Genomic DNA, 60,948 nt, shown 5'->3' on the forward strand with positions numbered 1-60,948 from the left:
TCATCGACAAACTTCCTCTTGAAATATGCAATCCTCGACACTGAAACATGATCAGGAACTCGCCTACACGGGGGTTCTGCAGAGAGACAGAACACCGTCATAAATCAACTGCACTATGGGACTCTTTAATGTTTCCACGACTTGGACATGAGGCCAAGTATGACTGCATCTTTTCACAATTTAAACATCATGAAATACCTCTTATTTCGAGTGCAGTGGGGCCATAGGCCACAAAGTTATAGGCAGAATCCATATCACAACTGCACATCTGACTTAGCTCAAGTCCTGTTCCTTCACCGTCTATTCAACCACCACAGCCTGCGCTTGTTTTGTGGAACAGCATCTGATTAAGTCAGGCTTAAATAAATGACTGAATGAACATCTGTGTTGGCGTGTGTACCTTGTGTAAATTGCTCTTCAGAGCTGCACGGTGGGGCAGAGCTTGACAGGCAAGTCTTAGTGCAGCGCTCTGATTCCCATATGGGCTGATATGCGGAGAGCGGTGGGTCTCCTTCTGGGTCCAGGAAAGGATTCATGGACAAAACAAGGGTCATCTCTCTTTCTGATTTTGGTCTGGAAAAGAAAAACAGAATGGAAATGAGTACAAGTGGACAACAAAGGACTGAAATCAGCTGTATTCCTAATATTCACTCGCAAAAGAAGTGAGGTTATTTTTGTGCATTTTCTCAACGTTCAGTCAACTAATATGCTTGTTATTGGTTAAGTCAGCACCAGTTTGTAAACTGTTTTTACACATCAACAGCAAACACGTCATCTCCATAAATTTCACAAGCGTTTTGCATATGCCTTCCTAATGATGTGGCAAATGATAACAAGTGTGTCCATGATCCTGGCAAATACGCTGGTGTTGCATGGAGGAGTTAACCAGCCTCTGTGCGAGCTGTGTGACGAATCTGAACTACGATAATGGCGAGCGTTGAAAATTGGCAGATGGCTGGCAACTCTGCGATACGTAACAAGTGGGGCACAGATGGAGAGATGACACCCACTCACACCATGAATTCCCTATTGATTAGGTGGTAGGAGAGTTAGCGAGATGTTTGACACCAATTTGTTCAGTGAAATGTATCCCACACGTGGAAATGTGCTGGGAAGCTGTGTCAACAGCATGGTAATCTGGGAAGCAGAGGAAATGTGCACTCACTGTGCCAGTGGGTCCAGTGCAAAAAGGCAAACAACTAGGCAAACAAAAGGTTTTTTTTTTTTTCAGTGAGTTTCTAAACGATACAAATATTTGAAGCCAGATTAGCTTATGTTTAAAATTACTGATGCAGATAAGAAACATGAGGCTGACACATCACTTGGCAGCGAGCAGGGCTAACCCTCCAACTGAGCGTCTTTCAATCTGACAGCAGAGCCCTGCTATCAAGACACAAAGGGGGCCTGAGAGCCAAAGCTGGTCTCCGAATCTGCAGTGAGGGACTGTATAGTCCTTTTGATCACAGTGAATGGCTGTCATCTGGTTAGCTGTTGTTTCCTCCCCTTCATGCAGAATGCAAAGGCCAGCTGTTTGAGGAATAAGCGGCTGGACCTCCTCGTCACCACCTTTCCTCCTCGGAGCGTCTCCTGCCCCTCCTCCACCTGCCTGCGCGAGGGGATGTCATCGCCCCGCAACCCATCCTGACAGACCAAACTGAGGCGACACCATCTCAGCCTTACCCCTGTTGGGGGAGCTGATTAAAATGTCCGCTTCAATAAGCTCCCCGCTTTGCTTGGATGCACAGTTTTATTTCAGTGTGCTGCTTTTCTAGTGTTTGCTTTCAACAGACTAATCAGAACCACCTAAAACCAGTGAAACATCACCTCAGACTGCGCTGCTCTCACCAAACCTATCTACCAGCCGCAGGGAGCAATGCATTACATGGAACAGCTTTACATTTTCTATCTCATAAGGATGTATCAGGCATGCTTTAAGATCAACAGTCAACTACAACAGCCCACTACTATTTCTGCATCACTGCAGCTGAACCACTAATCTGTCTTTTTTTGTCAATTTTACGCCCCATCTTATCCTAACTCGTGAACAAGCGCCCCCCTGAGAATCTACAGTATATGGTCGTGAAGGAGGTGCATGTCCCTGTGACAAACTGCCCTGGGGACAGACTAATGGCATGTCTACACAGAAATTGTTTCAACTGCGTTTTTCACTCGACTCCCAGTTCATATTCTGGTCAATCACGCCGTCTACACAGTCTTGCATTTTATTTGCGTGTAAAATCAACCCAAAGTGTATTTTTACATTCCAAGTGTTGTGTTGTTTTTTCTCCCACTTCATGTGTGTAACTGTCATTTTGAGTATCAGGCTCTGAACCAAAACCCATTGACCTACAACTCAATACTGTGCAGATGTATGAGGAGCAGATACACCTTCCGGGTAAACACGGTTGTCAAAATCTGACACGTTAGGATTCATTGACACGTCTGCATATGCACATATATTTATACACTGGGATATGCTGCATTACATTTTCAGGAAATTAAATTCGTAAACTTATTATAGACTAAATAATTCAACGAGAATGCTTATTTTTTTCCACTAAATTAAAGAGCTGTAAAAACCATATGAATACCAATTAGCGCCATAAAGCAGCACCACTCATTGGTCGACAACTTTGCCTATGATGGCCTTCACAGCCCACAGATGTCAAAACATGCCTTGGGATAACCTATGTTATGATCTGATATGAATAAATCAAACTGAACTGAATAAACTTTGCCTACTGACAAGTGTTTGCATGCGGCTGCAACGCTGACTGCCACTGGCTGAGGTGGATCCTGCGTGGGGGGCGATGCGATGTGTCAGTGTACGACAGGTGAAGAGGAACAGCTGGTGACTCCACGTGTATCAGAGAACACGCTTTTCTACACTCGCCTGAGGCCGAACCCAGTGAGTTGTTAACAGTGACGTGGACTGCAGCTCCCTGAGAGTTACAGATGTGATACTTGGAGGACAAAGGAAAACAACAGACTACAGTTCATCACCACCAACACGTTCTCCATACGGCTCAACTGCACAGCTGCAGGACGTCTGATTCACCTCTCGCTGTCCGTCGCAGCCTGAACCGCAGCCATTACAGTTTTGCTCATAATCCTCCACGTCACATTATGGATTATTCACATTTTATGATGTGTTGTCATTGTATTTGTGTGAGCTGGATTCCGCTGCTGAGGGCTCCCCCACCAAGGACCACCAACTAGGGCCAATTATGTCACTGTTATTGAGTGCTAGTGCCATGGTTAATTAGCAGCTTTGGCCCTTCTCATTTCCCCCCTGAGCTGCTTTTTTACCCTCAGCTATTTTCCTCTCCATCACCTCCCCTTGCCGCTGCTGTTGCTACGTTTGCTTGGGCACAAAGAAACAAGCATGCCATCACTCCCCCTGCCCTCCGTAGGGACCTCCATCTCGACATCTCCCCCTCCCTCTTTCACCGTCTCTTTCATCCCCCAGTCTCAATCTCTCTCTCTCTCTCTCTCTCTCTCCTTCCTTGTGTGTGTGTGTCTCTCTCTCCCCCTCTGTCTCTCTCGCTGACATCCTTTCAACAGCGGTCACAGATGACAGCTCTCTGAACCGGGGGGGTGAAAAAAAAAACACACACACAAAAAAAAACAATGAGAATACCGACAGAGCAGCTTCCCTGCATGTACAGCAATACTTCTTGTTCTTCAAAGAAAAGGAAGGAGGATGAGGAGGGGGGGGGAGAGACTGTGTACAAGTGTGTGTGTGTCTGTGAAAAAGAAAGGGAGAAACGGGTTGAGAAATAAAAACAAGGAACGAGGAGAGAAAAATCTCCTGGGGGGATATCATCCCTCTCTTTCTCTATTTCTGTCTGCAACTCGCAGGAATGTGAGAGTGACTGAGAGCGAGTGCGAGCTGTGTGTGTGTGATTGTGTTTAACAGAGTGTGTATTTTGAGGGGGGGGGGGAGAAAAAAAGAACCTGTGAGTGTGTACAGGCATAAGCGAGTGCATGCGAGTGTGTATGCGAGGCACTGCTTCACCTCTGTTCAGTCACAGCTCCTCTGGCATCTTCCCTCTCTCGCAGCTTCCCTGCCTCTGTCTAACTCTCCATCTCGCCTTCTTTTTCATTACACCCTTTGATGATGAGAAGTTAATTGCGGTGCCAGGGCACGAGACAAACCGTGGGAGGGGAGCAGAGTGATGGAGAATAGGAGGGGAGAATGGGGAGAGGTGGAGGAGCAGATAGAGGGAGGACCGAGGGAGGGATGGATAGATGGAATGAGTCAGGGAAGGAAAGATAAGTGCCTTAGGAGCCTTGTCATGAGTGGAGACAGATCGCCCGCAGGGATGATTTCTGCTGCTGTGATTGACTCACTCCCTCCAGCGCTGAGATAGACAGGCGCACACACACTCAGACATGCACAGCTTGTAGTGTCCTCAAACATTTGGAGAGAAAGTCAGCTAAGGCCATGACAGTCAACCGTGGCGCTCCGGGACCACACTACTGATGTCACACTCTGCCGTTCACACACATAACAGTGGGTGTTGTTGTATCTTCCTCACACTAAGCTATTTTTGACATCCACGTTCTAATAATATATCCAGAGTCTTTGGCAGCTTTGAAGATTTTAATTAGGGATTTGGATTAATTTGGGGTATTGTTAAGGTAATATTATTTGCATTGCATTCATTATCGCACACCTTTCACTTCACATTACCCAAAAAGAGCATCACCTGTGATCATACACCTGTATCACTCCACCAAGAGCTTCAGCCTCCGTTGTGTTTATAAGACAAGAGGTTAGTTGCTTGTGAGGTAGCTAGCTAGCTGGTTTACTTCAGAAAAAACAGTGAGAGACAAGATAATAATTAACATTGCTTTCAATGACAGCTGTATTGAGTAAGGTAAGGAACTTTTATGCTAAATTTGCACTTTATTTTGAACTGGTAGCATTGGCTATGTAGCAAGTGGCTCCCTTAAGGATGTCAATCCCAGTTTTCCACTAAAGTTACAACTACATTGAAATCTAAATAATAATTTAAAAAAGCATATCTTGGAAAACAGTATTTCCAGCTTTTTATCACTGAATAGTGAACAGTTCAAAAAGTGTTTTTATCTTATCAATAAAAAAAGAAAAACATTACATAGAAGAAATCTCAATCTCATCTTGTTAAATCATCTTGATACCCTTGATTATTTTGGGACTAACTAGCTTCACACTGTAGTGCAGGAACAACTCAAATTCATGCATCATCAACTTGTGGGGAATGTGGACTTTTTGGCGGTACTTTTAGTTTCAGCCTCAGTCTGTTGGCGTGATATTCAGATGTAGCCACAAAGCCAGCATTTATGTCAGATATCCATTTCAAAAGAAACAGATATATTCATCGCTTTTTTACTCTACGGATCTCCCCCTATAGTTTCGGAGTGCATATTTTCACTGCTGTAAAAACTCACAGCTAACCCCCCCCCGGCCATGTGCATTTGTTTTTAATGAAGCCGACGAGAAGGCAATCCATGTAGCGATGTCTACCGAGGTGGGTAATGTTAACAAGAGATTACGGATTACCGGCCGTGTTTGTGTCGTAGTGCTGTAAAGTCCATGTTTCTCACAAGATGAGATCTGGGACACCAGGTCAAAGGTGCTGATCTTGTAAGGTTGGTTTTTGGCCAAGAGACCGTAGATGGAAAGCAGAGCGCCTCCATTCTCCCCGTAACAAGTCATTTAACCATCACAATTACTCCAAAGCTGTTTAATTAAGGTGCAAATCTTGCATAGTTCCTCTTTAAATAAAGGAAACCTCCTCAGTTTGTCATTATTAAACTTAGCACTGTTTTCAGGTTGTTGGGCTTTGACTAAGCATATCCATTTTTGTTTTTCTGCTCAGACATTCCTCTGCTGCATGCCTCAGATATGAGGACTGTACTTTCGCCAGCAGCTCTTATTTTCACATTTCTTTTGCAACTCCCGCACAATATCAACAGGAGGTGGTTTTTATGATGAAAGTGGTGCTGACTTTGGTCGCAGGCATTTATGTTAGTACAGTCAGTAAACTATGACCCTCCAGGGTTTCAAGCTTATCTGCTTGTTATCTTCATCCTGTCAGCTGTAGCTTTCTAAGAGTGTTTCAAAGTTTTACTTACTTGTTCCAACCTGAATTTAATAATAATAAAAAAAACAGTCCAAGAAAAAAATACCTAAGCCAAACATGGGGGCAGATTTCATTTGTACAATGATTCTCGAGAATGAAACATGCGTCTAATAAACCTTGTGCTCTCAAAGTAATTTTCTCTGTGGCCTCAAAAATGCTAATCAATCCAGCATGTGTTTGACAGTGTATGCTGTATTACTGTGTGTGTGTGTGTGTGTGTGTGTGTGTGTGTTTACTCCCTGTTCTTTTGGCCAGGTTTTTACTAAGTGTTTCCGAGCCTTAGGGGAACAGATAGCAGTGAGAAGAGTTCATGTCTGTGGTTTTCACATCAAAATAGATCCCAGACGACCCGCGAGGGTCTTCACAGCACACACAGGCATGCACTGTACTGTATCACATCTCAACAACTGCACAGAATCGGAAAGATAAATTGTAGAACTGGGAATTCTGGGAGCAGGAATGTGTTGGTGAGATTCTGTTCTGTCATATTCTATTACCATAAATGAACACGCCCATTGCATCATGAAACAAATAAAGCCTAACAACAAGGACTATACATTTATTATTACAATTATAGAACTACAGAAAAATAGATAGTGTTATTATCTATTATTATTGCACAAATTGCTATGGCCAAAGACTGTGATCATAATGTTTTTCTACTGTAGGCAAAATTGACTATTTCTTGCAGTAAAAATTTAATTTGATCAAATTAGTCATCTGGATTAAACTGGAACATCATTATCAAATGACAGAACTGCAGTTTCCTAAATGATGTTGGGACAATTCATTGGTCTTGTCTTTTTTTTTTTTTTTTTTTTTAATTTCTCCAATGATGAGCACTGTGACAGTTCACAGCCTCCAGCTTAACATTTGTACTATTATTATGAGTAAAGGACGTGCTTACACACTTGTAAACTGCTAAATAAGAAAAAAGTCCATGTAATTGTAGAAAAACAGTTAATAATATTTCATGTCTATCCATGTGAATTATCTAGGATTATCTGTGATTAACTGTCAAGTCCTGATAATACGAACACCATATTTTCTAGCAAACCAAATAAAAATGAAAACCTAACTACGACTTGATGACAATCCGAAGACACTTAAATGGTTTTAATGCTTAACCATAGTGCCGGACCATGTGTCATGCCTTTCAGATCATTTTACTGGTGAGACAGTTCACAGGAAATGGACAATTTGAGGGAACAAACTGGCAGGAAAGTCGAATGAAATGTCTTCCACATGCATAAAGCACTGGGAACTGTGTTGACAGTAACCTTGTGCATATAGTGAGAAAAACCCTTTTATAAGTCACTCTTGACAATGTCAGTTCTTGTCAGTGTCAGCTCTTGTGTATGTCAGTATTATTCCTGTATAGACACAGACAGGTGTGTGCATGTGTGTGTTTGTGAGAGAGAGAGAGAGTGTGTGTTTACAGTGACAGTTTGTGTGGTGGACCAAATCTAAGTGATACATCTCCACAGTGAGAAGATAAGTGGGCGTAGCCCTGAAAGAGCTGCCTGTGGTTGCATTGACAGGAGCTTCAACAGCAAGCTTCCTCATAGCTCTGTGATCTCACGGCAGGAACTTTGAATCTCACAGGAAGGGGGAAAACTTGAGTACAGACACTGCCGTCCCTGCTCCCCTGCATTTCTTTTTTAGTTTGATGCCTGCTGCCTCCGCTCACACTCACAGAAACTGAATGCTGATGTGTTCTGACAGGGACAGAGCCACAGAAATCTGTCACATGTGGAGTACCTGTTGTATCTTTGTAGTGTTGCCTGGTCACCTGCAACTACTTTGATGTTCAGCCTTTTAAATCCTCTCACTTGAGACTGAATTCCTCCAGGAACATACGCAAGTGCTACGGCAAATGCTGCAGTGAAATGCAAAACCCCTTTGCAGCTGGTGAAGATAACTTAAGGCCTCATCAATTAAACTGGGGGTTTCTGCAATAAAAGAAATATGGACATGAATATGTGCAGACATAAACATAATAACTAAGAAATGCAGTCCAAGTCATTAAACTGGTGAAAACAAAATACAACATGTGCAATGGAAACAGGCTGAGTGAATAAATCATAAAGAACATGAAGCATGACTGTAACGTCGCTCAAGCTCTAACTGAAGACACGAAAAATGAGACTGAAACATTTGACGTGTGTGAGCCAATGAGGAAAATGTAACGGTCCACAGACTGAAATATGAAACAGACATGAATGTTGTCCATCCCATTTTCTACATTGTTATTCTTCTGCCTCGGTTTAATGACATGACAAATTAACACAACAGCTCTTAATATTTGCATGAGAGTATTGGTTAAAACAGTGTTTATAATTTCATCAGTTTTATGGAAGTCTTGTTAAAATTTTGGCTACGTTTGGATAGAAACTTTGCTACTGAATGTCAAGTGCAAATTGTAACTCTTTTAGTATAATACTTTATCAAGATATTGTGTTTGTTATGACTAATTGTGTATTGTTCTGTTATGTATGTATTACCATGCAGTGGTTTCACAGAAAATATCTGCGTATCAATGTTTTGGCCTTCGGAATGTCTTTTAATAATGCCCTGAAATCTACATAGTGTACATTTACTTCCCATCCTCTCACTGGAGCACTGCTATCTGTGAGAAATGGTTATATTAATGCAAATACTTGAATTCTGGACAGTACCAAAAAAAAATTCAGGTAAATACCGGGCAGAAAGTGGGCTAATGAGTAATAGACTGTAGGAGAGAAATTCCTCTGGTGTTGATCGTCATACTGCAACTGAGAACTCTACGCCAAGCTACAACCCACTTCTTCTCAGTATGGAGAAGACTCATTCCATCAATATGCCTGTTGGCGTGGGGGCGGAGAGTGTGCAAGCGCTGGCATCAGAGGGTGAAGCACACAGCAAGACAGAACAGATAGGGAATAGATAATAGGTTTCATGACATCAAGTTCTCCTTCAGAGCAGCAACAACAAGGCACTGTACGCCATGAATCAAAACTGAGACACTCAAACAGCAAGCAATTAGCCCCCTACTAGTAGAGTGGACCACAGTCGCACAGAAACACTGAGAATAACCACGCTGAGCAAATTAGACGTACAATCTGAAGAGGCTTTGCAGAAGCATGCTCAACTTATAAATCAATGCCATAATAACACTGAATCTATGCTTTTGGGTATTTTATAAAATCTTGGGTGCATTGAAATCTTAAAGGTCCTTGCCTTAATATACTTATGTGTGACATTAGATCCTCTCTGAGGAGTTTGTTTACGATTTAAGATGCTTAAAAACTGTCTTGGTTATGTGCCTTTTGTATGCCATGTATGATTACTGTTAAACCGCCTTGCTTAAAATGCTTCTACGGCGCTCCACTAAGTGCAACGCCTCCTTGTGCATACATAAACGTTACCTACAGTTATGTTGGCAAACATCAGTGCAAACTTTTGCACAGGATGTCCATATACATTTGCAAAACGGAGAGTCACGCAGGGTGATGTCTTGTCCCTCCTTCCTTAAAATAGCATTCATTTGTTCTTATACAGATATTGGATGCCATGTACAGTAACAATGCATCTGTGGCATAATTCATGGCATTGATAATGAAGCCAGATGGCACTGAGATCAGCACATATCTCTGCGCCTAATTAATATCATATTGAAATGGAAGACAACAGGCCCATTGTCATGATATATAGAGTTTTCTATGGACTTTTCAAGGCCAGTTTAGTGGATTTACATTCACACTGGACAATTACACATATGATTGAAAAACAAATCAGACATGCACTCATATAGTTTAAATACTGTTTAAAACTGATGTCTGTTCCCGGGCATGTATGGTATATTGTTCTTTAACTGTGGGTCAAATTTGTCTGTTCTTATTTTGTTTGTCTGCGTCTGTTTTGCCTTGATATTGTCTGTCTGTGCTCTGTCTTGTAATTGTCCACTGTATGACTTGTCATCACAAGGTTTTAAAATTCTGTGTTATGTTTTTTAGAAACCTGCCTTGGGACTGCGGCTGAAATTTAGCAGTTGTGCTAAGTCCGGCACATTTACACTGATGCTTAATGTGTCAGTGTTGATGAATGTGCACTGTCCCAATTCAATAAATAAAGAAATGAAATGAAATGAAATTTACATACACAGGTGATTATATATTGTATTTCAACAACTTATGAATCTGACGAACCAGATGGTTTGTTACATAGAACCATCTGGAGTGGTGTTGTTGTAAACTGAGAGGGGAGGAACTTGCAAAAAATACTTAGCAGGTGACTGGATAAATCATCAGTCTATCATTGTCTATGACAGGCTAACTCCAACCAATCAGATTCTGACCCATCCCATTTTTCCCCCACTGGAACACATTAATAAATCAAACTATTGCTGAAGCCAGTGAGCAGATTAAATTTTACGACAACAGAAGTGTGGAAATACTCTCCAGTTCTGGTATAACTGACGGTATAGCGCCATCTCTGTAGCAGATGCCACTGCCAGTAGTTGCTACTTCATAGGAAGGTGGGAGTTTGACCACAAGTTTGGCAAGATGGGTTCTCACTTATGGGAAATCCAGCTTCTTCACAAACTAAATTACTTCCCATTGTAAAATGGGTGTAAACAGACATTATTATGAATCTAATTAATGGTTTTATAGAATCTGTTTATTTTAAGGAGAGCCTGGACAATAGTAGTAGCACAAAGTAGCAGCACAATCATTCCTCTCTAGATCTGTCTTATACTGATGATATTTTCTTTTTTCTTCTTCTTTTTTTTGGTTGCATCCTAGATTGTGTTTGTGCCAGCTTGCAGCCTGTCAAGAGGCATCAGTGCAGTGTGCAAATGGTGGAGGGCCGTCTTGGCCGTGGTGGCGTGACTAAGCTGGGTTCAGAGCCCTTAGGGTTTCACCCGGCGCTCCTCTTGCTGAGTGGTGACACATGTGTTGTGACAAGGCGGCTGTACGGAGCTGCATTATGGTTTATCTGGGGATGGCTTGTTGTGGCTGTGAGGGTTAACAGGCCAGGGCTCTTTGGGTATGTCAGTGCCATTCTCCTGGAGGTGGATGCACCGCATTAAAGACAGACAAGGGCATCGGCATGTGCTTATTTTAAAAACAAACAAAAAAACATTCTTTGTCACGTTACAATATCCCCAAGTAATCCCTTTCACACTGCTGAACAGGCAATGTTAAATGGATTTCCGAGCTATGTATGAGAGAGTGTGAAACTGAAGGACGTTTTCAAAGCTAATGAAAAAGGTATGAAATCCATCAAAGCCAGAAATATTTTACCACAATTAGTTATACACTACTTTTACTTTCTATAATGCAAGGCATTTTGTACCATTTTTGTACATGTTGCATTAAAGTACCTAAAATAAATTAATCTTGCAGATTAAGTACAGAAGAATTACTGAGGAAACATTTTTATGAAGTAAGTAAAGGATTTTTAGTTGTAGGGTCCCAGACTGTAAATGTAAGTCATAAGGTCTCAGCTATAAATAAAGGTCACGTCACACCTTCCTCTATTTTTACAGTTGGGTAGAAACAAATGTGTGTTTTCCTCTCCTCTCAAGTTGTCCACCTTAGTTGTGTGTCTTTCTGGAGCACAAAGGCGTATTCATGACAGGGAAGCAGTGCCTGAGGGGAAGAAAGAAGTCTGGGGCTACACCCTGCAGTCCTCTCTCTCCCCCTCTCTCACACAAACACACACAAGGAGGAACACACACACTAAAGCAGCTCAACTTGTCTTGGCTGAAACCTTTTACACAAAACAGAGCAGCAAAAGAGAGAGAGAGACAAAGGGAATGAGATGTGAATCCGGCCAACTATCATCACCACTGAGTGCACTAGATGGAATATACACTATCCACTGCACCTGCTTTATTCTGCCTTTTCTGGCAAATTACAAACCATTACAGGTTGGTGTATGAGCAACCCCACTTCAAGCGATGTTAATTTTATGCTTGGCACTGCATTCGCTGAAAGGCAGCCTTTAAAAATGTATTGAATCTCCTTCAGTGTACACTACATGTCTGCTAAGAGCCATGTTTTGAAATGCTGTTCCAGATGTGAGACCGAGCACCCCGCTGAGAGAGATGAATGTCTAGGGGGCTGTGGGCTACCTACAGGTTCACATCCTTAATGAGCAGAAGAGTCTGCTGAGAGCAAGATATGATTGATAGCGCCGCGACAGAACTGAAAGAGGGGAATCGCAGCAAGGGCTTTTGATAAAGACGATGGGGTGGAGAGCTTTGGCAGGCAGCAAAGAGAGGGAGTCTGGCATCGGACTTGCTGGTGCTAGATGCCAGGAACCTGTCCACCGTGCTGCAAAGCCGGAGTGCTTCCTCTTGTTACAACCCCTCTTCCCTGGTCTGTGAGTTTAATCTGGGCTGGATGCTCTCCCCTGTTGCGTGCCTCCCTATATTCCACATAACACACTTTTCCCTCCAAGGGAAACAAATAGCAAAGGTGGAATTCCTGGCAAGTGACTCCGGATGTTGTTGGCAGTGAGTGGAGGTGAAGCGCATCCAACCCTATTACCAGCCCACTGCGCTAGAAGCCTTTCTTTCACCAAAACGGCAGATAAAGAAGGTTAGAGACAGAAGGAGAGACGGGAGTTTATTTATGACACTTATTCATGAGACACGCTGTGCTAGAATTTCTCCCTAATCCTTTCTTGGGCTAACAAAGTGTTAATAGTCCACTCTGAGTGGAGTCGAGGCTTGTGACACTAAGTCTAGGAAAGCACAGAAATGACATCAAGGAGAGAATTACAACAGAAGCTCAGAATTCAGCTAAACTGCCTAAGCCCCGTCCTTTCAGGAGGCAGCAGTAATACAGGCAACCGCCACTTCAGGATTTGCAGCCAAGTGCTGTCCCCACAAAATAATGAAGTGAGGCTGGATGGACGCCAGGAGGGTGGCTGGTTATGTCAGCCTGCATAATGTGTTAGACCAGGGTCTCTGTCATGTCATACTTATGAGCTATTGACTGCCCCGATTCTCATTAATCCTGCAGTATCACATCCAGTCGACCTAATAAAGGTTAATCCCATAAATTACTGAGTTCAGTTGACATTCCCTACATTAACCACGAATGTCTTGACTAATACAAATTTACTAAATCAGCAGAATAACTTCATACATTTTTGGTTTTAATTCACTATATTTATATGATACAGTCATCAAGTTTCAGTTGATATTGTTCATTTGACTTAATTGAAACGAAGCAGAGCTGCTCTGGAAAAGTGGTGTCTATACCATTTATTATTAAAAAAAAAAAAAAGACTCAAGAATAACTCATTGTTTTCCTTCTTAGTGTGACTAACTGCACAACATCAAGTATGGGCGGCGACAGGAGATGTGCACTTGCCAAAATTTAGTTTGAATCCAGATGGGATGCTGTGTGGTTTAGTTAACTGTAACATTACTGAAACAAAGACACACACACACATTGGACTTTGTGTGTTAAAGAAACACTACAGGTAACTTCAAAGCAGAAAATTAAATGTAGCCTATATTTCTCAATGCAGTGAAGATATTCTGACATTTTTTGTGTGACATATTTAGCTGAAGGAATGTGGGCTTACCTGTCTTGGTTTGTTTTGCCGTCGTCCTCGGCTCCACACTTGCTTTGTGATATCGACTGAAATCCAAGGTGCGTTGATGAAAAATGAAAAACTCCTACTGAATAAATACTAGCGTGTCCTCCGCTGGCTCCGTGTTGTTCTAATTTTAGCCTACTCGCAGACACGCGAACCACACAGGCGGTTTAAACGCTACTTACGTAATTACTGGTTAATTGGCTACTTGTCTAAATACTAATCATTAAGCGCGCGCGTTTCTCCCACAAGACCCGCGCGAAGCATCCCCACGCGCTTTCCTCACTGGCAAAGATACACAGCTGCTTTTTTGTTGTTTTTTGTTTCCTTTCCTCGGTGCAGAGATTGAAGGTGAGCTCTGGCTGTCTCGGTGGTGTGCTTGTCTAGTCCATTCACGGTGGTTTCCGTGCTGAAGGTCCGGACGGAGCAGCTCACGTCGTAACGGCTGGGTTGACAGTTAATATGAATGTGTGGCGGAGAAAACAACACCAGCGTCGCAGCTTCATTCCCTCCAGTCAACTACTGCTGAGGAGTTCACGTGCTGCTCGGAATTTACCCCTCTCTCTTGGTCAACAAGTTGAAAGTGAATCAATATAGCTACAGTAACAGCGTCAGAGTTACTGCTGCTTTTGATTCTGTTTTGTGACACTGTCACTAACTATTGTTTTCATTCATATTTGATGGTGTTAACTAGTTTTTGGACCAACAACCACAACATATTTAGATTGCTTTCTTTGTCCAACTGGTATATTAACTTTACAATTACATTGAACCCAAGTAAGCAGCAAATTTACATCTACAAAAGTTGCAACCAAAACGCTTCTAGGATTTGTACATGCCTAAATTAACAGCCTAAATTAATTAATAATAATTGAAGATAAATGTAATCACCCCAATAACCCTGTGTAGCCTACCTGATGAATTTGTAAAAAGATTAGTAATTTGCCTTAAAAACAATTCTAACCAGCAGTCTGAAATACCACACAATACAACACAAGAACCATGAAAAAATGATTATAAAAATAAACACAGATTCCTGTAAAAATCAATGACTACTCACTTATCATTATCATTGCTGATTGAGTCAACTTAATGTTTAATCTGCTACTTATTATTACTAAGCCATCAGCAAAGCCACACATCACCAATTTCAGCAAATGTCTTACTCGTCTGTGTTTTCATTTACTCTGGTGTTCATTTTCCTTTAACAGTCCCCTGAATGTCAAATTAAAACCACATTGTTCAGGCTTGTGTACTGAATTCGTAAACATCATATTTCCGACAGCACTTGAAGGCATTCCAACACTTTTTTTTAGATGGGTTGTGTGTTGGATATCTGCTCTGCAGGGACGTGACCGACAAAGAGAGGGGAGGGAGCAAGCCCCTCTCATCTGTTATGCATTTCCCCTTTGATTCAGCAGCAGCCACTGAATCTTATTTTCCAGCATTTCTCCCCCTAAGCGCTTTGTTCTGTGTTCAGCTGTGGAATGTGCTGGGGAACACACTTAATTGTAAAAACCTTATATCTCTGATCTTGTTTTCTCTCTCTTTACCTTTTTTCCAGCAGCTAAAGCTAGAAATGAAAGATTAAGGTTGGCACTACAATCACACAAAGCAGGGGTGGCAGCTCACTCAGACCTACATCACGACAAAGTCCTTGCAGAGTGCAGCAAAAAAACAGATCGCTTGAATTTTACCTGTCTGAGTGATAACTGTACCTACATGTATCCAAACTGCAAATCCTCCTTAATGTTTCTCACTTTCAAGATTCACATCAACAAAATAATGTATTTTCCATTTCTGTATGTTCTTGCAGGTACACCACTATTGTCATACCTCTTTTGTACTACTTAGTTACAGTAAGTAGCTACTTTACACTGAAGGGCAGTTTTGTTTTCAGTGTAATGAGCCAACACTACAAGTCAACCAGTCTCCATAAAAAGCTGTAGGCGATCTAATTTCAGAGAAGAGCATTGCAACACTTATGTGAATTTATGAACAATCAAAAATTAAAATTTTATAATAATTACTGAGGTAAAAATTTTGCTTATTGGCCACGCTGCCACATAAGTAAAGAAAATGCAATACTTGCTCCACCTGTTGGCTGTTTTGTGGCAACACTGGATGAGTGAAATGTGACACTGTAGACTTAGTAACTAAGCTTTAATAACTATATTAAAGCTTCGCTGTGCATCTAAGTTTATTTATATTGTGGGTTTTCTAAGCCCCAAACCATAATGTATGAAAAGACTCAACACTGTGTTATAAGCAACCCCCCTGCACTTCCATACACAGTACAAATTAAATGTCTGTTCATAAGCACCAGTGTGATTGCTGTAGGGCAAATGTCAGTCATGTTAACACACACACACAAAGATATGATGAGATGCAGTTGTTAAAAAAAATGCGCCAACAGATGCATCTTTTCTTTGTTGCTCTTTTTTAAACAACAATATCATCACATATAAACTGTCTCTATCATAAATCAATTTATAAGACATTTTACAACTCAAACTCAGCCTGAAGTACAGAAGAAAAGTACATTTACAAATACATTGACACAAGGGAGCTGAGTGAAAACAGTAAGGCACCGATGCCATCTGTGGCATAGGTAGTTTCCAAAAACAACCCAAAAAAATGTAAATAAAAACAATCAAAACCAGCATTAAAAACCAGAATAGTCTTCAAAATGTGTCAAGAACATGAATGCAATAAACTACTGCAAAGCATAAATATGTTGTTTTAAAAACCTTTTAAGTGAAGCACATCTTGTGAAAGATTACCAAAACACTAAAAGAGGAGGTGTTACTAAATTTAACACATTTTGGTGTCTGGATTTCTTCAGTCCAATTCAATCAATTCCTTTTTTACATTAAGTTTTAGACACAATTTTGAGCCACTTGTTCACTGTTTTTGATATTGCACTTGAAATCATCGAATGACAAAACCTTAATCCAAAGTGAAAATACATAAAGTTCAAGATTATATATTCAGTGTTATCTAAATAAATGCAAATATAAGAATAGATGCTTAAATGCTTTAATCTTTCTTTCTTTTTTTACCTTTTCTCTGCCTCCACATTTGGTAGCAAGACTTGGTCTAAACATTCAAAAATTAATTAACGCGCAACCACACTCATAATAAGGTCTCTATTTATTTTTTTGTAGGTTTATCAAATTACTACAGTCAAATAAAATTGGAGAGGTTGGGAAGTAAGACCAAACATGACGAGATGATGTAACAGTGGCTTTACAGACTTAGCTGGTTACTCTGCATGCAAATACTATAGTGTATCTCTGTGTACGACTGATCTCACTGCCAGTCTTTCACATGGTGTGTTTCACTGTTGTGCTGTAAAGGCTGTGCTTTTCTTTTTTTTGTTTTGTTTTTTGTTTCACGCTGTTAGAAAGCATCAAAGCTGAAAAGTCTTGACAGATTGGCTGCTGGTCTCCATCGCATCTGCTTTCTGGATTCAGAAATGGAGATGTAAAGAGGACCAGAGCTGTAAGATGTGATTATTTTACTTCATCCTCTAAAGTGTAAACTAAAATAAAGTGTGTCCACAATAGTATTGCTCACAGAGTGGCTTAATATTTGATTCACTAATAACTGTCTTGACACAATTTCTTCCCCAGTATTGTTACAAAAATAGATAAGAAAACATTTACCGTATAGAAAGTATATGGCAGACAATCAAGAAGTGAGTTTTGTTCTAAATATAATTAAAGTCAAAAAGTGTCACACCCAACAAGAAAATGCAACGACTACCTATATCACAGCCCCCCCACGCCCCCCTTTACTGTACCTCTCCATTCAACACACACGCACACGCACGCACACTTCCACTTGGTAAACAATGCACAAAGCTAGCTTTCACCACAACCACAGGCACAGTAAAGAGTATATGTATGTATTTTCTGTTGTCTGTAAGTTAAGCGAAGTGTGAAAGTGGCCGAGGCTAAAAATACATCCCATATTCCTGTAGACGTACCGCAAGTTTGTTGATACACACCGAGGCTCCTTTGAAAACAGTTCTCTAAGACTGAATTCCCTTCAGTGAGGTTGAATGGTGCTGTACTGTTTGTGTGTGTGTGTGTGTGTGTGTGTGTGTGTGTGTGTGTGTGTGCTTTCTGTAGTTACCGACACAGGTCTATGTCCTCTAAGGGTTTCTGTGTCTGTTTTTGAACTGGGTCCACTTAAAGAAATTTAAGGATAAGGCAAGGGATTCTGAGTGTGTGTGTGTGTCTGTGTCTGTGTGTGTGTGTTGGTGTGTGACCACAGCAGGGACATAGCACCAGAGCAGGTAAAAGAGAGTAACAGGTACCTGGTTGCTCCGCTGCTGTGATGTATTACCAAGTTATTTATATTCAAGATATACCCATAAGAAGGTGTCTGAAGTTTCTTTGAAAAATTCTTTGACATTCAATATAACTTTAGAATGGTGGATGGAAACTCAAGATCATAAAACCACCACAGTAACTACTACATTTTTCTATATGTAACGTGTCTGGATCTGTCAGTGCTTCCAAAAATATCTGACAATGTGAAATTCTCATTTCTACTCAGGAATCACTGCCGCACTTCATCTCAACATCAGCCGTGACAGTGTCGCTGTCAGTGATGTCAGGTTATTTGTCATAAATGTTACTCGCTTGACGAAAAAATGTCTAAAATTATTTAGTTGTGGTTTTGTTGACTTAAGGTGAAGCTCAGGCTGTGCTGAGATGTTTTACCTTGGCAGTGTCGACTGACGGATTCATGAAAGTGGAGTAATTTCAACTCAACTCCTCAAATCTATTCCCCAACACTTCTCTCACAGACCATCATCAACTTGTCCTTAAAAAAAAAACTACAATCCACCTCTGTCCCCCAGAGTCCTGCACATGTTTGAATGCAACAGATGGCAAATCAATCTTTGGCAAAAATAATAATCAGCAACATTTACATCACGGTGATTTAACCTTAATTGTATCCATATTCAATACATAAAACCTGGTTCTCTTATGTCTTTCTGAGATGGAGGAAATGGTGTGTTCCATGATTTTTGTCCCAAAATAATGATTGGATTTTGATTAATACATGATGACCAAAGTTACCACCATGACGCCACACCTTTGGCTTAAACAACTAACATCTGTTGAAATTTAAACTCAAACACTGAGTAGAAACATTCAAGTGATGCCATGGGTAATTGCCATGGGTACTGTAACAAGATAGCTGCTACAGTTAGCCAGCTAGCTGGAAACTCTCTGACTGTTCCAATTAAAGTGCTTAAACATGCTTTCTAAGTAGCTCTGTAATATATCAAATATTTAACAGTAAGTAAGAGTGAAAGAGGGTTCATTTAAATCTGATCCTTTAAACGTGACTGGATTTCTCCAAAGAGAGTGTGGATTGGACGGAGCTGACGAGAAATACGAAGCTACGCAGACGATTCACTGTTATCCACCGCAAACACCCTCTGTTCCTGCGTTGTTAGACCAGGAAGAGGAGGGTGATGGTTGAGAGAATAAAGAGACCTCAACCACATTCTTTTGCAGTTTCAAAATCAAACATACAACGCCCACGATCATATTTCTCTGTTAGCCACGAGCCAGCAAATATACAAGTGCAGGAGTAGCTACTAGCTAGTTCCCTCTGATCACATTTGATTGGATAAATGTATATGACCTGCTCTGAGTGCAGAGTAAGTCATTGAAAACATTTCCTGCTTTTCAAGTAGAGCAAAGAGAGGATTTTAGACAGATTATTGTGTCTTTTTTTCTTTTCTTAAAATGAAAAAAAAGAAATTCATGAGAAAGAAAGAAAAAGAAAGAAAGAAAGAAAGAAAGAAAGAAAGAAAGAAAGAAAGAGGGGGGTGGCAGTGGGTTATAATAATAAGAAAAAAAGAAAAGAAAACAATTATTCTAATGGGAGTTCTTCTTTGGTCAACCTTTAAATTCATCACATAACCTGTTCTACAATCGCAGAAAAAAACAAAAACGTTCGCTTTCAGGGCTCAATCCAGAGAAGATAAATGCTAATCCAGACAATAGTTGTTTGAGCTACAGGTGTGGGTAGGCATACAAAATAATGAAACAATGATTTACTCATTAACGTAATGCAGAGCCTGCTTCTTGGAACAGGCTCTAGCTAAACAGACAAAAAAAGAGTGCCATGTGCAGAAGCCTAAGGGACATTACAAGGTAATCCTTGAAATAAATGACATCACATTGCCAGCCACACTACCCATCAATGGCTGTCAATGTGACTTTATACACAGCGCCATAGAAATGCTTACGCTGAACAACTCCGAGTGCTGACACATGGTTGTGTCACATTCCTCTATCCCAGCTGAACTTATCCATTTCTCGCTCATCTGGGACAACGGCTGCTCTGTGCAGTTACCCCTACGCACTTTCTCGACTTCCACTTGTGTTGCTGTTAAGACTCCAGCAAACTGTGCCAGCGGCAAACCTGCTGTCCTTTGGACTCTTTCATCTGAGTCCAGTGGGTGAGCTCGTCCTCTCCAGAGCTGTTGAGGCCGAGTGAAATCCAGCCAATCATCTCCTTACGCTTCATGCTGCGCTTGTTGTAGACGGAGAGGATGAGCGTGACATCCGATAGCTGGAAAAGGGCTACCTGGAAGACAAACGTCTCTTTGTAGGTGGGGTTGGGCTGACCTCGACAGATGGATGTCTTACACTTGGACATCTCGTGGCCCATGGAGTTCAGTAAGGTCAGCTTAACATATGTATCTAGACAGGAGACCGGTGGAGCAGACAGTTAGAAAAGACAATGATGACTACCTCTTATATTTTTAAAAAATGCACAGTTTACAATGCTAAAACATTTATGCCTCATTTGTGCAAAATCCTTATGTATCTCCAGTTCATTCTCTTTGAATAAAAGCATGACATCCTGTTGCAGCTGTGTTTCCTCTGCAGCAGAGTGTGACACATATTCCCCCAAAAAGCATTTGTTCTTGTTATTGCCACTGCATCTCGTGTAGAAGATCCTGACCATATCGTATGTGGTTTTCTCCTGATCAAACACAAAGCGCAGCTGTGACTGCTCCTGATGATAAGAGAGCAAGAACTCAAAGGGTTCAAGGAGCGTTACTTCAGTCTTGTTGCTATGCAACTACTGTACGTCTAACCTGAAATTGGGGATAATGTTCAAGATAAAAATTGACTTGGGAAAAGTTAGTAATACATCTGCTTGTGCTTAAAGGATGAGGAGTCGTTTCTGGAACAAATGATGGAACTAAAATTAATTTTCCTCATCAGGAAAGCCCCCAGGAGCTGCTATTATTTTCTCTGACTTTAACATAATGTCAGTGTCATGGCATGACATGTGCACTGACTTTGAAAAGCCTTGGGCAGCGTCCCAGAACATGCACTGTCCAAAACATGAGTCACATATTTTTGAGGAGATGCATGCCTGCTGCAAACAAATGTTCAGAAAGCTATACAGAGGTATACCTGACTGGTGTGCTATTCAAAATGCCCTGATTAGATTGGGCACTAAAGGAAGATTAGCTTTATATCCTTATGATGTAGCAGAGAGCATCATCTCTGGATATGTTTAGTAGGAGTAGGAGTTAAAAATGTAACATAGAGCAGTTCTGTTACTGATAATTTTGGATCTCTGTGGCATTTCCCAGTTTTTGTTAAACTGCTGGTTCTCTTCTTTGCTATTGTAAATCAGTGCACATTTCCAAAAAAAGATAATTTCCAGTAACTATCATTCATTTAACCCCAAAAAGGAAAAAAAATAAAATAAAAAGAGAAACATTATCACTGTTGCTATTATCAAGTGATTCAGCATTCATGGTTTCCTTATTCACTCCTCATTTCCATGCAGAAATCATGACATAAACTGAAGCCACAAATCCAGCTGAAAGTAAATGAGGCAAGACTGGCAATCACAATGGGTCTTTGAGAGTGTTTCGCCCCTCGTCTACAACCATACTCAGTAATAATGCTGTGTATTATGTTCCTGTCTAAGAGGGAGTATAAGGAATGAATTGCACAGGCTTTCATGCTGTCGAGTGCCAGCTGCCTTCCAACGCCTAGCTCACCGCCCTGAATCACACATTCAGTTGCTCTCTTTGACATAAAAGCACAGTGAAAAAAATAGCCTTGATTTCTTTTTTGACTGCTGCTGAATGGGCTGTGTGGAGCTGTGGATGTCTTAAGTGGTCAGTAGCGGTGATGCATGGCTCTTTGGTATTGTTGCTGAATGAGAGGGGCTGCGACTGATGATTAACTTGACTCGTCGGCTCGGTACTGTTTTGAAATGACAGAAAAGGAGCTTTGAAATTGCTCCGCGTCTTTCACCACGCTCCTTCCACTTTGTGAGACGCACAAAGTCAATCAAGGCCTCCATGAGGATTTTGCACAAAGATTTTTACCAGATGTGACTATTTCCTACACGTAATTTGAAGACTATACAGTACGTGGATATGCTATTCAGGAAAGCACAAACAATGTCAAAATCTGGCTGCGACAAGTCATTAGTTACAGACATTCATAAATACAAGAAACATAGCAATTGATGGGAGAACAGCACTAGTGTGTCTTTCAGATGAACATTTATGCCACTCCATCCCAAAAGTCCTGTTTTTGTTTCATGTGCTCTATGCAGAGCTTAAAAATGTAAAAAAAGAAAAAAAAGAAAATACACCCAAGGCATGCCAAAGTGTACTGTATTAATTAAGCCAGCACAACATTTCCTTCTGCTGGCCATCAGCCACCAAGCAAACTGGATTGAGTTAGCATGAAAAGTGTTATTTCTGAATGCAAGACTTCCAGGCATCACAGGCACAAACACAAGTGAGACATGAGACAGCGGAGGAGGGCTGCATGCATAACAAGAGACACATTCAAAACAGTAGGGAACAAAGGTGACAACAAGCAATAATCTTCATGGGTGAGTGTTGCCGGTTTAAAGAGTCAGCATGAAATAGTAACAGTTAAATTATGTAAAAATGTTATAATTGCTGTTTTGTCCTTAATGTGCAATTTAGATTTTGCTGTAGACTTGACAGGTTCTTGTCAAATATGAAGCATGAGGCGTTAGCACCTCTAGAACAACAATTAACATGTTTTTTTAGTGTTTGTGTTATTTATAGAGAAAATTGGAGTCACATCACCAGTTTTATGGAGGTTATGCAGCGCCAGCGTACTACTTTTTAGCCAGCTGCAGTAATATCCTGGCACTTTGTCACCCTTAGCATAGAGCTAGGTTTTATGCTAAGCTAAGGTAGCTGACCACTAGCTCTCGCTTCTCATTTAGCATAAAGACAGCTAATTCTCTGCAAGTGAAACAGACAACGAGGGAGGGAAACCAAGAAATCCCATTAGCCTCCGTAGCGCAGCTCTGAGCAGCTCGCGGCTCGGCTGCGCCATTCTAAAAATAGCTCGCAACGAACCTACTGCTATGACTATAGGGAATATGGCAATGGGCCAATTTGCCAAAATGTTGAACTATCCCTTTAAGTTAAATAATCAAGGTTTAGAAAAGAAAGGGTGGTATTAAAATCACACTTTCATCACAAAACTAAGTATTACATTTGTAAAAAGTAAACTGTTTTCCATTAAATTTACATTGCAGAGAATGCTGAGCAGCAATTATCTGCACCCATGAAGACAGTACGAAAATGTCCAGGATTCAAACATGGAGAGTATACCTCACTTTTTGGTAGGGACAGAGACTCACCTCTGATAATATAAACCTGTCCACCTATCAAGTGTTTTAGACAACAGAACAGCCCATCTGACAACAAGGGTTGGACAGCAGTAAGAAAAAACAAGTGACCAAGATGTCAAAAAGGCAGTAGGTGGAGAGAATTTCAGGTGCAGACATAACAGAAGATGCAAGGAAAGAGAAACAGGGTCAGAAGGCCAACAACATCGCACAAAGTTCAACAAGAGGCACTTTTTGTTTGAACTTGCTGCTCGGATCCCTGGGAACTAACTGAGGAGGCTGATCAGGAGAGGAGGGAGACCAGGGAGCAAGTCAGAGGAAAACCAAACAGGTAGAACAGCTGGGATAGATTGAACTCTCTCTTATTTGGAGAAGCTATAAGCTGTGCATAGTCAAAGCCCAAGTGTATTTGAACACAAAGGAACACATTGTATATCAGTATAACAGCATTTTACATAATATGATTCAAGATCTGCGTTGTACTGTGGCTGCCTAAACTCAAGTCTCTCTGCACAGACTCAACTTGTCCTTTTCCACTCCAGTGTCTGAGACTATCTTTCCACAACTGCTCAAATAAGATGTTTCAGGGTACTTACTGGGTGGCTTGTTGGCAGCTAGGTTTTTGAAATGGATGCCTTTGATGATCTCAACGGAGAGACGTCCTGTTGTGGCATTGTACACCAGGCCCACAAGGATCTCTGGGGTGGACGTCTGACTCACTGACTGGAAAGATGAGGCGGTTTCACTGCACGTCATATCTGAGAGGCTGACCTGGGATTCACCGCCCTGCAGGTGTTCACAGACATTCAGGAAATCATTCACTGGTATGGGTAACACAAATCATAGAGAGTATAACTCTGGTGCAGTATCATGAATTCATCTTGTGAAATTAATGTTTTTTCTCATAACACTCCTTAGTAATGTCTGGCAATTGATCACTCACTAAGCCTCACCCTCCCTTAGTTAATCTTGCCACAGCTGTCAGTCTACAGCAGTGTTGGAAGATTTCCATTCATCATTTTTTAGTCATTTTTTGAAACAATGGCTGCTTCTATCAAACACTCATTTCAAGCCAAAAACTCATGTGTCAGTTTTATCTCTGTATAGTTTCAGTTGCACAATAACGAGCAAATTATAAATGCTGAGTCCAACCAATTTGTGTACTATGTCACTCACTTTTTCCTCCTGTAATAACTACAGCTACTATGCAACTATGAGTCATAATAACCTGCAATCTGTAATAATTCAGTGAGCTATACATATATTCTGCTATGTGACAACTAGAGGTAATAAGATAGTTACATCCACATACTAATGTTTATAGCTGACATTGAAGCACATAAAAACACTCTATCAGTGTCTTATAATTTTGTTTGTGTTTTTGAAAGACTAGATAAGCTTTCTGCTTCAACATGGAGTCATCCATACCTTAGCAGACCTGTCACACCTTGTTATATTCCCTAAACTGGGATTGAATAATCAAGGGATGAATATAGTGAATTGTCAACTGAAACAGAGAAGGATGGGGGAAAAAATGGTGTAATTGGAAGTCTGGCTTTCTGCATGATTAAAGACCAACGCACTGAAAAAATACAGTTGTGAGAAACAATAAAAGGGAAGTAAGCTAATAGAAGACAAATTCTTTGTAAAATAATGGACCCTTGTGGTTTTAACAAGCTGCTTTTCCTTTCTGTAATGTATATTGCTGTAAAATGAAATACTACTGTAGCAATAGGGAAACAATAAATAGATTGTTGTTTCACTCCCTGGTGTGAAATGGAGGCAACCACAACATTATCTTTTCCTCAGACACATTAAACCAACAAGCAAAACAAAAAGTATCTGGTTCACCAAACATGATCTGAATGTTTTAATAAGCTGCGGAATATAACCTCAAAATGTTATAGAGAGATCAATCAACATCATGGAGCAATTAGTGAGATAATGGGCAAGTGCTTAAAAGCCAACACCTGCTTTTATCCTATACTCACCGGGAGAACACAGCATGGGTCTAATATGACCGGCACAGACATTTTGCCCTGAAGGTTGAGCTTGGTGAGGTAGAACACCTTTTCCCCGAGCACCTTCTCCTTCTTCATCCGCCGCATGCTGTAAAGGCGGAATCGGAGGGCGTAGTTGCTGATCATCTCCGACTCCACGTGGCTGAAGCGAAAGGTCTCGGTGAAGATGGGGCACGGGCCTCTCTGGATTCCCGTCTTGGCCCTTTGCTTCTTGGTGGGCAGCAGCACCAGGTGGACCTGCCAGGAGATGTTGCCGGTGCGTTTGTGGGAGGGAAGGTCCGTCACCGCCATGATGGTCAGCGCCAGCTGCTGCTCCTCCGAGTCGTAGTCAAACACCACATCCAGGGTGCCGAATTTTGCGATGGGATCAGGCTCATAACCTTTAGGGAGCTGTGCTGCTGATCCCCGGGCTGACATATCCTAAAGAAATCGGTGATACGTTAAAGGGATAGTTCAACATTTTGGCAAATTGGCCCATTGCCATAATCCCTATAGTCATAGCAGTAGGTTCATTACCTTTAATTGTCGGTGCAAGCTATTTTTAGAACAGTAGAGCAGAGCCGCGAACTGCTCAGAGCTACGCTATGGAGGCTAATGGGATTTCTTGGTTTCCCTCATCATACTCATCAAATACACAATCCAACAACTCCAAAACGCTCTGGTGGACAAGTTGTGACCTGCACAATCACCACGCTATGAGATAATAATGGAACGTTACCAGACAGAGTTGTAAATACAGAGACTGCTTGATGAAAAACTGCCCCTGAAGGCAATGCGCATCAGCAGGTTTTGCATGAATTTACCTCTAAAACAACTCTGTCTGGTAACGTTCTGTTATTATCTCATAGTGTGGTGAATGTACAGGTCACAACTTGTCCACCAGAGCGTTTTTGAGTTTTTGGATTGTGTATTTGATGAGTTTGATGAGGGAAACCAAGAAATCCCATTAGCCTCCGTAGCGTAGCTCTGAGCAGCTCACGGCTCTGCTCCGCCGTTCTAAAAATAGCTTGCACCAACAATTAAAGGTAATGAACCTACTGCTATAACTATAGTGATTATGGCAATGGGCCAATTTGCCAAAATGTTGAACTATCCCTTTGAATGTTTATGTCACACCAAGGAATATTTTAGTTATGTATGGATATAAAGTCACTAGTATTTACCTCTGGGCTGAGGACGGCGGTGCTGTCACTGGGGACATCCTCCTCATAGCCCTTGTTGAGGTAACTCTCAGTCTCGGGGCCGTCACTGCCCTCACTAGGACATTTACTGAAGGACAGGTGAGGACTGCCGCTGGTGTGGGATAAATCACACTTGGCATCTCCCAGGTCGGACAGCGTGCAGGACATTCGTGGAGAGCCATTCTCGTCCTGATAGGGCGGTGGCTGCAGCTCATCCAGTGGTGGCGTTCGTCTCATCCGCTGGATGCAGTTGACTGGTTCGGAGGAAATCAAATGAGACTTAAAGGACTACAACAATATACCGTACATACAAATATATACTGTATCATGGTATGTGAGTTCTTATTTCAACCACCTGAAGAAAGCCAACTGTGGTTCTTGCTCTTTGTACAGTAGCCAAAGCAGGTCTGACAATGACAGCATTGATTGAAGTTACACAATGCTTTTCTTCCAACTTGTCAAGATTTAGGTTTCAGCAAATGACCTTCTTGAGGAGTAGGATGTTTACAAAACCCTAAAAAGTAAATAAGACACTGATCTGTGCACATTAAAACATATGATCTATGAGTGAAAAAATTTTAATTGAAAATTTTAGAAAAATGAAGAAAACCAATGGAAATGATATATTTTAAGCTTTGATTTTAAAGTATCAACTGTGGAAAATAAAAATAAAAAATATCTGTGTAGAATTTGATTGAAAAGCCACTTTCCCCACCTTTCAAACTACACTGTATACTGTTGTGCATTGATTTTATTTTGAGAGAAGATTGGGTTTCACTCTCAAGCATTCTAATTTATGTTCAGTAACAGTGCAAGATGAAAGTACGGGGATGTTGTAATTATTATACAGAATTAACAGTAGATTACAACAGTGCAAAGGCTGAACACTCATCGCTGAAGGCTTACAGTCAATAATGCATGTGTAATTCTGCCGGGACTCATGTGATGTTTTACTGTATGTCTATTTACAGTACAGATGCTCTAAGTCAGAATGAATGTGTCAGTATATTGGGTTATTTTCAGGTATAACATGCATTGTAATGTTCATGTAATTCTTAGGCGCTGAGTTGCACAGAATCATTTCCACCACAGATTTTATTTTCACTGACAAACAGAACATCCTCTGCCCCTCCTCATGAGCATAATTGGCTCTGTGAGACAACCTACATACATCACATAAAGATCTGAACTGAATACTTCTTAATCTGCCACAGATCTCATGCCTCTAACCTTTCTAAACGATTCAGTTGCCCGCGAGGCAAAGAAAAAGGCTATACTGAGCGTCGCCGTGGCACCTAAACAGAACGTTGAATAGTGTTGCCAGCTGCATTCGCAAATCTGCCTCCCTTGTCCAATTTGGATTCACAAAAATTGAGCAGCCGATGCTAATACTCCCGTAGGGACACTGGGAGAGAGTGCTTTATACTTAGTCTTATGCAAAAAAAAGGAAAGAAAACAAAAGATAAAGAAGAAAATAACTTGGGGGAAAAAAACCCTCTTCTTATGCTGTCTCCTAACTTTTAGAAAAAGCCAACGCTATGGTGACGTAATCCACCGCGACTCATTGTTCAAGCTTTCTCCCAAGTTCTTGAAACTTTCGCTCTTAATAATGTCAGCGAGACACCACCTCAAAGTGGCACATATCAGTGGCAGGATGGAGGCAAAGGAGTCTTAACTAAGTGTCATGGAGGGCTTGATAAAAGGAGCAAATCCATTTTGAGCAGCTTTTTTCCTGCTGAGCCGGGGGCGGTTGATTTGATGGAAGTTGCTGTGTAAAAGCACTACTCTTTTCTCCAGCCCGCTAATTGGGATGGTTACTATTCCCCCCCTCTCGTCTAACCCGCCCTTCCTTCACAGAGTTTCATCCCCTCTGCACTGGCAGTTGCCTTGTTTTGCCCTCTTGTACCTCTGCAAATGGGGAAACAGTTGAGCTTTGTGAATCTTGACAGTGAAACTCAGGTATAAATATCGGGAGAGACAAATGAGAGAGGGAATACTTTATTGTTGTGCCCACGGTTGTAAGGAGGGAAAACACAGGTGACCTCTTGTAATGTAAGTAAGATGTAAAAGGTGAAATCAACTGAGTACACACATTTTACTGAGAACCTCCACTTTTTTGTACTTGTGTGTACTTGCTTATACAGTAAATACATACTTTGAGAAGGGTTTTAAATGTCCATTTCATTAAAACTCAGTCTCAGCTCTATGGCCTCCTTTTTAATCAGCCTTAAACTCTTCAAAGAATGAGTTTAACTTCCTGGGAAATGCTTTTCCTTTAAGATGAGAAAGTTTATGTTATTGTCATACTTGTTAATATAGATAGGTAATTAGCCTAGCTTAGCATAAAGACTGCTAGCATAGCATCCATGCTCCAACCAAACACAAATATACCCATTTCAGATGTATCATGATGTATTGTTTTGTTGTCGTTATCCTGCCTCTTGTGCTTTTATCTCCATTGTTTTTATGTTTAAAATCAATCTGGAAATTAGCCACTTGGCTACAATCCCACATATTTACACGACAGTTTTCATACTGTTACCATTTAAAAAATTAAATAAAAATCTGAATCTGAATAGCATGGGTTGCCAAAATAAATCCCTACACTAACACTATTTCAGAGTAGGTCTTTGGCTATTTAATGCACAGAAAAACAGTTAGCCCATGCCATTCTATGAAAGCTTTATTTATTAAGCTTATTTCTACACTTTTATATGTCTTTACTGTAATATACTGTTTTGCCACCACAATGGTAAATGATTGGCATTGTATTACTGTACTGCAGCAGATGAAGACATTGGTTGCACTATTAGCTTGAGCTCACCAACACCATCATTTGCATGTGAAAAAGGAACATGGGGAACATGTGTTGAGTGAGTGACTTGTTGAACCTAAACTAGTGACACTAAATCTGTCTCTGACCATTGAGTGTAGTGAGGATCTTGTCACATTGTTAATGTTATAAGAAACGGCCCACTACTGTTTCCTCTGAGCGCTTGTGTGACAGAAACACTTTGGCTAATCAAACAGTGCCAATCTCATGGCTCTAAGAAAATACTTTTTAATTGTAGCTTTTCAGTATTTTGAAATTTAATTCAATATCAGTAACCACTCTAGGAAACATATTTCAGTCTAAAAATTTAAAACAGCCTGAACAGCCAAAACATCTGCCCACTAGCACTTCAACTCAGTAACATGTTGTATCCAGATTAAATCACTGATTCAGAAAATATAGTCTCATGTGACAAAGGTATGATTTAATGGACAAGTGGTCTTGATTTAGGCCTGATTTAGCAACGTTAGGTATTTGTTGAACAAAAAATAAAATATGAAAATGTGGTAGAGCGGGTCGTCCAATGATCAGCGGTTCGAATCCCGCTCTGTCCCGGTTGCTGCCGTAGTGTCCTTGGGCAAGACACCATACCCGCCTTGCTCCTGATGGGTCGTGGTTCACGCTTTGCATGGCAGCTTCCGCCATCAGTGTGTGAATGTGTGTGTGAATGGGTGAATGTGATGTATGTACTGTAAAGCGCTTTGGGTATCGTTCAGATGGAAAAGCGCTATATAAAATACAGACCATTTACCATTTACCATTCTTTCAGCCATCTTCAGGTACAAGGGGACTGGAAGTTATACAATTCTAACCAATTTTCAGGTTTTGGGGCAGCATGGTAACTATCTTCAACCAATCTGGCCCAAATTCCACCCGCTTAGTTTAGAGTAATCAATTTGAGGCAAAAATCTGACCGAATTCATAAAGTTTATGTAACACATTCAGGTTACTTTCAAGTGCCACTGACAGTTCACAGCGTAATAGCTCTGGGTGACATTTTGTGTCTCTGTACTTTTCTCATCCGCCGGTCATGACAGTGTGCTAACCTCAGAGAGAAGGAGCTGGTCCAGACAAACCTCTGATCATTTCTTTGCTGCATCCTATTTTAGGAGGCTTCCTATTTTGAGAGCGGAGCCACGGGGGCACCCATCCTCTCTGATTCTGCAGCCTCGGCACAATCCTCCACATGTATAATACATATGTCCTGAGGATGAAGCTCTTCATACTCAGACAAACAAAGCAGCAGGGGGAGCTGAGAAAAAAAATATTACAGGCGCCTCTGAACTTTTACGACAGCTTGTTTGAGATTAATGAAATGAATTCTACCCAGAGTCAATAAAAAACTGCCTTCAACTATATAATGGAAACATCCCCTGTCCACATTTTCCATATTTTCTGTTTGCAGAAAGAGTGACCTTATGTCAGCGCGGGCATGAGGCTGCTGCTTCATCTTTGCTAATCCACGATGGCTTGCTGAGATCCATGATGACTTGGTGGGAGAGAAAACCACAGCCATTAAAGCCTTACCACAGGGAGGAAAATAATGAACCTCTGTACTTTCAACCAGAGTGCCACCATGGATGGACAGAGTTTTCACTTCACTTGGCGAAGATTAGATTAGTGTGTTGTGGATTAAAAAACAACCTGACTGTATTAATCTGATGAAAGAAAATAAATAAATAAAAGCAGGAAGTTTACAGAAACTGCAAATATAACAGAGTTTCCTTGTTTGGATGTGTTTCCTTTGTGCCCTAGATAACCTGCTTCAAACCTTGAATTTTCACTATAATCCTTCAAACCTTTGAGGGTATCTGAATCACACTAACATAGTTAAAATGTTGTCATATAAATAAACCAAGTAAATTTCAAATTATTGCTGCCAGGCACAATGACTCAAATCTGCCTCTCTCTCTCTCTCCCTCTCAAGGACTCTCACTGCTGAAAACGAGTCAGCTATGACTTTGTCCAAAAACAAAAGAAAGTCTTGAATACAGTGTGAACTCCTTTGAAATGCTTTCAGTGAAAAACCTTTGCTGTCTAGCTAAAGGTCAGTTAAGATTTGTATGAAGGCTGCGCAACTGAACAGAACAGAACAGTAAATTACCTCTTTGATTATTTAACAGTGCTAGCATTTAGTTTTTAATGGAATATCAACCCTGACAAACACATTGTTCCTTTTGAAGTGCCACAAGGTGGAGAAAGGTCAACAGCAGGAAAAGATTCATAGTGACCTAGCTACCATAAAGCAGAGGCAAGACTTTTATTTAAAGTTTAATGTGATGATGAATCAATCACGACAATAACGCTAAAACTTGTCTTTAAAGGGCCATGAGACAAAAACCATGTCACTGCCGTTTAAAATTAATTTGAAAAGTCATTCATTTTGGCTTAACAGCCACATGAGGCACCTTTTAGGATTGTTTTTGAAAGAGACAGCTTTCTACAGTATATCACCACTGAGCCACAAGACATAGATGGACTGATAAACTGAGCAAAATACAATGAATAATTGGCAGTCAACAGGCACGGAGATAAATGAGCAATAATCTGATTTTGTTCTGACAAATTGTCCCTGTTGGTGGACAGCAACGAATCAGTAATCTAGATTGCTTGTTCTCATCACTGTCAGAGAGCCACTTGACTGTCAGACAAGAATCATTGATTAGCTCTTATCCTTAAAGCCTCAAAATGAAGAATCAGTGCGGCTCAGGGACAGTGATTAAACGAGGCTCTTGTGTTTTTGTTTTGTCTCATGTCCTTTAAGAGAAAATCTGGTAGTATTCAAATGGAATCATTCAGGAATTTCCGTGCATGTGCATGTATACGAATTTGACCTAGTGATATTTAAATATCTAATAATCTATGTAAATAAAACTGAACCGCTTGATATCCCCAGTTCAGATTTAAGGCAGTCCCATGCATCTGAACTTCGACTGAGGATGACAGAGACCATCTAGTGGTTATGAGGAGATGCACAACTTTTGCACCACTTGCATAACAACAACCTTGTGCAGTGTGTTGGCTTCTTTACTAATGGAGTCAGAAGCATGTCATGCACTATTTATCCCTCAGCTATGAGTTCAAACATTGCTTTAAATAGATGGAGCCAGACACTCAGCCTTGGAACCCACTGTCTTATATAACACAAAGCTGGTTCAGACGTGATTCACCAGTCGAGGACCCTGACAAAGATTAGATTGTTTTTGTCTTTGAAACAGTGAGAGATATAAACATGGCTGATTCCTTGTCTTACGATGTCAAAGACGGCGCGCCATGTTTGTGGCTTTGTGTGCGTTCAAACAAATCTACACTGTTAGCATCTGCCACCTCCACCTCAGCCACCACTGATTGGATGTTACATTATACAAATAATCTATCACTCGCTCTTGCAAGGAGTTGTTACAAACCACCTCATCTATATTCCCCTTTTTCATTGCTTTTATATTTCCTGGAACAATTTTTATTGACTTATTTATTCTGTTCTATGTTGCATTGATCTTAACATTTACTCTTTTATATCATATACCATGTATTATATATACCATAAAATAATATTACCATCCTTTGAAAGAATAATCTTGATCATACATTTTCTTTATCCTGGTAACTACTGAGTTTTTGTCTTGTTGTTTTTATACTTGAGTGTGTTTACATGGATTTTTAAAAAAAAACAGTGATCTGATGGATGTGCCAGGTGGATTTCATTACATCTGGACATCAGTGAAGCTGGTTGTTAAACTAAGCCAAATTACTGTAACTGGCTGCTGGCAGCAGGCACTGGTACTGAACTGAACTCTCTATCCAACTCTCAGTAAGAAAGTTAATCTGTGTCTTCCCTGAAATGTTGAACTATTTCTATATACTACAGCAAACTGACTCAAACAACTTATCTTTTGAGTCTCTCAGTGATCTGAATGTAAATAACAAATAACCAAGGTATCATGCATCATTAAAGCAGAAGTAAGCGGAATATTTGTGTTATGTAATATAAGTCTTGAATAGTTATATCTTCCGACAGCAATCACTTATATAGATGTTTGGTCTGAAACACGGGTCTGTCAGTCACTCTGCTCTGCTGTAAGCCGAGGAGAAAACTTTCCTTGTATCCTACAACCTTTATCCAATGAGGAGAGAGAACGGCATAAAGGGGCGGTCCTCTCTGTGTGTGCAGCCAAGGGATGCGCGTGAATGTGGTGACGTAGGGACGAGGGCGGGGACTGCTAACTCCATCTGCTGACAAGAAGTTAGCCAAAACCACCGGATCGCTTACTTCTGCTTTAAGCTGGCCATCTCTCCCTGCCTCCCTTGCCTACCAGAAGCTTCCTTCTTCAGCTGTTGTTAACATTTCCATGTTTCTCACATTCTCTGTTATAAACTGTTTTCTTGTCTGTAACAACATCTATTGCACGTCTGCCTGTCCTGGGTGAGGGATCCCTCCTCTGTTGCTCACCCTGAGGTTTCTTTAAACTTTTCCCTGTTGAAAGGGTTTTCTTGGGAGTTTTTCCTCAGTCCATGTGAGGGTCTCAGGGCAGAGGATGTTGTTATGATGCCATGTAAAGGCCTTTGAGACCTGTTTGTAAAAACGGGCTATACAAATAAAATTGCCTTGCCATGTGAAATCAAATATGTTACTGATATGACTGATTTAAATTTAGGCTTTAGTTGAAGTGTGTGTGGTACTTTTATAGGTTACATAAATCACAAACACACACTTTCAGTATGAAATATTCCAACAGATGAATAAGAGAACAAAATGACTAATCCAAATAGGTCACTGCCCGTGTTCTCCTGCGGTCTACGGAAATAAGAAAAGAGAGAGGGAAGAGCTTCATCCACCTCAGTAAATACCTTGTGATGACGAATCTGGCAGATGGGAAACAGAGATGCGTTAAATAAGGGAGAGAAAAAAATAAATAAATAAAAGAAAGAAAGAAAAAAGAAAAAAGTGTGAGGCTGCGGCTGTGCAGATTATGCAGACAGTTGACTGTTTCACAACCCTCCCACGGAGAGTGTGCTGAACGGGAGCTTCGCTTTGATCACCTCTCTGGATTAACTGACAGTGCGCGTCAGTGTGTGCAGTTTCGTGCGGGGCGCGGGTTGTGTTTGTTGGCTCGGCGGAAGCGCAGGAGAAGTCTGTGCGAGCGACTGGAGCTCACTGTAGTGATAAGAGAGGGAAATATCTGTTCTAATCTCACTGAAACTTTTGATTGTACAGTTGAGGGGGTCCTCTGCGGATGTTCTTGGAAAAAATAAACCCAAATTTCAAAGTGACTGTATGGAGCAATGACCTAAAAAATACAGATGAATACTAACAAGGGAAGTTTTTTTCTACTTCACTTTAGATCTTACCATCATCAGCAGAAGCTTCGCTGCTGTAGCCGTCATAATCTGCGGTCAGGGGGCTGTACTTCTGTCGGCTCTCCCAGCTGAACCCTCCTGCGTGTTTGACGTTCGCGGCTGCCTTGACTCCTCCTCGGAGGCCCTGGGAGCGGCTGACAGCTTCCTGATACTGACCCATCACTTCATCCTCACTGTCCGATGATGAGCCCTGCAGGTCGGCGTCAGAGTAGGCCTTGTCTGTTTGGGGGTGCAGAATGACAGCCTGGTTACTGTGGGACATGCTGAGATACAAAATGACTTCTTTAAAAAAAAGAAAAAGAAAAAAGAAGAGTGGTTTGTTGATTATAAAATCTAACTGACTGGCAGCGTCTAGTGGCCAAGATTGTGCATTGTTAGAATGACACTTATTTCTAATCAGTTATGATGAAATAATGAAGGTGGTATTGGACAAAACAAGGAAATGTAATTGAAGAAAGACATTTATTTACTAGATAGATAGATAGATAGACAGACAGACAGACAGATAGATATCTATAGATAGATAGATAGATAGATACTGTAGATAGATAGATAGATAGATAGATAGATAGATAGATAGATAGATAGATAGATAGATAGATAGATAGATAGATAGATAGATAGATAGATAGATAGATAGATAGATAGATACTTTATTAATCCCAGTAAGGAAATTCAGGTGTCTCTGGCTCATCCAGACAATTACAAAACACACAAACAAACACAGACCAGCACACACAATAACGGGACAATAAAAATAACACAAATGAATACTGTTCTGCTGTACAAAATAAAAAATAAAAAAGATCAATCCTGTGCATACGAGCGTAGATTTTTGGCATCTGTTGATTGAACCTCCTGAGCAGAGAGCTACCAAACATTCAGTCAAAGCTTTGGGTGCTACACTCAAAAAGCGTTAAAATAAAAAAAGGAAGATCTACACACTGAAACAGCCTTTTTCTATTTTCACTATCTAGATCTTAACCGGTGTTTTGTATGTGTTGAATTCACTGAGAAAATTACAGGATGTCATGAGTCGTTTCCATTTATGGCTCTGGGTGTCGTCACACTGTGATGTAATTCATTCTCAAAGGTGTCTGCTGTTTTATTTTTAATCCTTTTCTTATCAAGGGTTGTACGGTGCAAATAAATATGAGTCCTGACATGCATTAAAAGAGGAGATGGATAATGATCTGATCTGAATGACAGAGTTTTCTCTGGGAGCGTCACCTTGTATAGTATGGATATTTGAACTGTTGAATTTGTAATGGATTTCACTGCATCTACTCTGCCCAAAGCTCATCTTTGATATTTTACCGAGAAAATCCTGCTGTTGTTTACTGACAAGATTTTTAAAAAACACATTTTACAGGGCAGTTTTTATCATCAAGCATATAAATAATGCTGCATTGGATATAATATAACAACAAACTATGTTTGTATGATCACAACCCAACAAAAAAGACATTCAAAGAGAATATTTAAAAGTTAAGTTAAGGGGCATTATCTGAATTTCACAAACGTTAAAGTTCTGAGCTACAGATACTTGAGGGTTTCTGGCAACGATCATGTTGCCATGGCGCTCTATCCATCATCAGACATATTATGCAACATAGTGCCTTGTTACGAAACACAAAAATATTTATGGAAACAGGCTATATGAAAAAAACAACATCCATACAGAAAAATCTGACAGACATATATCTTAAATATGTGAGCCATATAATTGAAAATGACGATTGATAAATGAGACTATAGCTACTGTATATGCAGTTGTGGTCTTAATTTGCCCTGCACTACTGAACAGTGTTTCTGTTTTTCTCATATATATTTAAAAGGGAAAAAGACAAAACAGAAAGGAAAACAAAATGAAAAAAAAAAAGAAATCAAAACAAACAAAAACAACACGCTACTCAGTCTGTATATTCTTGAATAATTTTGTCACTGTGTGAAATTGATCCCTCTTTTTAAATGTGTTTTTGAATATCTTGAATATGTTTTTGAATTGATTAAATATTTAATATGATTTGAATGTGAATGTTTGTCAATGTACTGTGTGTCAGTGAAACATTACTTCAATAGGTGTTGCCTTTACACTGACCAGCCACTGACACCAGCTGTAGTGTTATGTTTCATCCAGTAGAGGGCAGCAAAGCTTTAAAATGTTTCCCTTACAGCCTGAATAATCTATTACTAACAGTGTTTGTAATGAGGAGTTTTAGTGTCAGATCATAAAGCATAGAAGAATTACAGGTTAAGTATCATCAATAAAACTGACTAGAAAAATGACACGTCTAAACACGTACAGGACGGGTTCATTAGACTCTGTTATGATTAAATACATAAACACAACTAGACACAATGAGATTCATTTGTGAAATATAAAATACATTTTCACATGTTGCCATTGAAACAGTCATGAACAGAGAAGAGCTTGATACAAAAACTGATTATGGAGCTATGTTACACTTTGTTTTTAACCAAGTGTTTACCAGGTGGCTTCAGGGTAGAGCTGGCTCCCTGTGGGGGCTCCCCTGGGCCACCAACCTTTTAAACTTCTGAAGCCCCATGGACACATGACGAGTAAACAGCCGTACATCTGTCAGCAACAGTAATCCCCTCGTGGGTTGAGAAAGGCCACTGCCAGTGGAAAATGTCTCCATGCAGAGGTCAGACCTCATGCTGTAGCCGGAGGCTCGGGTTCATCACTTTACAGGAACTTTACAAGTGACTCCAATCTGAATCTGATTCGGTGGCCAGATGAAACCTCTAGAAGCCCCCATGATACAACCCTGAATAGCTACAAGCATAAGTGTAGTTTGATTTATCACATTATATATGATCAGTGGTAATTTTTAATTTACCCTCTGGAATTCACTCCCAAAACCCATCCACCTCCCAACATTCAAGACTATGTTAAAAACACACCTTTTTAAATCAGCTTTTAATATATAATTTCTGTGTGTGTTTTATTGTTTTCTGTCTTATACTGTCTTTGCTGCTCTTAACTGAATCTATATGTCTTGTGTTCTTAACTGAATTCATTGTATGTAAAGTGTCTTTGAGCTTCTGGAAAAGCGCTTATAAATAAAATGTATTATTATTATTATTATTATATCTCAGTGTTACTGAGTTTGCAAGATCGCAAATATGACCTCTTTACCCTGACCCAGTAATAACACTAGACCTGAGTGCAAACGGTTAACAATTTCTCACAACAGTGCAGGGTTGCTGAGTACTTGTAGCACCCACGGAGAGCAATCTAAAAATATATAATGCCATTTGCATGGTTCCTAAAATGTCTTTGGAGGAGAGAGAAAACAGGATTTGTGCAACATCAACAGTACTGCTGTTGGTTTATAAGAAGAACTGGTATGTGTATAAATGCAGTCTTACCCTGCGCCTCTGTGTTTTTCCTGAAGTCATCAAGGCACTGAAGGTTCCCTGGGTTCTCTAGTGCCAACTTGTTGTTGAGGTACCAGAAGAGGAAGGTCATGAGGATGATGAAGAGGCCGATGGCTGTCAGAAACCCCAGCACCTCTGGAGAGACTGAAACACAGACATTAAAGTTAAAGTTGCTGTTGTTTGGTCGTTTTTAAATGAGACAAATAACTCGACACACTTTGCTGCTCAGATTTAAAGCAGAAGTAAGCGATATTTTTGTGTTAATATAAGTCTTAAATAGTTATATCTTCCGACAGCAATCACTTACATAGAGTGTTTGGACCGAAACACGGGTCTGTCAGTCACTCTGCTCTGCTCTGAGCCCAGGAGAAAACTTTCCTTGTATCCTACAAGTTTTATCCAATGAGGAGAGAGAACAGCATGAAGGGCTGTGTGTGCAGCCAAGGGATGCGCCTGAATGTGGTGACGTAGGGACGAGGACTGTTATGGTGCGTTCAAGGCAACTCGTAACTCGTGTTTTTCCGACCTGTGAAGTCATACCAGTTCAATCTGGTGCGAGTTCACGGGTCAGAAATTACGAGTGGCCGTTATAGTGACTTTCACAGGTAAAACAGGTCGGAAAAACACGAGTGGGTTGCCTGGAACGCTACAAAGTCGTAAGTTGTGACTTGAAGCTGTAATTTACGGTTTCAAAAGCCTGCCTGGAACGCAGCATTACCCAAAACGACCGGATCGCTTACTTCTGCTTTAAAACACATTGCTAATAAAGACCATAGTTTCCTGTTTTTACCGTTTCTCCCTGTCCCGTTTACTAAGGCTCATTTTTTTGCTTTTTAAACATAATTTATAATATTTGCCAGTGGAGCGGCTCTACTTTTTATTTTAAGTGAATTGGTGTTTTACTAACATTAAACATAATGGATTATGTTCAGGGCTGTATGAGGTACTACTACTTTCATTGTAAAATTAATGTTTGTAATGCAATACAAAGAGTCATTATCCAGGATGAGAGAGAGGACAGAAAGAGGTTGTATCGCTGTAGCGACAAAACCTGTTGGTTGCCATAGCAACAGGTTCAGGTGCAGCATCGCTCCAGACTCCAGACACACAGGCCAGTCAGAGCTCATTAAATGCAACACTGACTGTCACACATCAGCAGATTCGGTTTATTTTGGAAATAAATATTTGACGCAAACAGACTTTGTTAAACCAGAAAGGAAACGGCTGATGAAAACTATCGGAGGGAGATTCTGACAGATCAGATCCAGCTCAGCTCCGTGACCTTCCACCTCCTATACGACCTTCAAACAGCTCCATGCAGACGCTGTGTGATCATCAGGTGTGGTCTCAGGGGAGACACCGAACCATCAGAGTGTTATGTTTGTCTTTTGTTCTTCTCTCTGATAGCAGATCAACCGTGTTACATCAAAGTGATAGAATGAGCTTAAAGCTGCTGTCACCTCATCATTTTTCATAAATAAAAAATAACATTTTAATAGAACATTTTCACTTTACAGATCTGCTCAAAAAAAAATCTGACATTTTACACAGGAAAAGTAATATGTTTTAATTAGGGGCATAAAATTGCATTAATCACTTGCCAGCAGTGTGTCTCCAGAGTATGAGTGGGTCGCTGACAATTCACAAACAGCTGCACATTAATGAATGGAAACATTTCATCAAAACCTAAATGTCACTATGAGGGCCATTTCTGCTTTACTCCCTGGATAATGACAACAGGCTGAAGTTAGTTGTGTAGATACACTGCTCTGTATTCTCTACACATGAGACTTACTATATGTGTGAGTGGAGCATCGTTGCAAATGTAAAAGATGTGATACACTCTCATGCTATCAGTGGTAATTTCTGATTTACACATAATACAGTGTTGTATTATATTGTCAGTAATTAATTTTCATTTAAGGAAACTCTTCTATTCATCTTGTTTGGCTGAACCACAACAGTGGGAATAACATTAAACTCACAAATGTATATGTGTAAGCATAGAGACACACCATTTTAACGGCTGAGGGTTTAAAGAGGGAAGTGCACCCATGCCTGCCAGATACTACAAGGCCCATATGTGAAACGGCAGTAATGAGGCCTGTGGGTGCAACACACATGATGATTGCAGGATTACACAAAACACAATGCGGCTCGTTAAACAAGCAAATCTGGTTGCACATAGTGTAAAATAAAATGGTAGATACATTTTCTTGTTCCCCTGGTAGACACAAACTGACATGCAAAGCAAACACACAAAGAGGCTGAGACAGAAAACGTGAATTTCAGTGTATGTGCATCAACACAGCAAAGTGACGTTTATATGTAAAATCAGAGTACAACTTCGTATGGATGAACTAGTATAGTCCAATCTCCTATAGAATCAAGTGATAAAATGGGAATGTCCACCATGTTCCTATTAAAACCCTTAAGGTACTGTAATATAGATAAAAAGCTAGGTTTTCTACATGAGCAGTGAAGACGTCTGAGACACTTTGATATCAGAGAGATAGCTGAAGGCTGACATCAGCAAGAAGACAGAGGTGATGAAAGAGACAAAACGAAAACGGGAGAGTCGTACAACTAAACCAATTTTCAGCACGTTTTGAATGAACTCATTGCTCACTCTTAAAATTACTGCTGAGCTCATCCAGCGTGATGAATGAAACTCTATACCACATGAAAATCAGTAAATGTAAAGTTCATTTTGTGCAATTAAACTAAATGGCTGCCTTTGTACTGATGGAATATAATGAGTTCATTTGGCAAGAAAGCGTACTTCAGATGACGTCTTATTTTCTGATCAATGACAATGATGATGATGATGATGATGATGATGATCATTAGTAATGTTATTGTTAATGTTCTGTTATTTGTAATGTCGATACGAAGCCTGAAACTATTAACTGCACTGGGCAATTAGTGTCACTGTGAACAACTTCACTGCCAGCACTTTTGCATTTCAGTCAAATGTTGTTTGTGCACACGGGGAACAGAGAGCTTCAAATCTAAGTCTGATGAAAGGTAAGAGTAGACAGGTGTTCCTCCTGTGCTTGTGTGTGTGTTGTGTTTTTGCTGTGTTGGGCTTTGTGTTCAGCCATGGTCCTGTTGGGTGGAGCTGCAGGCCATCAGGGAAGTAGAGGCAGCTGGCCACTAGATTACATAAGACCTCCTCATCTCTGCACCACATCTGCTCCTGTTGGAGTTTGCCTTTTTTTGTGTTGAACTCATTTCACACTTCTTTGGTTAGTCTAGTTCTGGGTGCATCAGACATTTTCATCTGTACTGTTTGCCATTTTTGTTATCATTTTTAAATTAACATGAATTACTAGTAAATAAAATTCCACTGTTCCTTCCCATAATATGCTATGTGCAAACATCTACTTACTTAAAGTGATACGGCAACTTTTTTTTTTTTCGTGTCTTGCCTCACTCCCGAGTCCATGACAAGCAGATAGACACCATCCTTTCCACTGTGCGTGCAGTAACAAGGGAGATAGAGCCGTATCGCCCGTAATTAGCTTAGCTCAAATGCTGGAAGTGCATAGGTAGTGTTAGCCTGTGTTAGCTGATTTCATTTTAGCTCTAAACTCTGTAAATATATCACTTTATCAACATTTCAAACATTTTTAGGTGAGAAAGTAGCCGTTTAGATCAGCAGTGTGTCGTTAATTTGTCTAAATACCAGCTGTTTACAATGTTGTTTGGACGAATTCAGCACTACTCAAGCTAGCTGTTGTGACCAACGCACTTCTGGTTACTTTCACAAAATAAAACACCCGTTGCCCTTTACATACAGAAAACCATGACGATAGAATTTGTGCTTTTACTTTGAAATAGGAAGCTAACCTACCCTCGATGTAGCTAGCTTGAACCAAAATAAACCGTCTTTGCTTGAACCCTCCGTTTTGACCGATCTCGTCCCGTTAGTGGCATTTGACCGCTCAAGATGCCTTAGCAGAGAGTTTTGTCAGCTCTGAGACGAAGATCGGCCCGCCGGTTTCCGTTTAGAGATGCTGAAGAGTTTCTCTGATGACTTTAGGTGGAGGCAGGCTAACACTAGCTATGCACTTCCAGCGTTTGAGCTAAGCTAATTACGGGCGATACGGCTCTATCTCCCTTGTTACTGCACGCACAGTCGAAAGGATGGTGTCTATCTGCTTGTCATGGACCTGGGAGTGAGGCAAGACACGAAAAAAAAATGTTGGCGTATCCCTTTAAAACGTATTCAACGCATATATCTATTGTGTTATAAGAACGAGGAACAGTGCAGCTTGTTTTAACAATGAGACTGTTACATATTCACAGCCAGACTCACTCTTTCACACTTTAAGTACTAGAGAAGAGTGTTGCATAACCTATTGTTAATATTATATCCACTTCATCTTTGCCTTGACTTCTTATCTAACAGAGATAAAAATAAATAACTAAATTGAAAAAAAAAAAGTGTTATTGTTCTGTCAGTAATTGCATGCTCTTCTGTGTTCAATTTGCCTGTAATGAGCCTGGATTGTTGTTCAGTAGCTCACCATGTTTGGTCACATGGTGAGGTGGGAGCAGGAGGCGTTATCTCATGGGAATGCCTGTCTGCTCACACTGTATCAGCTTCACACTGTTGACTGAATTATTCACAGCACAGATGGAGCGGGATCCTGCTCTGTATAATTCCCAAACTGGCTCAAATAGGGAAAAGAAGATTGAATCACATAGACCCCATAGACATTTACCCTCTTTACTTTGAACTCCCTAACCGAAGAAGAGATTATATTGTTTTATTCTCAAGGCAAACTATGTATTCAGGCTTCGCTTCTCTCTTTTAATCCCTTCACCACATTCAAACACTGTTTCCCTCCAGATATCAGGGCTGCTGTGTGGGTTTAGGATGGTGTGGGATGTCTATCAGCATTTCTCATTTTCCTGTTTGACTAACTGCACCAAATTCAAACATGTTCCACTACTGGGCATCAGGGCACCTCAGTGGCGCACCTGTTGGCAGGCGTACCATTAGGGTTCAGTCTTTACCACAGTGTTTGAATGCAGCCCGTGGCTCTTTGCTGATGTCAACCCCTGTCTCTCTCTCTCACCTCAACTGTCCTGTCTCTCACTGCTTCTATAATAAAAGGCATAAAAAGCCCTAATATAATAACTTAAACACATTAGTTCCCTCACACATTATCTAATGTGTGGGGGAACGAAGGATGACTCACAGGACGATTAAACAATAAAAGACTTTGTTACACAAGGACCACAAAGAACAGGAAGCAACTTCATAATAATCAAAAAAGTGACGCTCAGTTAGTGTTTTGACTGGATCTGAGGATTCAATGGGACCTATGCAACATGTAAAGGCAGCATGAACTCCCACACCCTCAGGCTTTACATTCTTCATCCGTGATTATGGTAATTAAGAGATAGATATGGATGTAAATGTATAAAATAAATCTAAGACAATATCTGTGGTCTTTATCTGGTTTAGGTGTTCTGGTGGACCAGGAGCTCAGAATCAGCTTTATGCAAGGGCAGACATTTAATTGTATTGGAATGAAGTAATCCACTAAAAGAAAACTTGCCGTTATTAAATACATTTAGCATTCAAAATAGAGATAAAGTCCATTCAAGTGGCAGTGGAATTCAGGAGATATTAATTGGAAGGTTTTATTATAAGGATGTTTACTTATTTAAGTCTCATTTAACAGCCTGACTTGCTGGACAGGGAGAGCCACTGCCTTGATTCAGCTGTTTGGATTTCTGATGCTGCTAAGATGTAGGACACACTGGAAGAACTACATGTCCCAGAATGCCTTGGGTCACTTAGAGATCACCTATGAGGAACATGAGGATGTTGCTGGGGAAAATGACATCTGGGCTGCTCAGCTGACCCTGTTGCCATGGCAACCAAACTCAGGTATGTGTTAAGTAGATAGGTGGACGGCTGCTGATAACACTAGATTTATAAAGTTGTAATATTAAGTCTGTGACAGGTGAAACAATAATCATGTAAATGCTGTTTGATGTAAATATCCTCTGCATTTTATTTTGTTCCTGACATTCATTGTCTCACGTCTCTGTTGTCTGTCTGTTGCTTTTCGTCCACATGGAGACAGTTGCCGTGTTGAATGTCAAAAAGCACAAAATCATCTGAAAACCACAAAGACACCCACACACTCCACACACAGCGCATAAGCACTCTCAGCAGCCCTTCCATACACACTCCCACACATGTTCAGACAATGCTCCAAAGCACAATACTTAGTCTATTACACACACGCACACACACCTCTGAAATCAGTCTTCAGCAATCGCAAAAAAATAAAAAGGACAACCCAAATTATTAAAAACACACACACTTATACAACCAGAGCATTCAGCTGGCTCATGCACTATGATAAGGACCCTCTCAATCCACTTGAGCGTTTTGTTTTTGGTTTAAAAGTCTCATTTTCATCCAGAATGCCAAGGCAGAGAGGTACTGGATACAGAGTATGCATCATCATAATTATTCAAAGCCATCCTAATTTGTTAAAAGCTTGTTTTTTGTTACTCTTAACAGTTGCAGGGCCATCACAACCTGCGATCTGCACTCGCATCAAAAACATGTTAATGTTGCAGATTACTTCTTTAAAAGGACACAAACGATGGTTCATCCTTCAAATCTTCTCACGTCACTTACTCATTGGCTTTACAGTAAATCCACAAAATAATGCAACAAGAGTTTACACTATTTTTGTTGTTATTCCTTCTAATTTATCCATTAGAACATGCAAAGTCATTACTTTGCATGCAAGGTCATTAGAAAATGGTGTCTCTAAAGAAACTTGGGAATAAATCGGGGCATAAAGTATATATGGAATGAAAAATATGATGTAGGCTGCTTTGTACAGTGTTTTCAACACATTGCGTTATTGTTGCTGGGAAACAAAACATCAGGCAAAGTCTAGTTTTGGGGATCTAACAAAAGTTCAATAACAACTGAAATAGGCCTATAGACCAGACCAGCTTTATGTGTGAACACTTGGCTTTTGTTTAAGTAGGATTTTGGATGTTTTGTTTATACCTAGCTGTATCAAGTAAATGACCCACTGTCCATAGTTACCAAGTAAGTTATTAGTAAGTGTACCTTGCCAAATGTTACGTTGTAGAGATGTAAAATGTTGTCTTCTGTATGATTCTACAGTAGCTCCAATGACCAAAATAAGTAATTCATTTATGAACTTAATTAACCCTCTTGTTGTCCTTCTGGGTCAAATTGACCCAATCTGTTCCCTTCCTCCATCCTTCCTTCCTTCCACAATCCTTTTTCCTTTCCTTCTTTCCTTCCTTCCCTTTGTCCTCATTTCTTCTTCCTTCCTCTTTTGATCCAGTTGACCTGATGTCCTGATCTGTTCCCTCCTTCCATCTTTCTTTCCATCCTTTTCCCCTTCCTCTTTCCTCCCATCTTTCCCTTTGTCCTTCCTTCTTTCCCTTTGTCCTTCTTTCCTTCCCTTCGTCTTCCCTTCCTCTTTCCTCCCATCTTTCCCTTTGTCCTTCCTTCTTTCCCTTCATCCTTCCTTCCTTCTTTCCCTTCCCTTCGCCCTTCCTTCCTTCTTTCTTTTCTTCCTTCCTTCCCTTCGTCCTTCCTTCTTTCTTTTCTTCCTTCCTTCCCTCTGTCCTTCTTTCTTTCTTTCCTTCCTTCCTTCCCTTCGTCCCCCCTTCCTCTTTCCTCCCATCTTTCCCTTTGTCCTTCCTTCTGTCCTTCCTTCTTTCCCTTCATCCTTCCTTCCTTCTTTCTTTCCTTCCTTCCTTCTTTCTCTTCGTCCTTCTTTCTTTTCTTCCTTCCTTCCCTCTGTCCTTCTTTCTTTCTTTCTTTCTTTCTTTTCTTCCTTCCCTTCATCGTTCCTTCCTTGACCCAGGAGGACAACAGGAGGGTTAAGCACATCATTTTCCCTTGGGATCAAAATATCACTAAGTCTAAGTCAAAATGTTTGTTCCTCAGTAAAGACAAGAGAACAAATGTTTATATTGAAACATGTCATTTTCATTAGAAATCCCATATGCAGTTGAACTTGTGAGAATGTGTCTGAAACATGCGTGACGTCCATTTAAACATCTGTAAAGTTCTAGCTCTGTAAAAACAATGAACAGAAGCAGCGAGTGCATGATCCGACAGAAGGAGCGGAGCAGCACAGCACGGCAACAGTGACGGCAGCACGACGGTGGAGCAGGAGAACAAGGACAAGGGGTTTGACCAGTGACACGGTAACGGTGATAAATGCTGATGAGGAGGGTGGATAGGAGCGGTGTGTGCAGTGCATGTGGGGGTCAAAGCCGACCTCTCAGAGCTCTGATCTGCCCTACCTTTTCTGACGCAGATCAGCTCATGTACTCCACAGTTACGCTCGCCACCTGGAAAGACAATGCAGTTTTCAATGAGCCACACTGTGATGGTGGGGAACAACAGACAAAACAATGTTTGTACATTGAGACACGTTTCCAAAGAAGGAGGAGTCACACAGACAGAGGACACTGACAGAGACTGGATGATGACAGTCTGATGTGGGTGTGCAAGCTGCTCTGTTCCTGTCTCCCTTCTTGCAGTGCAAACATTTAATACTTATTGAAATTGCCTGTAGAAGGGTAATGGAGTTTAATTACGTTTTCTTCTCTAAGGCTCCAGCAAGGCACTAATGGACAGTAAGTAAAAAGCAGTAGGTATTTATCTGCTCTAACTGCCCACATAATGTTCCCAAGTGTTTTAACAGCAGCTGATGACAAGTGTCAGCTTGATGTGTGTGATTATGTGGACGCTGCATGATGGAGGGCTGGAAACTCAAAGCCACAAATACTGTGATGAGCAGTTACAGTATGTTGTAAAACACATAAACATACAGTACATGTTTATGTTTTTAAGGTCCAATACTTTATACTTTATTTTAAGTTTTGATATCCACAAGAAGATATATTAGTATTCAAGTACCAGTTACAATCTCAATTTAGTTTTACATCTCTTCTCTAAGGCCCCTCCCTGGAGCTCTAGCAACAACAAGCCAATTAGCCAATCAGAAGACAAAAGGCTGTGAGCCCCTTCTTCTGATTGGCTAGCGATATTCTCAGTGATCAAATTAAATATAAAGCAGATTTCCACTAAACAGTCAAAAGAAACCATACTCCGCAAGGTGGTGGATGCAAGTGGGTGGGGCATGGCTGAGTGTTGTTGTGACATCACAATGTTACAGAAGTCCTAATGAGGCATTTTAAGGCTCAAATTTCATATCCATAAATGCAAATTTCAGAATTCTTCACCATCATTTAAATTGTTTTTGATTGAAGTTGATTATTATTTTAAGTCTCTTAAGTTAATTACAAATAAGAAATGTTTGTATATCAATAATGAACATACATTCAGAAATGTTCAACGAATAACATGTCACAACAATTAGGCTATAATTACAATTGTCATGGGATACAAGGTCTGTCACCAAAATGTATTTCCTTTTATTGTTAATTTGATTGCTTTCTCTTTTGCTTAATTTTGTTATACTGTCATATACAATATAACTTTACTGTACTGTTACTGTTGTACGGAAATGTGAGCTTGAATGACTGAATTGTTTGTTATTGCTACAACTTTCAATAAAGTTGAGGAAAAAAAAGAAATTTTAAGGCTCAATTTCTGAATACAGGTCCTGTGCATGTCTCTGTGGACCGAACCTTTGATGCTTTTAGTATTAATACAGAATCTAGACCTGCTTTATAATAAGAAAAATCATCAATATAATATGAGAATTTGAATGTGTTGCCTGTGAATCCTGTTTAAGTATGTTAACGCCTCTAACCTGAATTTTAATTTTCTTTATAAAGTATATCCTCGCACTCCCGTAGAGAGAACCTCTTTCTCTGCAATAAAAAACAGACTAGCCATTAAAGGATTAGCTGTTTCCCTCTGCTTCAAGTGTTTGTGCAAAGTTAAACAAACAAGCTGTTGGTTGCTGCTTCATATTTAGTGGACACTGCATCTGAGTGGCACTGATACCCTCAAGAAGGTTTTCATATGTTAAACTACTTTTACCTCTCTGTTGGATAAATAACACACTCACTCGCCCACCAGTACTCAACCTTTCATTCATCAAGGTGTCCTCAAACTTTCATCCTTTCATCTCTGGTGCTCATTTATCTTCACATGATGTAGTCCTACATTGTGGGTTTGTAAATTGTCTTTGAAACATTATTAAAGCAGAAGTAAGCGATCCGGTCGTTTTCGCTAATGCTGCGTTCGAGGCAGGCTTTTGAAATCGTAAATTACAGCTTCAAGTCACAACTTACGACTTTGTAGCGTTCCAGGCAACCCACTCGTGTTTTTCCGACCTGTTTTACCTGTGAAAGTCACTATAACGGCCACTCGTAACTTCTGACCCGTGAACTCGTACCAGATCGAACTGATACAACTTCACAGGACGGAAAAACACGAGTCTACGAGTTTCCTTGAACGCACCATAACAGTCCTCGTCCCTACGTCGCCACATTCACGGCGTCCCTTGGCTGCACACACAGCCCTGCATGCCGTTCTCTCTCCTCATTGGATAAAAACTGTAGGATACGATAAATGTTTTCTCCTCGGCTCAGAGCAGAGCAGAGTGACTGACAGACCCGTGTTTCGGTCCAAACACTCTATGTAAGTGATTGCTGTCAGAAGATATAACTATTTAAGACTTATATTAACACAAATATATCACTTACTTCTGCTTTAACTCAATCAACTCAATCTAAAACCATCCCAAAATACAGCTATTTCATACCTTTTATTACAAAAAAATAAATGTGTATTATTGAAACAACATTTATTTTGGTCATTGACTCTCCCTCCAAACCAGAACATTTACTGAACACTGTATCAATGTGCAGTCAGCTGACATTTAGAAAACCCACGGAGGGAGAAAATTCTTGTGTCTTTGATTGTGCATCTTTGTGTCACAGTTTGTTGGTTTTGCTTATCTCTGTTAGAAGATAAAGACTTGATGTTTCACAGCATCCTCAGACGGCATTTGAATGCAGCTCACTGGGTTTGCTGAAACTCAGATGGGTACAGGGATGCTGGTGTGTGATCTGACTCCGGAAAGCGTTTTTTTTTTTTTTCAAAGCCGGCACAGATCAGTGATCTTCACACATGAGCAAATTCTGAATGTGAATGTTGTGTTTTATAATCTTGGTGCAATTCTTGGCAATCCTGACACGCTCTTGTATCACTGTTTGATTTGATGATTACATAAAAGAGCAAAAATACAAGAATAGACACATGGGTATGTTTTTGGAGAGATCTCAAAATGCTTTAAAACAGTCCTGAATATTCAGAGACTCATGAGCAGAACTGCAGCCTAATTACCAAATTAACTCCAGATCTTCTGGACTAAGAGGAAAATGTTATGTTTGATGAATATTTGATGATTGTCTGCTGATTTGAAGATACACAACATTGTAGTTGTGTTCAGTGAAAGACTAGAAGTGGAGGAATGAATCTCTTATGGGTTTATCTTTACTTCAAAGGGACAACGAGAAGTTTGTATTTGGTTATAAAAAAGTCTCATATTAATGTGGATGAATCTACGTTACCCACACTTGTTAATGGCTCCATTTTCGATAAATATATCGTTTTGTCTTTATAGTTATTTTGATATTATATATAATTTCGCTGTTTATGGTCGGAACTACGACGGTATCTGATCGTCTTCCAACCTCCGACTTTCATTCTTGATTTGAAAACATTCTTGGCAAATGTTTTCGCTTTCGTCCGTCTTGCACCGGTCCAAGAATTTCACCGTGCACGCTGAGGCTCATGGGAAAAGTAAGGTGAAAACACTTTGCTTTCCAAAACTCCTTGTCCCTTTAAGTGTGCTTCTTGAAAGAACATTCTCAAAGTAAAACCTTTGAAGTGAGACATTTAAGGTCTGAATTGGGCTTTCTGTGAGTGGCCACTCTACCAGCAGGTAAGTGCTATGTCCTCTCAGCTGAAGGAGGAAAAAGCTTCGGCTGTGTTTATTGTAAAGGTCAATTTACTTAGCATAGAGTCCGTTATAGAGCTCATTATGTCCCAAAACAGCATGACAGTGGGGTTTGAACCTGCGCTTCCAGGAACTTGCCTTTCAATGCAAGAAAGCAGAATATCATTCTGTACTGACAAAACACTAGTGTCTCAATACCATGACTGTGAACTCCAAGTCAGTGACAGTTAAAGTCAATGGTTACCAAACAATGTCAACTTATGGTTCCACTTGAAAATCTAAAATATGTCTGACCCAACAATGGTAAGGATGCCAAATAATGCAATGCCCCCCCCCCCCCTCAATGTTAACAATCAAAAATTCAGGACTGAAGTGAAGGACGGCCAAGCAGATTTTTTTTTTCTTTGTCAATTCTCCATATGTCTCTTAACTTCCTTTCCTTTTCAGTCTTCCTGTAAGTAGCCAGCTATCTGTTTTGATACTCCTGTTGTTAGCTTGTGATTGGTTTTACTATAGTGATAGACCTCTATTTATTTTTTTCAAAACTGTAATGTTACTAAAAAACAATTTTGTTTTAATAATACTTTTTTTTAAATAAAATTGTACTGTTTTGTAAACGATTTATTCACAGCCCAACATTGGGCCAAAGGTTGGGAACCATTGGTCTCTAGAGAACCAGAATCTGTAGAAGATTAAAAAAAAAAAAGAATCTGAAGGAATTTTTACTTTCCACAGGAACCTACAGTTATTATCTTTCTCTTAAATATATTTTCTCTGTTATTGTTCTGCTTTTGTCACATATTTTTTGCTGTTATTTGCTTCAAGTCCTACCTTGATTCCTGCTGCTATTGATCTTTTGTCTTGTTGTTTTTGTTTAGCTCATGTATGTTGTCTGCTTGTCTCCTGTTTTGTATTATTGACAGGGGTGGAACCTTGTACAAGTCTGTCTAGGACTTCGCTCCCTCCTTGCGCAGCGTTATACACATTTTTGTGCAAAATAAATCAACCTGAACCTGAAGTAACTGTTCTGGATATGACTTTACTATATGAGGATTTCACATGTGTGCACCAAAGTGGTGGACTGACTGACTGACTGACTGACTGACTGACTGACCATGACATCCATAGTGAACAGTAAACAGTCTCAGGTAAGAATGAGTTTGGCTGTAGAAACCACCAGCATCAACAGTTTTCAGTGGGGGGGGGGGGGGGACATCTCTACCAGCGTGTCCTCACTGAGGTCCTCTGTCACTCTGCATTTTATCAAACAGCGTGTCAGCTCTGTGGCCTGGAACCACTGTCTGGCAGCTGCAGGGGTGATAGTGTCCACCAGCTTCATACAGAGGACCTTAACACAGAGCTGACGGTGGCTTTGCTTCATCAGACAGGCTCCCAGACCCACTGTAATTCAGGGCTATTACTCACACTTGTGAGGCCTCTCGGTCTCTGAGCTCTGCCGCAGCCTCTGGGATCTGTCTACAGGTTGAGCTTTCAAATAGCTCAGGCTGCCTTCAACCATGACACTTGTAAGATTTGTTCATTTCTGAACTGAAGCTGTAAAAGGCCAACAGCAATGAAACAAATGGTGGAACTGCGGTGTGAAGGTCACGGTCTTACAGGCGTACGCCTTTTGCCTCGTGCTTCTATATTGGCATATTGACGTATGTAAAGGAATCGGTCAGTCTAAAACAAGAGGTTTTGCTTTTCTTTGTACTCAATGGGATATTTTTGTGCATAGACAAAAACTTGTGTTCAGTTTCTATATATTTTAACATATTTAAAGAAATCTGAAAACAATGATCATCAGATAAAACAATTCTGCCATCATTTGCCATAAGAGCCACAGCAAGTCTCATTTGGTTCACACAGGCTCAGAGGAAGACGATATCAAACACAAACCTCAGTCAGACCTGAAGCAGCGCCTGTCTGTGTATCTAATGTAAACACAGCCACCGCAGGAAGTTGTGCTTCCACTACATGACAACGCCGTCGGAAAATCGTTCTTGCCAAACCAGGAGCTGAGAGGCAAGTTGTTGCTGTTGTCCAGCAGATCGATACAGCAGCTGCGTGTGGGAGGAAGCTCCTTCACTCCTCTTTCACTCACCACACACTGCACTTGTCAAAAATAACATTTTCTCGCATGTGCTCTTGAATAACGTTCATGGCTGGAAGCTCATCTTAAACTACACGCTCCAAAAAACTACAATCTTAGAAATTCCTCAAGCCAATGCTCAAATTTTCTTTCCACGTACTCTAGTGTTGCTGTAGGATACAGAAAGAGTGTCATGTGGTGTCATGGGATCTGCCACTAAATCAAATTCAAAGCCAGCATTATTTTCATTCCCTTATGCCATGTTCTAAATGACCTAACTATATCAAAACATATCATTAGACAATAAAATAATCAAATTAATGCATTAATGAGAAAATACTTGTGAGCTGACACACTTGTCATGAACACAAGGGAAAAACTAATGTGAACACACTGCCAAATTATACTCATTAATAGATTCTTGTAGGCAGTAAGTTTCTTCAAAATGCGCTTTATCTTTGCATGGACAAATCAATATCTAATTAAAATGAGTCATTTTCAATTTTTCTTGTCAAAGTTGATGCACAAGGAAAGATTTACCACTGTAATATAATATATAGGCTATCCCTTAACTCAACATTTTCTACATGACATTAATCTGCAACAATCTGATTAATCGAGCAGCAAATCTGCAGATATGATCTGATTTTAGTTGCAGCCTTAATTGTTCATGACTTTATGAAGTTGTAGCACAATTAGTCTTCAAACAAGCCAACATCCTGATGTCAAATAAATTGGTCTTGCTGACAAATGAGCTGCTTTAAAGCTTCTGATGCAAAGATCAAGCCTGAAGAAATCTGCCTCATATTACTGCCCAACAAGACCACAAATAAATTCCTGACTCACTGTGATGAAATAATTGGACAGGCAGGGCTTCCTTATATCAAGTTGTCTTTTCAGTTCCTGACAACACTGGTAAGCTAGTGATAAAGTGCTCTTCCTGTCGACCTGCGATTATTTTCCAGAAACACAGTGAAAATGCAGTACAGGCTCTTAAAACCATGCTGGTACATGGGAACGGACACACGAGTCTGACAGAAATCAATCTGAAGCCTAAGCTGGTGATCAATATGTGCAGTTGCAGTTCTTGTTTCCAACCCTCTGCTTCACCAGAAGGCGGGTCTCACTCCTGCAAACTAAATCAAGGTGAAGTCTGTGCCCTCGCTGTCTCTCCATATCCAGACGTCTGGGGCCAAGCAAGCAACATTTTTAGGGTTTGTCCCAGTTTCCTTTACGGAATCTCCTCTACCTGCCCCATCTAATCAGGCTGCTGAGGCCAAGACGTCTGGGCTCAGGGCGGAGGGATGGAGGGATGGACTCAGGCTGTGACACAGAAAGTTGAGCTGAGGAAATTGACCTGACAGAGATATTTGGTTGTTTGAGGTCAGTGTGAATGTGCTGTGACAGGGAAACAAACTTGTGGTGTTGACCCCATTAGGTTTCTAACTCGTGCTACATGAGCAGGGATTTGAAAGTTGGGAAATTCACCTGTGCCTATTCTTGCTGTGTTAGATAAGAGGATCGATACTGAGTACTCTTAAGATGATACTACCACAACCACAGCTGGTGAGTTTTAGCCCAGTACAAAGACTGGACACAGGAGGAGACAGTTAGCTGCTGCTGCTGCAGCTAATTAGCTTAGCTCCACACAAAAACAGTTGCCGGTCAATGAACTCTCTCTAATTATCTGGACTCTATCTGGCCTGTCTAGCCTCTACCTGGTCTTTTTACTAAACTTAAAAGGATAGTTCACCCAAAATTCAAATTGCACTCATTATCTACTCACCCTCATGTCGACTAAGGGCTGGGAGAAGTTTCAGAGTCCTCCGTGCCTTCTCTGAGTTACAGGGGGTCTTGGCGTAGCAGTGCATGTCCATATAACGGTTGCAAATGGATACCAACTGTCTTCGTAACAAAAAGACACACCAAAAAACATCCAAATACCTCCATGCTGCTCGTATGTAATGTCTGTCTTGTATTGAAGCCCTGAAATGCGAAATTGTCCTGAAAAAAATTAAATACTGTAAGTTGCGCATATCTCACGAGATTTGGACGGACCAGGAAGAGGAGCTTCCGTTACAAACAAGCTTGAAATATAGACTTATTTAATGTTTTTCGGGACAATTTCGCATTTCGGGGCTTTAATACAAGACGGACATTACATACGAGCAGCATGGAGGTGTTTGGATGTTTTTTGGTGTGTCTTTTTGTTACGAAGACAGTTGGTATCCATTTGCAACCGTTATATGGACATGCACTGCTACGCCGAGACCCCCTGTAACTCAGAGAAGCCACGGAGGACTCTGAAACTTCTCCCAGCCCTTAGTCCACATGAGGGTGAGTACATAATGAGTGAAATTTCAATTTTCAGTGAACTATTCCTTTAACCAACTACTTTTTCCATTGCCTAAACCCAACCAATGGGACAATTCCACTTCTCACTCAAAGTCACAACTCAACTTCTCACTCAAAAATAGGCAAAAATCTGCGCATCACATAGCCTATTCAGGTTCATAAAGGTCTCCCTTTTGCTCTGTGCTAAAACAAGGGCGTCATCACTTGTGTCATAGTCAGATATGTTTATGTCAACAATCCGAGCAGTAAACTCCGTGAAACAGCTGATGGAAACGCGCACAGCCGTCTAGGCGGCAGCGCGCAGTGATACGAAAGGAGACTTTTTCGTGGACAACGGTTTTGTGATGCAAATGTATCACTCTTTTGAACGCATATTGTTTTGAGAAGCAAAGCGCTTTATTTTCGTGACCCCAGCCAACTAGCCGGACTACATTTAGTCAGCACCAAAACCAGGCCAGAACTCCGCTCACGTGACGCGGTCCGGGGAAAGTCACCGTCACAGCACGTAACTGCTGATGGGGATGCCATATAGATTCATGTCAAAACAGAACTATCCCTTTAATATAAACTATTGATAAGCTTTAACATTAATAAATGAATGCAGGAAGTAATTATTGTGACTTGAGTGGACTTGGTGAACTTCAGCCAAAACATCAGTGATCCTCCTAATCCTCATCAGTAATATAAAGACACATAATCAGTTTGTGTTGTTGTATTTATTGGGTTAGACTTCATATCCTCTCAGCAACAGCAGTAATTGATTTACAGGACCGACTGCTTGTCAGCAGCCCTTTGCATGAAAATCACTCAGCCTCATTACTGAAACCGGCAGAGGGAGGGTTTGTGCTGCAGCAGGTTGCTCATGAAACAACATGTTTGTGTTTTCATAAAGAAAGCCATGAGGAGAGCGACTTCAGAATAAGCTCCAGCTAAACCAATTAGCTGGTGGAGCTAGGATACAGCATGTCAGAGATTAGCCAGCTCACCTGACTGTTCGGTTGTAAGTTCATAAAGCAGCAAACTACATCTGTAAAACACACCTGGGTTTCCTTCTGAGGAACCAGAGGAGTGTGTGAAGTGAAGTCATGGATAACCACTGCTCCATATTACCAGAGCTATCCATAGCCCAGGGCAATGGAAGCACACTTTCAAAGTAGTGCAGTTGATACTTTATTTTTAGAACCGACAAAGCCGCATGCCCATTTTAGAGACTGAATATTCATTTTATAAACACAGAATCAGACAATCATCAAGATTTCTATACAAGCACATCTGTCATTTCTAAATCACTGTGGCTTTCCACTGTGATAAACATCAACATCACAATAAATGTTGGATTAATTGACTGAAGCATGAGATTATCTGAGTTAGGACTGGCCCTCTGTCTCTTCCATTTCATCTCCCAGCCTCCCTGGCCATGTGTCAACTGGAGACTTGATCAATAAGTAAACTCCAGCAAAATCCTCCAAGTGACAAATCTCTTGCCTCGTCTCAACAAGACAGCAAGCCCTGAGACAGAAGAAATCTAATACACAGCGAAAACATTGTGGATGATGAGTCAGTGCTTTGGGTGTGCAATCCATCTTTGCCCATGGGTTAATAGCACAGCGTGTTTGTATTACTGTATCCAGAGTGAAGCCACATGCTGTAAGAACTACACGTTCATCAGTCTCTCCACAGATCAAACCTCCGAGGTCCTGAGCCAAAATCTGGTAATAAGATGTCCACCGAGGAACTTTAGGAAAACAGATGAAGAGATGTCAAAAAACATTGTGAAAGAAGAAGAGGTCGGTGTCCACAATTCAACAGGACGGCATGTCCACAAGTCATGTAATCCTGTTCTTTGCTCATTTAAGGCTCAGTGGGTAGTTTGGTGGCATACAGGTAATCTCAAAACATCTGTGTGCTGCTGGAAACGAGTGATGAGGGTGAAAAAGTAAACTCACAAAACCAAAACAATGACGCTGAAAGACACTTGTAGAGGCAGATTTGGCACAAAACAAAGATAATATGTGGATACGCAGCCACTGATCCATTGCTCATATATACCCCTACACTAATTGTTGCAGGTTTTAAATGACAAACTGCAGAGCCAGGTGATGGTTATTACTGCCCCACCACATGCTGAAGCCAGTTTCAAACATTGCTGCTAGAGTGGCCTTAATCATGAGCATCATAAATAATCAAGACCTTCACTGGAAAGACTGGCAGCCACTTTGCTTGCTCTGGTTATAAGTAATCCACGTAAGCAAGCTTGTTGGAAATGGACGTGACAAACAGCAAACAGTTTTATTTTGAAAGCAATCCATTTGCTCTATTCCAGCTAAACTCTCTCACAGCTTGCATTAGCACAAATGGTTGGAAGACGTATCGGCCATTACCACCTCATATCCTGTTTCTTGCTCTCAAAAACAACCAGAGGCAGCTAGGAGAAGGAGGGGAGGACAAGGGTTCATGGAAAACATGGTCTTCACATTTCAAGAAAGTACTGTTTGTTTTTCTATCAGACCTAGTGGCATCTGTGATTTACCCATCAGGCTGTTTTTTTTGTTTTCTAAATTGGATTTCACAAAAGTGGTTGAAAAAGGCACAAGAAAATAAATGACCTGGCACGGATTTCAATGAGATTTGGAAGGTAACTGTCAACAGCGTGCAGAGCTTCCCTGCATGTTGCTGTTATTTTAACACATAATATTTCCACAGCTCAACATCCCCCGGGCCTAGTGCTGACTCTGGATCCGGAGGACTCGACAAGGCCTCATGCACCACACATATTATTGAGCGGGCTGCTTTTCGGTCTGCAGGCCAGAAAACGGGGCACAACTAGGAAATGTGAAGTCAATCTGTCTCCAGCTTGTGACAGGAGCTGACGGCTGAGCAGTGAAGCCTGAAGAGGTAGCTAATATTTATACAATTACATCAAAACCACCTCTAAAAGTTTGATTAGTCTTCACCCTTATTTCTATTGCAGTTAGTTGATTAAGAAAATGTTGGCAGAGGCTTAGTTAGGGATCTCTTCACAGACTGCATGCTGGGTATCCAATTAACAAGCTTAAGGAGCTCTGATATATTTGGTATTGAAAGCAGCAGACTGTGGTAATGGCAGTTTACAGATGATGAGATGAAGCACATTCTAAGTCACAGGAAAAATTAACTTACATGAAAACAAAAGAAAAAACAGACTTACAGAACTGAGTGTCAGTGAATCTATTCACAAAGTCGCTACATCTGCTGCTTTGCTTTGGGTCATGAAAGAAAAAGACCCAAATGACTTTATTCTTGTTTGAACCTAATAGTTGTTACACACCTTGGCCCTTTTTGACACACTGTATTTAAAACTCTTATCTCCCATCTGGAGCTGAAACAATTAACTATTTTGATAATCAATTAACAGTTTCTGTCATTTTTCAAGCAGAAATGTGAAATACTGTATGTTGAGCTCTTGCTTGAGAATTTGCTGTTTTTCTTTGTCATATTTCATTGTAAATTGTAAAACTTTTCTGTTTGGACTATTAGTCTGACAAAAACTATTTGAACTTTTCAACCTCAGCTCTACGAAGTTGTGATAGCAATTTACTGTTTCTTAACATTTTACTTTTGAAAGCAAATTAAATTATTAGAAATGAGAAAGCATTTAAATCAGTTCAAGTTTGCGGAGATGGAGTTGTGCTGTTCTTTCATGTGTGTGTGAACTTTAAATGAGCCACCAAATGAGTCCAGTACTCTAACAGCACCTTCTAAATTCACGCAGCCACTAAAACATCCCAACAGCAGCTTAATTAACTCTTGTCATAAATGTCAGGCAGAACTTGTTCCTGATTTTTGTGACACCTCCTGATGCTCATCCAACCTAACCTCACAAGTACAGACAGAAACACCAGCCTGAGCCTCCCACTGGTGTTGACAGCCCGGCCTCTGGATGCTGCAGGTGTCTGCACATCACACAGCTGCTGTAGAAATCACAGCCGAGCCAACTAAGCTGCAGTGAAATATCGCTGACAAGGGGGCTGCTATAATCATGGCCTTTCAGGAAATGGCACTTTGCTGACTAATGTAGCGGGAAGTTGAGGTCAGTGGGCGGGGTGGGATGGGCATCGAACTCAGGCGAGGTGTGGCTGTGTGAAAAACTAGAGGAGACAGAGGAAAGATGAACAAACTCGGGCGTAAAAAGTTGTCGCTTTTTGATTTTTGATTATAAAAACTGAAACCTGTTTTTTTTTTTGTTTTTTTTAGGTTGGTGGGGGGGTTAGGATCATTTTGTTTCAAGAAAAGTTCATCCAATCTTAACTCTCACAACACTACAGACATGGACATGCTCTACAGGTGGGACTGGAGCTCACTTGTCCAGGTCTTTCTTCATACATTTGATATGAAGCATATTTTTTAATCCTGCATTGTGTGATGTGATTAGTAAAGCCCAGAGCCGCCCTTGTGCTTGGATGATCTATCTGCCAAGTGTACAGACAGACCAGGAGGGTTCACGTCACTGTGCTGGTCTCTAGAGGTGAGCCCTCTCGTCCTCTCTTCCTCCTGCCCTACATATATTTCCTCCTTTCTCCAAAGACGAGTGACGACTTTAAACTTTCGCAGGATTGAGGCGTCCTACTGGCCTGTGGTGGTTACGACACGAACTATAGTGTTCCCAGCTGGATAACTTAAGTGTACTTTATGTTATTCTCAATCCTCCTCTCTCTTCACTCACTTCTTGTCACCTCTTTACCGCCCACATAAATAAATTATAAAACCTGTCACAGGCTACATTAATCCCACACTTAAGAAAAAATGAAAACCTTCAATGTAACATAATGTGGTTGCACAACACAACAGAACAACTGTGGTACTGATGATGGTCCTAAACATATAAAAATAATGTCTGAATAACAGTGGAATAAAATTACTTTATATTATACCGTTGATATTATGGTAATAATCAATCTGTGTGTTTTACAGTTTAGTTTCAATGCATTGCTCATAAAACCAATGTTAAATACTGATATTAAGAATAATTCTCCCTGAAGAAACAGATGATATTGCCATCTGTGTTCAGAGAACATTTGAAACCATGTGGCTGTATGTATGTGTGTGTGATATTCACCCTTCATTTAAATCCACTACTGCTATAATATTCCCTATAAGTGGGTGTTATTTCACTGGCGCAGGGCTTTTCAGTCCGACTGAAAAGGGAAAAGGCCACCACTCTGTATTATTAAAACAGGTCATTTATCATTAAGCTATAATGTCCTCTTTCCAGTGACATTTGAGGCAACGTAGTCCACTGCTGCAAGCATTATGATGTTCAAACTGATCAACTGAGCACCAAAGCTGCTTACAACCTGTTAGTTACATAAGCAGAAAAAGGTGAGGAGTGAGTGTCCACCTCCGGACACAGTGCAGCCTTGAGGAAAATAAGAAAGATGAAGAGAAAACTGCTGTGAAAACTTGGCACCGTAAGACACTCTGCACCCACTGACTGAAGCCCGCTCTGTCTGGGGCTTTACTCTGTTTAATCGAAGTTGTAAAGTACCAACGTGTAGCGAGGCTACAGCCGACACATGGACACAACACAACGAGCAGAGCAAACACACGGTCCCCACTCCCCAGCCTGTCTCGGTTTAAATAAATGACATTCACAGTGTAAATAGCGGAGCTGTCCGTTCAGCACCACTGTTACAAACACACAGCAGACGCTGCTCTCTACTCTCACACAGCCAAGGAAAACCACCGCTTTAAAGACATGGGGGGAGAGAAAAAAAACAACTTTGGCTTATACCAGACAAAGAAAGCGCCTTCCTCCTGAAACAATGTTCACTTTCTCTCGCTGACAATCCACCGCTGACATGTATTATTTCCAGCACAAGTTAATTACAAGCACGGGAGAGACGTTATTGGCCTACTTACCATCAATCGCCATGATGTTCTGTTTTGGCTTCAACCAATGCGGGCGGTGAAGAAGGGGGAGCGGCCCACTGCAAGGGTGAGGGAGGGGGGAGGCGCGGGGTGGTACGGTCCGTCCGCGAGAGAGCGAGAGAGAGACCGCGCGGGGAAAGCGGACTGGCTGAAATATTAAGTTATGTAGCTTTACGCTGTTAATAAATCATTTAACCTACAGCCAAGAGGAAACATGTTACATTAGGCTGAACTGAACACAAGAGCTCAACAGAACGTGCCACATATAAATGAACACAAACCAACAAACTTGTAATAGGCTAAGGTTATAGTAGCCTATCGCAAACTATTCTGAGTGATGCTGAGCAACACAAAAGCTAATAGGTCAGGAAAGATACAATATCAACATAATACAGTTAAGTAGC

At 40.7% G+C, this 60,948-nt stretch overlaps 2 protein-coding genes across 3 annotated transcripts in view; both read right to left on the minus strand.

The window, feature by feature from the left end:
- Nucleotides 1–14,254, minus strand: part of sertad4 (SERTA domain containing 4) — a 17,407-nt gene extending 3,153 nt beyond the window's left edge. The window contains exons 1-3 of the mRNA XM_085767255.1: nucleotides 13,716–14,254; nucleotides 401–573; nucleotides 1–76 (exon numbers count right to left, since the gene is read on the minus strand). The exon at nucleotides 1–76 is cut by the window's left edge and continues 43 nt beyond it. Coding sequence (XP_085623381.1) covers nucleotides 1–76; nucleotides 401–554 — 230 coding nt within the window. The 5' untranslated portion in view covers nucleotides 555–573; nucleotides 13,716–14,254. The remainder of the gene's footprint in view (nucleotides 77–400; nucleotides 574–13,715) is intronic.
- A 5,394-nt stretch (nucleotides 14,255–19,648) lies between these two features.
- syt14a (synaptotagmin XIVa) lies at nucleotides 19,649–60,624 on the minus strand. Of its 2 annotated transcripts, XM_085767747.1 has the most exons (9): nucleotides 60,536–60,624; nucleotides 46,553–46,600; nucleotides 38,207–38,359; nucleotides 34,802–35,029; nucleotides 26,602–26,873; nucleotides 25,409–25,858; nucleotides 24,014–24,203; nucleotides 23,430–23,486; nucleotides 19,649–20,464 (listed from the first exon to the last, which is right to left on the minus strand). In XM_085767747.1, the coding sequence occupies exons 1-9, from the start codon at nucleotides 60,546–60,548 to the stop codon at nucleotides 20,151–20,153; spliced, it is 1,725 nt and encodes a 574-aa protein (XP_085623873.1). In that variant the 5' UTR covers nucleotides 60,549–60,624; the 3' UTR covers nucleotides 19,649–20,150. The 2 variants fall into 2 exon arrangements, with proteins under 2 accessions (XP_085623873.1, XP_085623874.1); XM_085767748.1 differs by lacking the exon at nucleotides 23,430–23,486 and having other exon boundaries at nucleotides 60,536–60,623.
- Between the last annotated feature and the right edge of the window lie 324 nt (nucleotides 60,625–60,948).

The sequence above is a fragment of the Trachurus japonicus genome, chromosome 22 (genome assembly GCF_045865225.1).
Source record: "Trachurus japonicus isolate A0001 chromosome 22, Traja_1.0".
Lineage (NCBI taxonomy): Eukaryota > Metazoa > Chordata > Actinopteri > Carangiformes > Carangidae > Trachurus > Trachurus japonicus.

Bases quoted from the DNA above. Each gene is read 5' to 3' on its own strand.
- syt14a (XM_085767747.1), bottom strand. The intron at 35,030-38,206 runs GTAAGACTGCAT...ACCCCCAAACAG, and splicing joins GAAAAACACAGAGGCGCAGG to ACAAGGCCTACTCTGACGCC. The intron at 20,465-23,429 runs GTGAGTCTCTGT...TCTCCTGTCTAG, and splicing joins ACAGGTTTATATTATCAGAG to ATACATATGTTAAGCTGACC.